This window comes from Adiantum capillus-veneris, chromosome 13 (genome assembly GCF_014529385.1).
Source record: "Adiantum capillus-veneris isolate H3 chromosome 13, ASM1452938v2, whole genome shotgun sequence".
Classification (NCBI taxonomy): domain Eukaryota; kingdom Viridiplantae; phylum Streptophyta; class Polypodiopsida; order Polypodiales; family Pteridaceae; genus Adiantum; species Adiantum capillus-veneris.
Window position 1 is genome coordinate 75,376,132 of NC_140943.1, and position 72,089 is coordinate 75,448,220.

Sequence of the window (72,089 nt, forward strand, 5' to 3'; positions counted from 1 at the left end):
GGAGGGTTGAAAATACAAAAATACTTGGCATCCCCCTTGTTGGTTTGGCAAAGTACTCAATGCAACTAAGGCAAATACATCAAGGGGGACAGATTAGGTGAAGTATTTAAGAAGATCAAGTTTGCCGAATTTTGGCATATTCAAAATTTCCAAGAGAGCTCCGCAAATTTGAAGGGATTCAAGAGGCGGTATCTAGCCAACCGGCGTCAAGCACGGGTTGCATCACTAAAGTGGTAAATCTTGCAAAAAGTTCATGGTTTTTTGCAATCAGATTAGACACGGTCTGTTTTTATGGGAATCTAAAAAATAGCAAAGCTCGCATTTTGATGAGGCTTTCCAAGATCTCAACATTGACATTGAAGATTCTCTACGACTTGGCAGAATTAAATTAGGAAGGCTAATTATTTTTTAGTGCAGTGGTTGTTAGTTGATTTTGATATGTTCTCTGCTCGCAATTTTCTCTTAGGTACATCTTTTCTCTTGCTAGGACAACACATGGATTCGGACATTGACATGCAACATACGTTTGATTATGAAAATATTCCATAAGTTCCACCTGTTGTTGCCCAACGGTTGACTACTCTCATAGAGAGCACCTGCATAGCAACGTGATTGGTGGATAATAGCTACAAATTGCTTGAGATCCAGGAGTTTAGAGCACTACAAACACAAATGATTGTTTTAGAGTCGAATTTTGCAAAGTTGAAAGAGAATGTCACCAAAATGTCTAATGTGCTTGTGAAATTCATGCAACAATCAACCAAGGGCTGAGCAAACTCAGGTTTCTGCATCCTCACATCTGTGAGGAGCTGGTTGCAGGAGCAGGGCTTTAGGGTTTCACATGCTGGAGTAAAGCCCCACATGGCCGGTTAGGCCATGCGTCTGCCTACTTCACTTATTCATTATGTACATAATAGAAAAAGGGGGCTCACACATTCATAGTGAGTTGTTGCCCTTGTAAACACACATCTCCTCTTCTTCTCTCTTTTCCATTGCTACACACACAAACACACAGGCTCTGCTTGCACACTTCAACTAGTTCAGAGTATGAGGATTGGAGAGCACCATTGGAGCTTGGCAGGGAATATACAGAAGGCAAAAAACATAAAAAAAACTTCAACACGTTTTTGCAGATATTTTTCTATCCATCAAAAGGTGTCTGTTCAGGTCAATTTTCACACTCGTTGTCTTTTTTTTTTGGTGCTCTTCAACTTTGCAGAAGAAAGTTTTCTCAAAATCCTCATCGATTTTGAGATACATTTCTCATACTGCCTTCATGTTGTGTTAGATAGGCTGCAAATTTTGCAGATTAGATTTCTCTTGGTTAGAATCAACATTTCAAGTCGATTCCCTTGTTATTGACCATTTCATATGCTCTACAACTTTTCAGAAGAAAATTTCTACAAATTTGAACGGTTTGGGAGTTATCTATTTTAGACAGTAGGGTGGTCTACTTTTGCAGGTTCTTATGCTTACAGGTCCTTTGTATTGCAGGACTTTTTTGGCATGCGTATATGTATGCATACGACAACATACACTTGCAGATTGATATGCAGATGATGTAGATATTGTGGTGATTTAGAGTGCTTTTAGAGGTGATTAACTACATCCAAAGAGATTGGATTGAGCTTGGTCCTTCTCTTGTTTTGTGCATATATGGTTTTCTCTCAGTGAAGAGAGTGTGGACTGAAAATTTTAGCAAATTTATGTACATGAGATGAGAACATTTGGTGGATGTATGCACTCTTGTGGACTCTAAAGATGCGAGAGTAGATTCATCACATGTTATGTGCATTGACTTGTGTGATTGAATAGATTTTGGAGAGTATGGGCACGGATTTGAAGAGAGTTCCATTGGCATTTATGGCATGATTGTGAGCTGAGTTTTTAGTTGATTTGGATGCTTATTTGATGCACATTTTGTGCATGTTTTGATGCTTGTTTGTATTGCCATGTGGATGCACATGATGTGTGCTTTTCGGCGATGATATTCTCCATTTTTCAATGGAATATGTGGGCTTATTTTTAACAATTTTTAAGCATCAATTTGTGCCATACTTTGCCTCGTTTGCATCCAGGTTCTTGCTCGTACCTCGCTTGCAGAGTGCACTATTCAAAATTTCTTTTGTAACGTGCATTCGACGAGCATAACGAAACCTTGCTTTTTAATATGTTTGAAAGAACAAAATGATCTCTTTCTTATTAAAAAAACCTAAATTACGAAACAAACCCCTCTAATTTGTGGAAATTCCCAAAATGCCCCTCAAATTTCAGAAATTCCAAAAATACCCCCAATATTTTTTCATAAATTTCCAAAATGCCCTTCAAATTTTTCAAAATTCCCTGGTTGTAATGTTAACTTTCTCCAAGGATAAAAAAATTTGTAGCTTTTCATAAGAAGACTGATTGTCTATCAATACAAGATGCCTTTTTTTGCGATGTAATTTTTGTAAGATTAATCACTGAAAAATTGATTTCAATTGTCAAAAAACAATAAGGATTAGAAAATCTTGGGAGTTTTTGAACATGGGAATTTTCACAAATTAGAGGGATATTTTGATAATTTTCCAAAAAAAAGGTTTTGGTTAATAAATCAATGGGTTCCTTTCATAAAAAGAAGCCTCATATAACTTCCTTTGCATCTTCGTTGGAAATGTCGTTGTGAGGCTTTACGTTTTTTGTTTGATCAAAGTGAAACAAAAACTGGTATTGACATGGTGGAATACTCATGTTTATGCTCGACCTATACCCCTTTCCCACAGGATGGGTGGCCCCCCATTCAAATACCCTTTATGTTCTACCAATAGAAAGACCATATTTTGAGACATGTGTATGGAAGCATGTGATCGACTAACCACCTTTTGGAGTCACCTATTGATGACTCACTTTCCAAACTTACGAATGTTGTACCATATTATACACATGCTAAAAGGTACTTTGTCCGTTGGTTCCAAATGGGTCCATAATATTTGTGCATCACCCATTCATAAATTCACCCTCGAGGATATTCAATATTTAGAGTGGTCAACATTTGAGCTGTATATGTATGCTTTGAGACACCAATGCCCGTCCACAAGAGAATGTGATTCATACATCGTTGATGAGCAAAAGTGAGAATATGGATGCCATTGAAAAACACATAACCTAGCAAAAGAACTAATTTAAAGCATTGTTCACAAAATATTTTCACTTTTTTGAGTGGTAAGGACTTGATAACCTTTGAATCATGGTGCGGCATGCACCACCTTGTGTTGTTGATAATTTGCAAGTGTTGACAATACGCTGCTCCTTCCTCTTGAGCTCAACAACATGGTGAAACCAAAGTTATGTGAGCGTAAGTTAAGACTTAAAATCCAAGTTGGAGCCTTCATTCATTGGTGAGACTGAAGTTGTGAATGTGGAAGGTGAAGGCCTCTTGATCAAGAAATGGCTCAAGCCGTAGGGTAAGCTCTGCACAAGCGCTTTTTTTGCACTGTTCACCATTTCGAGCAAAAATGGGTTGGAAAGCAGTTACCTCCATCTTCGACGATTTCATATGTGACAGTCCACTAGCAAAGATCGAGGGCAAACTCGATATTTGCTAGTGTTCAAAAAAGGAGTACCAGCTGCACAATAGCGAAGTGCTATTTTGAAGCCGAAGTTGCCAACAAGGATGCAGCCTAGGTTGGACGGTGTAGATTTAACCTCGGCTACGATATTCATTACAAATATCGTGTCCCATAACTGGTGTTGTTTCATTATACTTTGAAAGGGGGGCCGACAGGTCTTAAAAAGGAATCCATCCCATGATTAGTGCGTCCTCAAAATGTCCTCAAGGGTGAATGCGACGCAAAAAAGGTCACCCATGTGATTGAAAGTGCTTGGTGGTTCCAGTTCTGGAGTCTGCAGCCCGTAGCCTCCATATAAGGATACAATTCCAATCAAAGCAGCAGCATCAGCATTAAGAGAGCAAGCACGTTCTGTCTGTGTGTGTGTGTGTGTGTGTGTGTGTGAAAGAGAGAGAGAGCGAGAGAGAGAGAGAGAGAGAGACGACATGCAGGCTTCCATAGCCCCAGGGATGGCGAGCTGGTCAGTGCCCAGTTTCAGCAGTACATGGGCTCTTATATGCGCACGTCGTTACCGCCATTTACGCGATTGCCACGTAATTGTGGTGCTGATAAGCTGGAAGACGTGCCAGCAATACACTGCTCCTTCCCCACTGAGCTCAGCCCTCTCTACGAGCTGGTGAGGGAGCAGCGCGATGGGTGGATTCTGGAGGTGGCAAAGTCCCCTTCCGCAGCTGCCTGCCAGCTACTTCTCAACTGCCTCCTCCCGCGCTTGGTTTGCCGCACCATGTCTGCCGCCTCCTCTCTCACGCGCCTCGTTCACGCCACCAAAATGATCGCCTGGCTCATCATCGTTGGCGACGATGGCATGCATCTTTCATTCTGCCCTGCTTCGTCCTCCTCGAGTACGCACTGGGCATTGAGGTGGATGATGCCACCTACGCCAATTCGAGCATCCACGAGTTCAGGACAGTGGCCATGGACTACATCTGTCTCTGCAACGACCTCATATCTTGCAAGGTGGAGATAAGAGTGGGCGACTACTTCAACATGCCATCCATCGTCTACGCTAGCCAACGCAACAACAATCATTCATGGAGGACGATTCATCTCCTGCATGGAGGACTACTTCCAAGCTGTCAAGGTGCAAGCTCTCTACCGCAAGGCCCATCGCCTTCCCCACATTGAAGCCTACCGGGAAATTCGACGGCATGTATCTTTCGTTCTGCCGTGCTTCGTCCTCCTCGAGTACGCACTGGGCATTGAGGTGGATGATGCCACCTACACCAATTCGAGCATCCAGGAGTTCAGGATAGTGGCCATGGACTACATCTATCTCTGCAACGACCTCATATCTTGCAAGGTGGAGATAAGAGTGGGCGACTACTTCAACATGCCATCCATCGTCTACGTTAGCCAACGCAACAACAATCATGGGCAAAGACAGATGTAGTCCATGGTCGCTGTCCTGAACTTCTGGATGCTCGAATTGGCGTAGGTGGCATCATCCACCTCAATGCCCAATGCGTACTCGAGGAGGACGAAGCAGGGCAGAACGAAAGATGCATGCCGTCGAATTTTCCGGTAGGCTTCAATGTCAAGAAGGCGATGGATCATCGACAATATGTAGCCCAGGGGAGCTTCGGCATTGGCTCCGCTTGGACTCTCCAAGAGGCTATAAACTGTGTTGTCCACATGGCGCATGATCTGGATGCTCGGTGCCTGTCCATGCTTCATGACTCCAATATATTGATGCCGATGCGGCAGGCTCTCCAGTGAAAGCTGCAGATCATCATCAGGTGGTTAGCGCATATGTGTCGGCGACGCGGGCCTGTGCTCTTGCATGTCTGGCTGCCTTGCTTGGTTTATGGAGACAGCCCGCTATGCTACCACATAAAAAATCTTGAGAGGCATTTTCATGATTTTCTCGAATTTCTTTGCATATCTTATCATGGCAATTTATATAGGATAATTGATTTGAAGAAGTAAATGGTGAGGGTCCGGGATCCGTTTTTGGCTTGCCCAAAGGGCAAAGGCTATAGAGATCACTTCTCTTTTTGCTGACTAAAATAGGAATAAAATTGAGTTGTATTTTCAAGTATTTTTTGATAGACTTAAAATGTTGATTGGTTGAAATAAAATAGTGGACACTCATTGAAATGAAGAGTGTGTAAATCTAATGATGGACATGTCTTGAGTTTTAAAAAATGAAATGAACGCTCATATATCAAAGAAAAGAATTTGTGTTGCCCAATGCCTTAGAAAGCATGAAACGTTGACATCCTTATATGTTAAATGATAAAGCTTCGAGGCTCCACAAATCCCAAGAGTCACCTTTTCATTTTGAAATTTGAGAAGTTCTTTTACATATCTTTTTATTTTGAGAATTTCATTCACGGTTGAAACTTGAGGTAATAACTAAAGTTATCATTTTTGTTGGTTAAAACTTTATGGAAGGAATTTATCCTTTAGAGCTTTAATCTTTAAAGATTTTTTTTATAAAAGATTTTAAAGCTAATCCAATGAGAAACTATTTTTTTTTTATTAGAAGGTAAAAATTTGAATTAAAGAAAGTGAAAATGTTACATGGATCCACAGGTAGAGGGAGGGTCACCCCGAGACGTTAGAGTTTTATGACTTACTAACTTAGAACTTTAAAGCTTTTAAAGTGGAATTTACAATTTAGGGATCTACAGTTTTAATTTGTAAAAGACGCTCTAGAGCTTAAAAATGTAGAATTTTTAAAGTGGGGTGTAGAGCATAGGGATCTAAAGTTTAGGATGTAGAGCTTAAGAATGCTTTTTTAATTCAATTCACTATGCTTATGTTTTTTTTTAAAGCTTAGAGATGTAGAGATTTTAAAGTGGGATCTAACCTCATATCAAGGCCTAAAATTGACGCTTTTTTTTTGTCAAGGGTTAGGTAATAACTAAAGTTGTCATTTTTGTTAGTTAAAACTTTATGGAAGGAATTTATCCTTTAGAGCTTTAATCTTTAAAGTTTTTTTTTTTGAGATTTTAAAGCTAATCCAATGAGGAACTAGAGTTTTTTTTTATTGGAAGGTAAAAATTTGAATTAAAGAAAGTGAAAATGTTACATGGATCCACAGGTAGGGGGAGGGTCACCCCGAGACGTTAGAGTTTTAAGGCTTACTAACTTAAAACTTTAAAGCTTTTAAAGTGGGATTTACAACTTAGGGATCTACAGTTTTAATTTGTAAAAGGCGCTCTAGAGATTAAAAATGTAGAAATTTTAAAGTGGGGTGTAAAGCATAGGAATCTAAAACTTAGGGTGTAGAGCTTAAGGGTGCTTTTTTAATTCAATTCACTATGCTTATGTTTTTTTTTAAAGCTTTGAGATGTAGAGATTTTAAAGTGGGATGTAGCCTCAGGTCAAGGCCTAAAATTGAGGCTTTTTTTTTGTGAAGGGTTAGGTAATAACTAAAGTTGTCATTTTTGTTGATTAAAACTTTATGGAAGGAATTTATCCTTTAGAGCTTTAATCTTTAAAGATTTTTTTTTTTAGATTTTAAAGCTAATCCAATGAGAAACTATAGTTTTTTTTATTAGAAGGTAAAAATTTGAATTAAAGAAAGTGAAAATGTTACATGGATCCACAGGTAGGGGGAGGGTGACCCCGAGACGTTAGAGTTTTAGGGCTTACTAACTTAGAACTTTAAAGCTTTTAAAGTGGGATTTACAACTTAGGAATCTACAGTTTTAATTTGTAAAAGGCGCTCTAGAGCTTAAAAATGTAGAATTTTTAAAGTGGGGTGTAGAGCATAGGGATCTAAAGCTTAGGGTGTAGAGCTTAAGGGTGCTTTTTTTATTCAATTCACTATGCTTATGTTTTTTTTAAAGCTTAGAGTCGTAGAGATTTTAAAGTGGGATCTAGCCTTAGATCAAGGCCTAAAATTGACGCATTTTTTTTGTCAAGGGCTATTTTGCCTATAAAAACATGTGCTTTAAAAAAAACTCATGTCATTTGACATGCTAGAATCTCAAAATTGCTTATCATTTTTTGTGTTTATATCTTTAAGTTAATGATATATATATGGAAAATTATATAAATTAATTGCATTACACAAAGCATATGAAAGGGTACTTGAAAAATTGCATCTCAAGAAGAAAATTTTATCAGGCCTGGCATGATTCCATACATTATGTTTGTGTTTATCCTATCAAAATACCACTTTGATACTCTTCAATCCTTCATCGCGGTCAACATTTATGATGTAATCTGTAAATCACTTTCTCTATGGATCAATATGATTACCATCCTAGTAGTTTTTTGTTTCACTTTCATGTTCTTTATTAGTTTCCTTAATTTGGCAGGCCTTGTGATTTTATCACTTGTTCTTTATAGTTTAGCATGGCAATCCCACATACTTGCATGTGGTAGCCTCCCACTTCCTAGTCTTGCTCATCCTCTTCCACCCACCTACATATGTACAACCGGGGGTTCCAAACCTTCCAAAATCCATGTATGGAAGGTCTTTGGAATATGCATTTACGATATTCTATTAAAATCCCTCTACCCCTTGTGTTTTAAGAGATTGTAACTTCTTTAAAAAATTCCTTTTCAAAAACCCTCTTGTGAATATAATTATGTAAATATTTGGTATTAAAAAAATCCTCTCGACGAACTCACGCACTTCATTTATGATAAAATGGGATCTCGAAGGCCTTTTAACTTGCCAACAAATTATGAGAGTGATTAAATTTTTGGCAATAAATTAATAAGTCCACCACAACGAGTATATTTGTGAAATAAATAAGGAAACCACATTGAGAAAATATTGGATAAATGGGTACATTCGTGGCTAGAAGTGAAATTGTCGATCATCACTTTCCTCGAAAGCTCTGCAACCTAGCATGTACTCCACTTTTTGAAATGCAAAGTTTTACTTCTTTAGTATCGCGGGTATCATAGTTTGTCTCAAATGGACCAATATTTTCCCCATGCATCATAAGAAAAGAGAGTTAGATTCAATACAACCACCAATGTTGTGTTTGTATGATAAACATATCTCCACTTGCAAACATTTGCATACACTCGACACACACAAAGACAAAGTCAGAATTCATATATGATGATTCATACATATCAAACATCTTGTGTATATATTGTCCATACATATCTTCTCTTAATGCCATGTAGGTGAGCTTCCATTCATTCCTCAAGGGAAACAAGGGCTTATGGTATGACTTATTCAACAGAACCTTAAATGAAGTACTTTAAGGATTTTATGCCCCCGTTTATGCCAGGATTATGTTTTTGCCTTCATAATAAATGTAGACATTCAAAGAGGCATTCCACACAAGGTTCTTCACTTGTTGATCTAGAATTTGTTGCCCCATTGTACAAAACCTCCGTGCGAGGTTTGTGGCCTATAACTTAGTCATTGAAGAAAGAACAAAATCACAATGCACCACTGTAGAGAAAGATCTTTGCATCAAATACTGCAAAGCTTTGGAGGACCTCCATAACCGTCATCAAGCACCATGGTCGAAGTACTACCTAGCCATCAGCTAGTTGTGTTATGGATGAACTAGGATTGGAGGGAAGTAAATGCTAGCTGCATAACTAACCTATGAGCCTCTATCTTAGCCTACATTGTAATTTTTTACTTTTTGAGCAATTTGGACGTTTTTAACTACACGCATTGTAATATATTGATTCTCGAGCCAAGCATGTAAGTGATAATCTACTTATGAGCCAAACTGAACGGGGATAAATGCCTCTTGATTGTATCATTGAATCTCTAGGTTGTAAAAGAGTTTGCAGATTATTCATTTTTTGACCTAAAACCTTATGGATAAGGTATAAAAGATGATTTTTGTAAAAGATTAAAAAAAATTTGTCAAAAAATGAATGTACGAAGCCTTACTGAGCACTATGTATTCTCTTTCTCTTTCTTCTCAAGCTCGTAACTTCGGCATGCATCTTTCATTCTACCGTGCCTCGTCCTCCTCGAGTACGCACTGAGCATTGAGGTGGATGATGCCACCTACACGAATTTGAGCATCCAGGGATTCAGGACAACGGCCTGGACTACATCTCTCTCTGCAACAACCTCATATCCTGCAAGGTGGAGATAGGAGTGGGTGAATATTTCAACATGTCATCCATCTTCTACGCTAGCCAGCTCAAGAGCAATCATTGACTATATGAAGACGAGTGGTGCTTGGGCATTGGCTCCGCTTGGACCCTCCAAGCGGCTATAAATTGTGTTGTTAACATGGCGAATGATTTGGTTGCTTAGTGCATGTTCATGATTCCTGAGTCCAATATATTACTGCCATCACAAGCTGCTATGGGGTAGGCTCTCCAACGTAAGTTAAAGATCATCATCAAGTGGTTAGCGAATATGTGTTGGTCATGTTCTCTTGTTTTTGGCGATAGCCCGCTACACCACCACATAAGATATAGCTTAAATAGTAAGAGTGGACACAAGAATTTTAGTAGAAAAGCTTAAGTATCCCTCGAAGTTCTATAGACCCTACTAAATTAAGATACAAGGGTGATAATTTCACAAAGATTTATCCACATCCAACTATTGTTTAAAGGCCGGAATAGTGTTGGAATTAGGGTTTCAAGAAAACACACACAACTTGGAGAAGACGAAGGAAGCTCAAGGCACACGACAGAGAGTGTATTACTTAGTGTGCAATGGAAAGATAGACAGCCCTAGAATGCTGGGTTTATATATAATGCATGGGGAAAAAACCTCCTAGTGAGGAAAAAAATGCCCCGGCGGTCCTAAGTCTGTTCACACACATCACTACCACATGTATATGGTAACAAACCTCCCCTGGAGTGATGCGGTGGACAAGAGTTGGCACATGAGTAACAGGAAGTGCCATGCCCTGAGGACATGATCAGTCCACAAAGGGGAGTAAGCCAAAAGCTTTGCGGAAAGCTTCGAACTTCTCACGAAAGAATGCCTTTGTGAAAAGATCTGCAAGGTTTTCCTGTGTTGGCACATAAGCCAAGCTGATCTCTCATGCTGAGAGTCTCTCCCTGACATAGTGTTAATGCACCTCAATGTGCTTTGTGCGAGCATGAAAAACTGGGTTCATCGCAACAATTGCGAATGCGCTCTGACTGTCAGTGTAGGTAGTGTTCGCAGTGTCCTGTCTAACACCCAAATCATCCAAAAGGCGTCTGAGCCATACACACTCAACCGTAGCTGTGAAGATTGTCATGTACCCAACCTCACAACTAGAAGTAACCACAGTAGGTTGTTTCTTGCTCAACCATGATATACATGAATTGCCAAGCATGAAACAAAAACCACTTGTGGACACTCGCGTGTCAAAACAACCAACTCAATCTGAGTCCAAAAATGCATGTAAGTCTGGCGACAATGATCCCCCCTTGGGTTAAAACAAGCCAATATGTAAAGTGCCATGCAAGTAGCCAAAAATCCTCTTGACAGCCATCTGCTAACCTGTGAGACTGCAAACTGAACATCCGGCCTCGTGTTGCATACATAAATGAGGCATCCAACAACAGTTTGGTAAAGAGTGACATCTGCAGGATCACCGGCATCATGAAGACTCAATTTCAAACCTATTTCCATGGGAGTGGCAATAGGTTTGCAATCCTCAAGTCCAAATTTACATAGCAATGTCTCTATGTAACTTTTCTGACACAAGGCAATACCACAATCACACTGCTTAAATTATATACCCAAGTAATGATGCAACAGTCCCAAAATCTTTCATCTTGAAATTAGCATTCAAATCAGCCTTAAATTGAGCAATATGTCTCTCATTTGGTTCAGTGATCAACAAATCATCTACATAAAGAACCACAATGAGAAGTACATCACCCTGACGCTTCACATACAATGTGCTTTCTATGGTACTGTTACGAAAGCCTCATGTCAGCCTTCCCATACCAAGCACGAGGAGATTGCTTCAACCCATACAAAGCTTTGTTACATTTTCACACCTTATCCTCTTGTCCTTTCTTGACAAAACCGTGAGGCTGCGTTACATAAACTTCCTCAAATATGTCACCATTCAAGAATGCAGTAACAATGTATGACGGATGTACATCCCAGCCAAAATGAGCTGCCAATACACATAGAAAACAACAGTAATCATACAACAAGTGGAAGCAAAATTCTCTTCATAATCCATGCTATTTTGCTGTGCATAACTGTTTGCAACAAGTCGAGCCTTATAGCAATCAATCTCACCATTCGGCTTGCGTTTCAACTTGTAAACCCACTTCGTACCAGTGGCCTTTTTTCCCATAGGCAAACCACATAAAGTCCATGTGTCATTTTCTATAAGAGCATCATATTATGGTGTAGCCTGCTCCGCTCCCACCAAACTAACAATTTCTTCGCCATAGCCTTTCTTGGCTTGTATCCACAACCCACTATGAATAGAACAAGGGAGTCTAAGAATGGTATTCAGTTCAAGACTCATTCTGATTCTGTGTATTCCACATTGGAGGAGTTGACGGGCACCAATCTCCCTCCTTGATCTGCTTACGCCCTTCTTGCAAGCTGCATAGCCCTGATTTTCACGCCAGCCTCAGTCGTGAGCCGTCCACCTTCTCCGTCCCAAGCCCCTCGTTTTGAGGATGCATCTATGCATCCTGAGTTTGCTACACAGCCTGTGCAAATGGAGCACATGTTTCAAGTTGTATCCAATATGCTGTTACAGATAAACCACGCTAATCAGACCCTGCTCAAATTCCAATCGTCCAACGCATCACATGCCCATAGGCCAGATCCCAAGATTTGCCCCAAACCGTTTTCTGGATTACCAACCGAGGATGTGCTGATGTGGCTAGACCATTTCAAAAATGTCTCAAGCTATCACAACTGGTCTGAGGAGCGCAAAGCCATGGAGGTCTGCACGTTGCTAGAGGATGTTGCCGCAACCTGGTTCATCCACTAGCCACATGGGAACAAAGGTGATTGCAAGTTCTAAAGGCGTTGTTGATTCAGAGTTTTGCTCATCAAAACATTACACATACGGCACTACAGCAGCTCAATGCTTTGAAGCAACAAAAATTCAAGCTAATCGCACAATTTGCTATCAAGATGAACCAGCTCCTGTTACGCGTAGATCCCACAATTTTTGAGGACATGAAATTGTTTTTTCTTTGGCCTCGTCTTCGCCACGAAATCTCCACACGTGTTTGGGATTAGGGTCCAACCTCTTTTCATGTTGCAATCCAAATTGCACAACGTATTGAGGCCTCTACAAACCCATGCTCCTACAATCCTTGTACCTCAACCAACGACACATTAGCACCCGATGGAGTCCAATCCCATGCCCATGGACATCAACATTTAGAATGCCCAGGTGAATTCTAGGCGAGCATTGCCCGAGGGGGATGCACAAGGTCGACCAAAGTGCCTCTATTGCCACAATTATGGTCATGTTCGACAACATTGCAGACAGCTACGTGCGCAACAACATCACAAGAATGCCCTGGTACAACTTGCTGATGCTGCTACTCTGATCTAGCCGAGCTTTTGGAAAACATCTAAGCGGGACCAGACAGTCTACCACTCACATACACAAGCTCATTATACTTTCTTTTTCTCTCATAAAGTTTTCAATCATTCCTTTTATGTTTTGCCCAAGCAATTGTTTCCCATGACGTTAGGTTGTGATTGGTTTGTTAAAACCAGGGCTCAATTACATCTTGATTCACAACATTTGGTATTACCTGCCTCATTACCTATCCAGATGTTTATGTGTTTACATAGAAACCCCATGGTCACACACACAATGCGCACTGGAAGATCCTCACACTCGCTTGCGAGATGTCCGAACCATCCTACACAAATTCTCCAAACTGTTTCAGCCAACTACACAAACCTCACAGATCAATTTTTCCACACAACATGTAATTACTAATAAACACTAGGGATGCTCCTCCAGCCCACATGGACTCGCGGAGAATCTTTTGGAGAAAGATAGAATTGATCAAGCTATCTAAGATATGCTCACGAGAGGAATCATCATTCCTTCTAGTAGTGACTGGGTGTCTGAACCACATCTCGTACGCAAAGATGATGGCACAGATATGTATCTGGTAAATCATCTTTGACACCGTCTAGGCTCTCTTTGTATAGTAGTTTGAAAAGGTGATCAGCCTGTTGATGAGTTTTCACCTTTTTAACCACAACTATGAAATCAAATTCAAGCAAGATGATGAACCATCTCACCATTCGGCCCGTGTTGCATGGCTTGTTGACCAAATACAACACTGCTTGGTGGTCCACAAAGAAAATGAACTGGTTGGCTAGGAGATAATGTCAAAATTTATTCATCGTGTACACCATTTCCAATCCTTCCCTTTTCATAGTTGTGTAATTTTACTCAGCATTGTTCATTTAACGACCGACATAGAAAATAAAAAAATGCATAGTCCCCTCTCCAGGTTGTGCTAGGACACAATATCCAATAGCAAAAGCAGACGCATCCACATTAGCATGAAAGATTTTTCTCCAATAGGATGCCTTGAGGATTAGTGATGATAACAATGCTTGCTTCAATTTCTAATATGATTTCTCACAATCTTCTGTCCAGTCAAAGGTTACAATCAAACCATAGAGAGGCTTAGCAATAATTGCGTACATGTAGATAAATTTTTTGTAGTATCCACAATGTCCCATGAATGATTGAACCTCTTCACTGTTTTCAAATGTGGCATGTCCACAATCACCTTGATCTTGTCCATGTCCGTGGATATTCTGTTCGCAGGCCCAATATGTCCCAACATCTTGCCCTCTCTAACCATGAAAACATACTTTTCAAGATTCAGGCATATCCAATAGGTGTGAAATTTTCCAAATAAACTTTTTTAGATGCTCTATATGGTCTTTGATAACATTGAGTACACACATAAGCCATTCATATAGATCTCTAAAGATATACGCAGTTACTCTCTAAAATCATGAGCCATGAGTCTTTGGAAGGTAGCCGGTGCATTTGTCAACCCGAAAGATATCACTCGGTAAGCAAAAATGCCCCATTCACTTACAAAGGCTGTTTTGTGTTGATCTTCCGAGTTAGTCGAACTGATTGTAACCTAAAATCCATCCAAAAAAACTATATGTGCATTTTTTCACTATTCTTTCCCAGACATAATCAATGATAGGAAGAGGATAATTATCGCAGATAGTAGCTTCATTCACCTTTTTGAGATTGACACACACACACACACTCTTGATTTGACATTCTTCTTAGGTACCACTACAATTGAAGATTCCCAACCCGTGTGCTCAATTTTGTAAATGAACTCAACTTCCTTTGGCTTTCCAGCTACTTTGTTTTTTAAGCACTCAAGGGCTCCCACTAGCCTCAAGTACGACTATTTTTCTTTGATATCTGGCATCGGATTGTTTCTCATCCCTTTTGTTGCACGTTTGTTTCTGTAATGTTGTTGTCTTCTAGATTTTTGATTTGAAAAATCTAAGAATTTTTCAGGTTTTGTTTCAAGATCAATCTCATGACCTTCTAATTTTTCATCATCTATGCTAAGCTCAAAGTATCCTTGGGTGTCAAAGGTGTCACAGTAACATTCATCACTTGATTCCTTGTTTTGCTCCAAGATGTAACTTGAATCAATTTCCATGGTAAGATCTGTAATAGACATCTCATCCCAGATATGTAAGCATTGCACTTCAGTCTCCCCTTCTTGTACTTCACTAGGCTCTATTGTTCTCAGTGATTTTCATCTGGATTCACACTAATCATGCAAAAGAGAACTAGATCTAATCCATTCTCACTACAAAACTTGGTAGGTCTAATCCCATTGACGCACACATCTAAGGTGGCAAAAATATGAGTCCCTCCAAGGGCTCCATTGTTTCTTCAAGTCTTGCTTCAAACGGTCTTGCTTTCTTGTATTTGTCCTGGGTACAGGTGTTTTTTTATGTTACACCACCAGAGAGCGTGGCACCTTTCAAGTACCGAGGAAGCATCTCATTGGAAAAGCCAAAACTATGTCATTTTTAGCTCATTTTCACCCAAAATAGGTCAATTTTTTATGTGAAAAATTCCAAATGGGATTAAAAAAATCCCTAAATTTGTGGGATCACTCGCATAAGCATAAAAGGCATACATATGCAAATTTTTTCATCAATATTCCATTTTGGATCACTTTCCATGTAATTTTGCAACGATACCTGTTAGCTGCTATTTTCGACAGTTTTATTACCGCATCAATCTTTATAGCCGAGATGAGTGTGCCGCCATTAATTGTGTAATTAAATAGCTTACCTTGCTAGAAAAGTTATTCACTTGTTCTTTTTTGAGAGTCAGATTGAAGGTATTGTTGTGGCTTGTGAAACTTAGCCTTCGTCTATTTGCATAGCTTTCCATAGTATCAAATTTTGAAAAAGAAGTGAAGAACACCAAAGATCTTGTTATGCCACATCATAGTCCCAGTCAAGGAGACAATGAAAGATGGATACGTCAGCAAAAGCTTGAGCCCAACACAAAGGCAACATGTCTTAAGCATCAATAATGCCATATGAGTAAAGTCTACGTGATGCGACACGGGAGAGTGAATTAGATTGACAAACTAAAAATTGATAAACGAACAGAGAATTTGTATTGATGTATGATGATTACAAGAAGAGCATAGCTTGTATCATAACCTCCCAACCAACCCCAAGCTATACACTCTCAATCACGTCTCACTCTCAATCACAATTGTAGTTTCATGCACACTCTCAAAGCACGGCAAAAATAGGGTGAGAAAGAGGTGTCTTCCTCCCTGCACACAACCACAAAAACGACACTAAAAATAACCATGAGTGCGAATTTCAAAAAATCAAAAAAACTTTCTTTTATAAGTCCTAAATTTTTGACCATTTTCAAAGGTCCGTACCTCTCTCTCTCTCTCTCTCTCTCTCTCTCTCTCTCTCTCTCTCTCTCTCTCTCTCTCTCTCTCTCTCTATACAAAGAATATGTTAACATCAAAGAGGGAGAAATGAAATGAAATGAGACATTATATTAACGCCTTCAAAAGGCCAAAGTGACCTATGAGACCAGAAAGTTACAATGTGGTGAATCTGATACAAAGTCAGAGTAACAAGATGACAAAATAAAAATACTATGGAACCCTAAACTGCTAGGTGTGAACTAAGCAGCTAAGAAGCTAGTTGGGATAGCTACATCACTAGAGATCCAGCATCGGTCGTTGTCGCTGGCGGATCTCATCAATCTCCTCCATGGTCAGTAGTCTGACCGGGCGTTGTGCATGTCGAGCCAAAGTGATCCGAATCCTCTGGTGCAGCCTCCGTCGATGTTTTGTAGTCCTCCACAGTCGTGGGCGTCTAAATCTCCCCAGCTCAGTCGCTCGGTCGATCGGTCTTTGAGACTGGCTAGCCTCTCCTCTCATCAGGCTCTCTCTCTGTCTGTGTAGCTCGAGCAAAAACAAACCCAGGCATCTCTGATCCTCATACCGCATGACTCTAGAGAATGGTCCAAAGCCCTCTTTGAACAAGCAATGGAAGCGGCCTCGTATCTCATAGTAGACGGGGCAGTGGCATGTGTAGTGCAACTCTGTCTTAGGCTCGATGTCACACAGGGGGCATGTCCTGGCCTCTGCTGGTACTCCGTTGTATCTCCCAGTCTCGATCCGCAGCAGCTGGTGTGAAGATGTGCGTATTTGGTCAATAGCACATCGTATCCCATGAGCCTCATCACAAAACGATCCTCCGTAAGCTGGACGAGATGCTCTCTGTAGAAAGCCATCTTCATGCCCATCTCCTATGCTGGCTGTATCCATGTCCTCCTGGTGTCTAGCGAGTCAAGTCCTAGCGGATGAGCCTGGTGATCTCGGACTGTGTAAGAGTCAGAGAGGGCGCATCCAGTAAGTACTGGAAGGGAGGCAATCTGTCTATGCTGAACCCATGCGCTTGAAACCATGATGTCATCTCCCCATACCAGCATGTTGTATCTCCCTGCATGCCTAACTGTCAAGAGGACTCAAGTGCAAGGCGGTCATATCTGTCCACTGGGAAGTTCCCACATGCGGTATATGAAGGAGACAGATCTGGTGAGCGTCTCATACACTAGTGGGGGGGGCAGCTAGCTCTGCTCGTACAATAGCACGTGGTACTGAAGCCTTGGCTCTAATGAGCCGCGAGATCATAGAGACCAAAGGCTTCTCCATGTCTCCCCATCCATCACTGCGGCTTGTCCTCTCGTGATGATCCAATGAAGGTCCCCAAATCTCAGCTCCATAAAGCAATGCAGAAGCCACCAAAGTGTTAAAGAGCCAGAGCTTCGTCTGAGGCTCTTGAAACTGAACCTGTGAACACATCCTTTCCAATCTACCCAATGCTGCATGGGCTCTGGTCAATCTAGTCTCTGCTGCCCTCCTCAATGAAAATACTGGCCCACTAAAAACCACTCCAAGGTAAGTGTAAGCACTTGTATACTCCACTATCTCCTGGCCGTATGTGAATGCGAGCGCTGACCTCCTGATCCACTGTGGGGTGGTATTAAATACCATGACCTTGGTTTTACCAAGGTTAACGGACAAACCACTTTCCTAGGCAAACCTATGCAAAGCATCCAGGTGACATTGCATCCCCTCCGGAGAGTCGGAGATCAACACAATATCATCAGCATATAACAATAGTGGAATCCATGTCCCTGCCAGCTGTGCACCTCTATCACCATCTCTCTCAATGTAGTCAGAAACCTCATCCATATACATACTAAATAGAGTAGGAGAGAGCGGGCAGCCCTGCTTCACCCCAATAGTGGAGTGAATCGGTGTGGATAGACCCTCCGAGGTGCATACATGCCTCACTACTGACCTGTATAATGCCATGACCCCCCAAATGAGCTCTGTGGGTACTCTCATCTGTTGTAATCTGCGCATCAATCTAGCTCTGGGCACTGTGTCAAATGCTTTGCAGAAATCCACAAAGCTACAATAGTTCCTCCTCCCACGCGATTTGCCCTCCTCAATGATGGCTCTGAGTGTCAAGATATGGTCAAGAGTAGAAAAACCCCACCTGAACCCTGCCTGCCCGGCTGCGCTATCCCCTCCCTCTTTGCCCATCTACTCAGCTGCTGCTCAAGAATAGATGTGTACAACCGTGCCAATGTGTGTCCAACCATGATAGTGCGATAATTCCCAGGCTCCATAGGGTCTCCCGACTTGAAGATAGGTATAATAGTAGATAGGCTCCAAGTATCAGGCAAGCCCTCACACATGGCACGGTTAAACATAACTGTTAGAAGCTCTACTGGTAGATCTCTGGCATGCGTGAAATGCTCAGCCACCAAGCCATCATGATCATATGCTCTCCCAGTCCTCATCCTGTCAATGGCCTTCCTCACCATCTCCGCGGTGAAAAAAGCACATGTGTGTGGGCATGGATCGGGGGGGTCGGGAAAGGGGGGCTGCTCAAGAACTGTGTACAGAGATGATGCGTACTGGACCCAGGCCTCTGTAGAAGTGATGGCAAGGGGGGGGGGGGGGGGAGTGCTCATGAAAGAGCTGCCATGCCTCACGTGAGTCCTAACTCAAGAATAACTGGTATAGATCCTGCTCTAGGCGAGCCAAAAATGCCCTCTTCTTCCGCCACACTAGGCGTCGGAAGTCAATCTGTGACTGTCTGTGAGTGATGTCCCCCAAAAGCACCTCCCTCTGAAGTCTAGCTCTAGTGTCCCGGCAGTCCTCATCATACCAACTGTTTTGGGGCATCCTCCCCGAACGGCATCTCTGCCCAGGCTGGGTATGTGGGTATACCTCTGTTGTTGTATCATGTAGTGTCTGTGTCAGTATAGTAGTGAGCTCCTCCAAAGGTCGCCCTGGCTCCTCTGTGCACAGGCGTCTGTAGATCCCATCTAAGTATACAGAGTCCGTCTCCCGCGTGAAGGTGTAGCGAGTAGGGGCTATTGCCCGTAGCTTGTGTGCTACAATAAACTGAAAAGAGATGGTCAACGACACAAGAGCATGGTCCACTGCCACACCAACAGGTCTGGGTCCAACCGTGTGATCCTGGATACTAGAGATGAGGCTCGGCTGTGCCATGACATAATCCACTGTGCTGGCTCCATGTCTGTGTGGAAAGCATGTAAAACCCCCCGCAGCGGGAAATCTTTGTAGGCCATTCAAGATGGCCAATCCATGTGCAGTCCCCATGTCTATCAAGTGTCGTCCCTACTCAGTGTGGTCTCCATCTTGTAATAGTCTAGATAGGCCCATCTCTGCAACATCCAGCTCTCTCAGCATCTCTTCTGAAGTATCATAAAATATTGTCTGATGATGGACAGTCCTAGCATTGAAATCCCCTAGAATGATGTCACCATCTCTAAAGAACCCCCATATGTCATCATCCAAAATAGAAAAGGGGGACTGTCCTCTTGGTGGTGCATAAACTGACGTACTTAGGGCAGGGGTGGCGGGGGGGGGGGGGGGGGGGGGGGGGGGGGGGGGGGGGGGGGGGGGGGGGGAGAGAGAATCTCAAAAACATTCTCCTTAATTGTGCTTTCCCTAAATCGTACTTTGTCCCATATAAATGTAATTCTGCTCAGATTTAATGTTCCTTAATATATAGGCTATTGTATGTGCACCCTTCCAGAGGTTAAATGCAGAACGCGAGCAAACACATTCATGTTCAATTTAAGGTTGTAGCTAAGGCTAGCTCATCAGTTGTAGCTAAGGTTGCCTCTAAAGTGGTTGCCAACGGTGGGTGTACTTAGAAAACATGTGACAAAATGCAGAACACGAGCAAACACATTCATGTTCAATTTAAGAGTTTGCTTGGTGGAGCCTTTGTTGGTATGCATTCAAGTTGGGAGCCTCTCTAAATGCAAATACAGCGACATGGCCAAGCAAATACAGATTAGCTTGTTGTCACAGGCTTCTATATAAGTTCTCTCATTATATTGGATGTAGGTAGCACCATTGCGGGGAGGCAGTTGGAGTCACTCATATAATTAATTTATTGCAGAATTGGCCATATTGGCAGGCCTCGTGATTTCATCACTTGTTGTTTTGTTCGGGTTTGTAGCAGCCCATTGCCTTGCGAGTTTTCTGCAGAGTTTTTGTAGGGATTGTTTCCATTGCAAGCTCAAGCTCAGATGGACGACCTTTGATTGCTACAGTGAAAGATAATGACAGAATAATTTGAGATTCCCAGTGACATGGGACACTGGCAATTTGTCGGAGAGACGACTTTAGTGTCTTTTTCTGGGTGTACCTCCATGGAAGAAATGCTGTCCTTTCATGGTGCTCATAATTTCAGGATGACGTGTAATCTTGCACAAGCATCTCTGCTTTCCTTGTGCTACACCATGGCACCACTGAACAGCACCGTCAGTGCTTTTCACCTTACCGTAGAGTCGAGCTGAAGTACCATCATGCTCTCTCATTGCCATATTCGCAAATGCGTTTCGTGTATGTGTAAGCTCGAGTGTACGCGATGTGAAAACCCAGCCCGAAAGTCGAACAGGCAGCAAGAAACCCGTAGAAGTAGTCTGCATGCCCCTCCTCCAAATCACTCGCAATCCATCCCCGCCGGCCACCACGAGTGGTGATGGTAGTGACAACAGCCACTAAAATGGAGTTCAGATAGCTGCCCAAACCGCAAAAGACAAGGCCAATGCAGCCACCCACAGAGCGCATACTGTCAAAAATCTCGCTGTAGGAAAAGGCAACGCTACTAACCATTGAAAAGTTTAAAGCGGCCCCAAGGAGCACAGTCTGTGGCATGATCCATAAGACTGAAATTAGTCTCCCCTGATGTGCAGCATTTAAGCGATGCGACTCCATGAGTGCAGATATCACCATCGCAATTATACTGCCAGTAAGAGAAATACCAAGCACAAAAAGAGGGCTCGCCCTTTGAGTAGGTGTGTGCTTTACACGTCCGAAGCACCAACGCGAGAGCCTTGCCCTGCCTCCGGCAGCAGTGACAAGACCAGTGAGAATTGAGCTGGGTCCATTAAAACGGCTTGCTCCTCAAACAAGGTGCAGATTTGTATGACCGAAAGACTTACAAAAGCCAGGGAAATGCCAGCAGGTATCACTCGCAAGAAACTTTTCAGTTCCTCAACTTGAGTCACCGTACACAGGCGCCAACAGCTGGAAGTGTCCGCTACTTCCAGCACTGCAGCTTTGTCAAGAAAACTGAAAACAAGAACAACGAAAGGCTCAATGTCTCTACAATAAGAAGAAACTGCAGGCAGCTGGGAATGATCAGAAAAAGCCTGATCTCCAAGGTTGCACCTGAAGAACAATTCGAGTTGCAGTATGTCATGTACAATTCTATATGTCTCTCATAACCTTTGCAAAAATGACTAGAGGAAACAAATGCATAAGTACGTAGTGTTGGGTATGGGCTATGTCCTATGACCCTTCAAATGAGAACCCTCAAATGATCAGAAAAAGCTTATGGAAACATGCCATGATCTCCAAGGCTGCACCTGAAGAACAATGAGAAATTCGAGTTGCAGTATGTCATGTACAATACTATATGTCTCTCATAACCTTTGCAAAAATGACTAGAGGAAACAGATGAGAACCTACTCTCGCCTAGAGAGCATGAGGCTATGAGCATCAAAGTGAGTGCATTTATGAGCCATTATTATGGAAGTAACGAAGACGTGAAAACCTACAATAGTAGTCTCTGTAATTGTTTTTCACAATGCATAATAAAGTCATTAGAGCACATTCTCTCTCTCGATCACACACACCATAAATGCTACTCTCATTAATCCTCCCTAACCCTGACAGTAGCTACATGTCTGCTATGTTGGCATATAGAAAGAACCCCTTTCCTAAGACCAATTCTCTCGCTCCAACGTACCTCATCGAGGTGAAAACATGAGAAACATCACAAAACAAAAGGGAGACACCAACCTCAGTGTGCAGGTATGGTGCAATTTGCGACAGCCAGGGATAGCTGATACATCTTCTTTGTACTCGTGAAGGAGCGCAGAATCCTTGGGGACAGCAAGCCTGTGTTTTCTCAAAGCTGCCACAAGCACCTGAGTATTTCGAAGGAAGGGGTTCCCAGAAACCTGACGATAGCGAATCCACCTCAGGCTCCCAGCAAACAGCATGAGACTTGATAAAGATGTGACGACACACAACCCCAATCCCCAAACCCACATGCCCGCGTTGTCGATATAAGTTACGACTGTTGCTGCAAGCAGCTGGGAGACCAATATGGCAACCACCACTAACTGGAAGTACATCTCATTGTCCTTTGAGTCTACCTGATCCACCCCTAAAATTAGAAGGTTTGGCGAAAGCGAACCAGTTGTGATGGCCATCATATACAGGGACATTGTCAAAAACAGGCTTGATAAACCTGTGGAGGACACCAATGTCATGGACACTCCCACGAGTATAATGGACTGCATAAAACAGAAAAACCACATAGAGAGAAACAAAAATTGGATCCCCCCCCCCCCCACACACACACACCCAAAAAAAAGAACACACACACACACTCCCAGTGCAAAACACACCCTGAGAATTGCTGTGTGTTACACTACAAGTAGGTGAACCATGTGCACTTCATTCATTGAACGTTAATTTGTTAATGCACGGGCATATGCTCACATACAGATGTACAAATGCAAACCATTGGCATGCAAAATTGTAACATCATATTTATGTGTGTGCATCCAGGTATGTGCATGTGTATGTACATATACATACTTATACCTTGCTGAATCCAGGAAAAGTCCACATCATGTAACATGTACTATGTGTGAAGCTCTTCAAACAAAACACATAGGTCTTCACAATAGAAAATGCAATAACATATATTGGACTATGAAGCAGATACCTTCGTCGAGAGAACTTGGAATATTAATGAAGCCCAGAAACGACCCAGAAAGGCATCACTCAGGAAAGCTCCTAGAAAAGAACAAAGAAAATGAGTGCCACCAACGGTGGCAACAGTGGCAGCTGCAGCGGCATTGCTCTCGCCATTTTGAGTCAGAAATATGACCAGGTTGAAAAGAACGCCATACACCGCAACATAGCATAGCATGCTGGCACCTGAAAAGGTACATGATCAGATTTGTGCTTCAAATAGCACATATCATCTTTGCTTCCCCACTAGTAAGTACATTAGATGCTGCGTGCCAGTGGGTTCCATAGCCGAAAGGGCAAAATCGGCTACGTACAACAAAATCAAGGACTTAAAAAAAACACACTCTCATCAGATCCATGTTTGCTTCCGAGCTCCATAGCCCCTCTCTCTCTCTCTCTCTCTCTCTCTCTCTCTCTCTCCCCGTTGCAGACTTACCGAGAATGCAATAGGCACACTTCCAACCGCCCAAGTGGTCATGCGCTGGGCGTCCGCGCCAGTCCATGGCTGATGGTGGCAGCAAGGGCTGTTGCAAAGCGCCAGCTTCTTGAGCGTGTTCCATTTCTGCTCTCTCTTCCACAAAACGTAGAGATTGGGGAGGCCTAACATTTTTGAAGTTATCCCTTCTCTAATTGCACCTCTTTGAGGTGGTCATAGAATAGAAATCATGTGGGCTTCTGGCCACATGTAAGGTGCCTATCTTTCCTTCCATTTCTGCAGATTTCATCTTCGCCATACGTACGGCCCTCATGTCCCTCCTCCTCCTCTGAGATTCCGATTCATTCACGCAAGCTGGGAACTATCATCTTCTACTCTTCCGCGTACTCATCAGCGTGGCTATGGAGTACCCTTGATCTCATCGCTAAAACCCCAGAAAAAAAGCCAAAGGAATTTATAGCGTTGGGGCAAAAACAGTGGACTCAAGAAGGTGCAAAGAGATTGAGCAGATGAAGCTGCACGAAATGATGGGGACTAGCAGAGGCCAGGAGCGAGCACAGCCTGTTGCTATGGCCTAACCCTAATCAGCGCTCCCTCTACTGTAATCCCACTGTCGTTTCTGTTTTCACCTCGCCCTGAGTGAAGTTACTCCCCCTCTCCGCCTTTGGGCGAGATGTCCGCACACGACATCTCTCCCCCCCCCCCCCCCCCCCCAGGGCAAATGTATCAACAAAACCTCACAGCCATGGCAGTCCTCTTCGAGCAACCACCCGTCCCTGCTGCATAACAATACCCCGGGCACAAGCCAGAAGTCATTCGCCCAAGCTGTCGAGGGAAGTCAGACGTTGAGCCCTATTGAAGTTTTTCTTAAATACACACAGAATACGCTCCCCAGCGAGGTCATCAGACAGCTCGAGGAATCAAGAACGCTTAGGCACGGATTCGGCTGGTTCTCACAGAATGTCCCTGCCCAAGACAATGCAAACCAGTATTCATGGGCTACCGAAGGGCCTCAGCCTTGGCCTACAGAAGGACTTCCACACAGAGGAGCAGATCCTATCCTCGAGGGTCCTCACAAAGAGCAAGGCAGAATCCCTATTGAGGCAGGTGAAAGACAAGCTGAAAGAGATAAGCCCATTGTCATTCTGCCTGCTGCTCAGATCAGGAAAGCACAGCAAGACCTAGAAGCTAGAGCCTTGATTGGGATGTTAGCAGACCCTAGGCCGCCAGCGGATGTGCTTAAAGGATGGATTAAAAATCAATGGGGCACCATAGGAGCAGAGGTTGAAACAATACAAGCACTACCTAAAAATCAGTATGTATTTGTGTTTAAATCTGCTGAAATGGCGTTTAAAGTTCTGAGTACTGGTCAGTGGCTAATTAGGTCATCTCCCCTTTGCTTGTTCAAATGGAATAAGGAGTATAATCCTGAGAGAGACTCTCTGACTCATTTCCCTGTGTGGGTCGAGTTCCCCAATCTCCCCTTGCATTTTCATAATCACCTGAGACCCATTGGTGCCCAGTTAGGTAGAGTGCTAGGAGGAAGAGCAAGAGGGGATTATCCCCTCTTGGAATCCACAGGCTCTCATTGAAATGGATATTACCACAGACCTGCCAGCCGAGATCATTATTGCCTTGGACGATGGTGAGTCATTCTCCCAACCCCTGGCCTACAAATACTTGCCTAATGCTTGCTTCCATTGTGGGGCAAAGGGGCATTTTGTCAAAGACTGCCTGGTAAAAAACCCTAAACCTGAGAAGGTTCCCACCAGTAAGCCGAAAGAAGGGGCGAACGCAGAAGCTAATGTCAACCGTAAGCCTCATCCCTCCCCCCCAACTAGGCAGACGAACAGAGGGAAAGAAGAGAAGAGCAGTGATTCCAAACTTAAGGGGAAACAAGTAAACAGGTTTGCCCTCCTAGCTACCTTGCCTGAATGGGAGGACTCAGAAGTGGCCGATTCTACTTGCCCTAACTCAGACTACGAGGAGGACTCCGCAGCGAGGCTGGAAAGGCAAGTCAAGGAAGCTGATTATGAGATGAAATTGGATCTAAACAAATCCGATAAAAGATGACGAAAGCAACAAGGAAAATGTGGCCCCTGACCCCTCTGTGAAGGAAACAGGGCCTGCTCCAATGGATTGCCATAAGGACAACAAGAGGGCCCATAACTCTGTATCTCAGAGTTCCCCTAAGGGAGGTCAGAACAAGAACAGGAGAGATAGGAGGGTTAATAAATGAAGCTCCTATCGTGGAATGTCAAGGGGATCTCAGACCCCCACAAAGCTCAGAAAATCAAAAACTGGGTTTTGAACTACCCGGTCGATGTCATTGGTCTACATGAGATTAAAACTACAGGAGAGGAGCTTCAGCAGAGATTGAAGACAATCTCACAAACCCTTTGCTGGCATCACTCCAACCATAACAGAGGTTCAGGAGGCACTGTGTTAGGGATCCCCCTCCACTAGAGGATAAACCCTCAGAAGTCACTCGCTGGGGACCATTGGGTATCCGTGTGTATAGAAGAGCCGGTGCGTTGCACCCTTGTTTTAGTTTATGCTGCAGGTTCTACTTTGGATAGAACCAAACTCTGGCAAAGTCTCACCAAAGTAGAAGGACCTGTTGTTCTTTTTGGAGATATGAACATGGTTGAAACTTCTGAAGATAGGTACAAAAGGAAGGGGACTACTATCTCAGGAACCGAAAAAGCCAGCTGGGACTTGTTGAAAAACGAGTTAGATCTCTGGGATGTAGGTGCTCCAAGATATTTCACTTGGCAAAATTATTCTCAGGGAGACAATGCCAGAAAAGCCAGACTTGACAGATGTTATTTGAGCATTCAACTTGCTAATGAATTTAATAGGGTTAAAGCCAAGCCTAGGTACACCTCCTGTGCCTCAGACCACTACCCGCTGATTATTACCCTAGATGATAAGCACACAAAGATTAAGAACCATTGGCTCCATACAGACACAACTTTATTCAAGCTTCAGGAGGTCCAAGACCACATTAAAGTCATTTGGGTGTAGACTTTTTCCAAAGGAATCACCCCTGCCAAAGCCTGGTCTGAAGCAATCAAGCTGACTCAACAATCTCTGATAAGATTTAGGAAAGAAGTAGCTGACATAAGGAGAGCCAGGAGAGACCTAATCTACTCAGAGCTGGTGGAGCTCGAAGCCAAGAGCAAGGAAGATGAAGAAATTCAGCTCAAAATAAATATACTCAGAAAACAAATCAGATTTGAAGAGGATCTTACGATGTGTCACTCTTCCATCTTTTTCAGAGACTGGTGGGCAGGTAGAATAGACAAGCCCTCGAAAGAGATGTTCAAAAAGCTAAGGAAGAAACAGCAAAGGGAAGTGGTTCCTATGCTATCTTCCCCCCAAGGAGTAGCCGGCACTCCAGAGGAAAACCTTGAGATAGCAAGGAATCATTTTGAAGAGCTCTTCAACCCTCTAGAGAGCCTTCACCCAGAGAAAATCAGAGCACTCAATATTATATGGGAATGTAGGAAAAGGGTCATCCCTCCTCGGATTGCTGATCAACTAGAAGCCAACATGTCAATAGAGGAAATCAACAGAGCTATTGAATCTCTCAAACCGAATAAAACTCTAGGGATAGATGGATTGCCTGCTGAATTTTATCAGATATTCAAGGCCACTTTAGCTCCTATTTTGCTAATGATTTGGGAAGAATCTGTCCAGCACAAGGCTCTCCCGAGTCCTATCAATACAGGCATTATCAAGCTGCTTCACAAGAAGGGTCCAAAAGAAATCCTTTCCAATTGGAGACCTTTGACTATGTTAACTTCGGCATACAAAATTTTTGCCAAAGCTATTGCTTTGAGAATCACTCCCACCCTCATGAATTGGCTCTCTTCCGAGCAAAAGGGTTTCATCAAGGGGAGAAGAATTCTGGAAGCTGTGATCTCCATGTGGGAAGGCATTGAATATGCCGAGGAGATAGGGCAGGATTACATTTTTGTCAAAGTAAAATGGAAAGTATGTTGTTTGCCCAAGGAATTAGGGGGCTTAGGGCTCACTGACCTTAGCTCCTGGGCAGACAAACTATCAGTCAAACTTATTCTTAGGGCTCTTGAGAACCCAGAACAAGAATGGGCTACACTTCTATTTCGACATCTTGACAGGTTTCAACTCAAAGGTCATAAAGGATGGCAACATATGCCTTGGGTCACGAATTTTTTCAGCCCATTCCCTACTCTCCCACAGGGTTCAGAGTTAGTGAAGACATTATGGGGAGCTTGGAATAGATACAGACAAATGATGAAAGTGAACTGGGAGTCCAAGTTCAGCTGGCCCATCAGAGCCGAAGAATCCTTATGGTGGTCCCTCCCCCCCATCCCCCCTCTGGGCACGAACCAGCTAAGGTCTGCTAGGAGAATCCATAGTAAAGGGATGAAAACTTGGAAAGACTTGTGGCACACTCAGGACCAGCGGTGGTTAACGGAGGCTGAACTTAAACCAGGCACAGGCTACAGCCATGGGAACTTAGGTTAATCATCACCAGAAGGACATTGTTTCCTCAAGACCAAATCTGGACGTTATCTTGCAGAGACCAACTATCACCTAAAGCCCTGTATTGGAAAGGGGGATTCAAACTGTCCCACCCACCTAGCATACCTCCAGCTCTTGAGGAACCCCTGCATGTCACACTAAATAGGAGATGGCGCACAAATTATGATAGGAAACAGTGGAACTTTAAATTCATAAATATATGGGACAGAGGAATTCAGGCCAAACATTCTATCCTTCTGTGGTTGCTACTACACAAAGCAACATGGACAGGCAAGAGAATGAAGGATATTAATATCAACAATGGTATTTGTTTGCAGGTGCAGTAGAACCATAGAGGACATCCCTCATCTTTTTATCAATTGCCCAAGGTCAAGCAAAATATTGTCACCATTGATAACTGCCCTGGGTTACACCCCAAATTGGAAACAATTGCTTTTAGGAGACTCGATCAAAACCTTTGCTGCGTTGTGGAACAGAATCAGAGCTGAGTTTCTATGGATTGTGTGGAAAGATATGAACAATAGGCTATTTGACGATGCATACCAGACCAATAGTCTGAGAAAATTATTTTCTAATGTCAACCTGCAGGTACACCAACTGAAGCTGGACCAATGTCGTATTTACAAGGCTAGCTACAAAGTCCGTAATGACTGCCTAGGGTTTTACAATGGTGCTAATCGCAGCAAAATTGAAGAGGTCCTCCTAAAGGGGTCCAATGATCACCTGCATCAGATGATGGAGGAATGCAAGGCAGAGAGAGATAAGAATGCTGAACTATACGCTACTGGTTTGAGGCTGGTCACAAATATAGAGGAATTGATCAACAATTTGTCTAATGACTAAGATTGAAGTGAAGCTGTGTTCAGTCTTGGAGTTGTCTGTGTATACCAAACTCATCAGAAACTCAGTACAAGTTCTGGGTTCTACTACCATTCAACAGTTGTATTTATCAGTCACCTTGGTCTGACTCATATTTTGTAATTTTGCTCTCTCTTTAATATTATACATCTCACGCCTTGTTATGGTAAAAAAGAAATCATGTGGGAGTCTCACTGTTACCTTGTGGGAGTACCTAAGAAGTAGTGCCCCAAGCACAACATGTCGCACTTCCATGAAGTGTTCGAGAAAAATGTGCCTCAGCTTAGCCTTGAGCCAGTTGAGAAATCCGCTTGAAAAATTTTAAGGAACTAGAGTTGAATTGCAAAAAATTCGATAATTTTCGAAAATTTTCTCTTTGAATCTACCCTAAAGGGAATTTTGTATGTTAGGAAAATTGATTTTCCCTAAGATTGTTTTAATGACACCAATAAAGTGGCATTAAGAGCCCAGTCCCACCTCAATTTAGTGCATTTTATCATTTTATTTTTTTTGAAACATAAGTAGGTCTCCACAATCTCCAAAAAATAAAAATTTATCAATACATTCAAAATGCAAAAATGAAAGGCAAGAGTAAGGAAATGAAACCCTCTCAGAAGGGAAATTCAAAAAGCTTTTGTTATATATATATATATATATATATATAGAAATAGAGAGAGAGAGAGAGAGAGAGAGAGAGAGAGAGAAGGCCTTTTTTATATATCTTATATCTTATTGTTTTTGGCATGCAAAAAAGCCCTCATAGAACAAGACATAAGGGTCTAGGGAGTGCATCCATAGAAGTTTGATTCCATGATGTGAGATATTGCAATATTATAATATGTGAAAGAATGTTTTCATTTAAGGACCTCTTAAAAGTCCGTGTCATTAGATTTTTATTATTATTATTTCTTATGCTTACTAGATCTACGTTTTCTAATGAAAATCATTAAAATATTAATATTGTTTTGGTTTGTTAATGAATCTTAAAATTTTATTATTTTTGTTTTACTTTTTTTTATTTTATTTGTTTCACCTTGTTGTTTAATGTGTGTAAATATAATTTTATATTAAAACACAACAAAAATAACACCATACCTACTCTCAATAACTCTTGTCCCCCTTTAATTTCAATAGGCCTTTGTGACTCCTCACATTGTTTTCCTAGCGTCTTTTTTTTTTTTTTTTGCAGTACTCACAATAGTGAGTTGATTATATTAACCATAAACAAAAACATTACAGCATAAGCTCTGCTCGTAATCTTGAGCCAGGGTTCCCAAAGATACAACCACAACAACCCAAAAAGATGCATCCAACAATGTAAAACATCACCCAGTACATCGGTTGATTAGGGTGCCACCCTCGACAACAACAGGATCAACCATATCACTGCAACATGGGCGGGGCACATACTCCCCATCACCCGAGCCGACCGCGAGTTGCCACCATACTGTAGCCACTTCCACTAGCCACCCGTATGCCTCAGGAGACCCTTAAGCAAAAGAGAAAACCGATAACACCACAGGCCAGCACGGAGAAGCAAGAGGTACTCAAAGATCCGAGAAAACCACACTTGGTATAGGGCTATTAAGGGTGAGCCTCGCACCCATCGCTACCGAGCGGCCCACGACTATGCATGCCACTAGGGACAGAGCCACTGCCACAAACTCCCCCTTGCAAAGTTGGCCGATGAGCCACAAGTAGGAAAGATCCATGATCATCGTTTCAGCACAGGAAAGCCAAGGAGGGGCGGCCTTCACCTCATCCAAAAAAGAAGGGGGGAGAGCAAGGATGGGCCACAAACGGCTTGCCGAAGCCGTTAAAGCCTCAACCCAGAGGGAATCCCACTTCGCCAAGGAACTCCACCATTCACATGCAGTCGCACCAGCACCAATTGCCACATCGTCACCCTGTCGCATGATGCTCGAAGCCTCCCCGCCCATGCAAACCTTGCATACCACAGAAACACAACAGAGGAGAAACCGTAGGAGAGTTCCTTCCTAGTGTTTTCTTCTCCCTAAAACTCATTTGCACTAGGTGTCTTTATTTTATTTTGTTTTAAGCCATTTAGGAGATATAGATTAGGAAAAAAAAATGGCTTGCTAAGGGCCTTAGTACCTAAAGGATGAAGTTCGTCCAATTTTCATTGTAAGACAAGTGTCCCTAAGGGCTCAACCTGCTTGCGGATAGAAAGCTATCCTCAAAAGTTGCATTTACTTTTTGGAATGCTTGAAAAAGACGTTAGAGAGAACAAAAGATTAAACATTATATTCATAGGAGTTTGATCCTATGATGTGAGGTCACTGTTCAACAAAGGTGTGTCTGAGCTTAGCTTTGAGCTGCTTGAAAATCAAGATTAGTCATTTGCAAAAGATGAAAAAGAGAAAAAAACCCAATAACATTTATTAGAAAAGATACTTACCCGAACACTGTGTGAGGTATTGATAAAGTGTTCTTTCATTTAAGAATTTCAAAAAACATTATTTCACTATTTTTTTTAAATTTTTTATGCTTATTTAACCTATATTTTCTTATGATAAGAAAGCATTAAGATATTCTTTTGTTTTAAGTTTTAATGTGTCTTTTTATTTTATTTACTTATTATTTTGTTTTGTTTCGAAATGCTAATGTGCAATGTACACCTTTTACTTTATTACTTAAATGGGGCCCCTTTGTAATATACAAACCATTTGTGAGTAGGGAGTACCGGCTTGAGGAAAATTAAGAAAAGGCCCATTAGTAGAGATGACGGGAAGATGCCTGAGGAGATTTAGAGGGAGAGGAGTTGGGGGGGGAGAGGGGGGCTAACCACGTGGATGTTATTTCCATTAGGAAGTAAAATCCCTTTGATGTGTCCTTCTACCAACCTTACTTTGACTAGCCAATTTAGTAATTCTCTCACTTTATGTGAGAATTGCAAAAAAGTGATTTTTTCTAAAAGAAGGAATGTGCACCTCACCTACCAAGATGGAGAAGGGGAGTTGGTTAGATTTATCGAAATACTATTGATACTAAAGAAATAGTAATTACTAATGAGCATTGGCGCGATCTTTATCTTAATACTAAAGAAAGAGTAGTCACTATTAGTGAAATCCCTATCTTTTAGGAGCTTGTTTCCCAAATATTATTAAACAACTAAAACAATGTGCAGCTATATTTTATGAGCTTTCATTTTTTGTAGTAGTACAAATATTCCTGCTCATTCATATACAAAGGAAGTCCGTGGGTACCATGACCAGGGTCACAACGATCGAATGCTCAACCAACCAAGCTATCCCTTTTGACATTTACGAGCTTTCTTATCATGCTACTGAACATACTAGTGCAAAGCTAGATATCAATGTTAGATTTATGCATAGATCTCAGCTATATAATAAGTTTGCCTTGAATTATCAAAGCTGGCAAAATGGTTTTTTTCAAGCAATGTTAATACCTACCTTGCACTCTAACAAGATGCTTGCAAGATTCAAGACAAAAAGTTTCAAGACAAGGACATGAATAGAAAATGGAATAAAGCATTCAATTATAAACAAAGAAGAGATACAGGATGGGCTAACGGAATATAATTAATTATAGGAAGAGGACAATCCAAAAATAGCCAATCACTATTCGGGAATAGTGTCTTAGTTTACCAAGGTGTGACTTAGAAACTTGAAAATGCCAGTTTAAGTGCCAGAGGAAATTCTACAAACATTTAGCGGATCTTTTTTTTAAAAAAAAATTTAAGAAGAGTAAATATTATCTCATTCTTCCAATTTTTCCTTTTGGAAAAACTATCAATAGAAATTTTCTATCGTTTCAAAATTTCATTTTCCTAAAATTGAACCAGAGAAAAAAAGCTTGTGTGTGGGTGCGTGCACGTGTGTGTGAGAGAGAGAGAGAGAGAGAGAGGAAGAAGAAGGTTGTCACCTACTCGAAGAGCATACTCATATTTGTCATTATGATCCATTTCCCAACTATTGTCTTTACACAAGAGAAAGAAGAGTTCTTGGTGCCACTTACAGACTCAAACATAGCAATTAAGGGCAAGAGGAGATTCTACAAAAAATGTGAGGATTTTTTTATAGAAAGATTAAATATTATATTATTTTTGGACATGGTTTGATCTTATTTATACATAGACAATGAACCTCATTTGCACCTAATCGTTGACAAAAACGACTAGCATTGTCACTTCCTTCTTTTTTTTCCCATCAAAACGTTGGGAATTATATGAGACAAAGCAAAAAACAGATACGTCAAGACGCATCAGAGAATGGGTGAGAGATCGCAATGGTTCTTAAAACTCGGTAAGTGTGATGGACGACTACAAGAGGGCTTTCCCAAGAGATTCATAGGGTGGACAAGAGGTGACATGTGACAAGGGGGGGGGGGGGGGGGATTTGTAGATAGGCAAAGCGGCTAACACGACTCTAAGCGAGCGAATCAATACCATTGCCACAAGAAGATGAGAGCGGTGAGAGAGAGGGAGAGTCAAAGTGAGAGGGGAAGGGGTAATGATGCAAAAAGGGTTAACACTAAACATGTTTTGCATTAAGCTCTTCAGTGGTGTAACCCAAACAAGAGGTGTAGGTGGGTTTAAATAGGAAAACATCCAAGAGGGTGGAGGAGGTTCCAAAGGAGAAGGTACAAGTTTTAAAGGGATAAGAGGCCTCTTTATTAGAAGAGGAATAATCCCTATCAAGGGGTAGGAAAAAGAGGGAAGGGGGGATTAAAGGGATGGTTTAAGTGTGCGATTTACAAGATGGTACCAGGAGGTGGAGATTAGGACATAATTAAAGGAGGGAGGGGGGGGGGGAGGGGGGGGGGGGTGTTTGTTGGTTTAAGAGTGCCCCTAACCAGAGGGTACTATGATGTGGAAAGAATGACACAAGTTAAAAAAGGAGGTAAAAAGGAAAAAGAAGAGGGGGGGGGGGGGGGGGTTGATTCTTTGGAACAAGGAGAAGCGGCCAAAGTTAGTTTAAGGGAGAAGAAGGAGGGGAAAAGGGAGGATGGGAAGAGGAAGGGCTAGGTGAGGGGCTAGTTGAAGGGTTCTAACTAGAGAGAAGGTTGCCGAGGTTGGGCGATTTGAGCCAGCAAATGACTGGTTTGGTAGAGGGGGGGAGTTCGAAGTGATTTACCAGGTGTTTAGAGAGAGGTTGGTTAACGATTTTGGCCAAATTCAGCTGGCGGGTAAAGGGGGTAAAGGGGGTTTTGACAATGAAAGGGGCTGTCTTTTTGAGGTTACATCTCACAAGGAAAGCGGGCCTGGAAGCATAGGCCACATAAAGAAAGCACGCTTTAAGGAACGGTGCAGGGTAACCCTTAGCTCTAAGCTGGGAAAAGAAGAGGTTGCGAATGGAGATAAATCCCTTGAGCGAACTTTCCCTAATAATGTATCTTTTGAGCTCTGATAAAATAAATGCAATTTTATGGTGTGTAGGGTGCCAAGACTGCCACGAGATGTAGTTGTAGGAGTTAAGTGGTTTTTGGTGGCAGTGTGTGTCCAGAATTCCTGTAGAGTAGAAAGAAGGCCCCTTAAAGAAGTGAATGTCCAAAATAAAAGTTTCATGTGTGGAGATAGAGGGAGTGATCTTAATGTGCTCCTAGAGAGGATGTCCGTAGTCAAGGAGAAGTTTTTTAAGGCTAGAGGGGGGGCCATCCCAAACTCCAAAAGCGTCGTCTATGAATCTTTTGAAGTAAAGGAGAGAAGGGGAAGAGATAAGGCTCCCTCCTTCCTCTAAGGAACATAAAAAGAGACAAGCATACACCACCGCAAAGTTAGAACCGATTGCGGTGCCTTTTACTTGATGCCAAAACTTTCCTTGAAAGGAGATGTAATGATGGTTGAGAATGAGAGAGGCCAAAGAGAGGATGAAGCTAACTTTTGGATAAGGAAAATGACCCTGGATAGAGTTTCTAAGTGCAAAGAGCCCATCTTGGATAGGGATGCTCGGGTAGAGCGACTCTACGTCAAAGGTAAAGAGAGTAATGTGAGGAGAGAAAGTGATAGTGGTCAAGTCTAGGATGAGAGAATGAGAATCCTGGAGGTGTTGTTTCTTGGCGAGGAGTATGGGAAAAAGTTGCACATGTAGCCACTTGGAGGCATTCTCCAAGGTATAACCCTTGTAGGAACAAATAGGGCGGCCTACAAGGGTAGGTTTATGGATTTTGGGCAGAAGGAAGAAGGGACAAGGTTTGGGAGAAGATTGAAAGGAGGAGAGGATGTAGGATCTTTCTTTGGAAGGAAGGAGATGAAAGTGAGAAACAATGGAAAGAAGAGTGGATTGAACAAAAGGTAGAGGAGGTGAAGAGATAGGAGTGTAAGTGAGAGGGTCTAAGAGGTGGCGCAAGGCTTCATTATTGTACCAAGATTGGGAGAGGATGACGGGGCCAAGGTTTTTATCAGTGGGTTTGATTATAATTTTCCGATCATTTTTAAGAGAGCAAACAGCTTTTAGAATGAGGGGTTTGGTAAGAAAAGGGGAAGAATGGCTAAGGAGAGGTTTTAAAAGGGAGAGAGCATCCTCAAAAGAAAGTCGTAGGGTGGTGGAGTGAGAAGGCGGGTTCCAAGAGGGATTGGGAATAGAAAAAGACGGAGGGGGAAGGAGTGTGTTAATTTTAGAAGTGGAAGAAGAGAGAGGGAGTGATTTTTTGAAAAAGATTTGGAGTTGTAAGCTTCTCTCAAGGTTAGTATACGCCTCGAGTATTGAAGAGGAAAGTGGAGGAGGGGAGGGGGGGATGTAGTTGAGTCCTAGACTCAAAATTTTGCGTTCTGCGGAGGAGAGGGAGCGATTAGCTAAGTTGTGAAAGGAGACGTTGGTTACTTTATTTTCGAAAGAGAAGATAGTTTGTTTACTTAAGGCTAAGATTTTGTAGAGAGGTGGGTTGGTGAGGGGAAGCCAATATTTAAGCCTTTTTCTAGCACCATGGTAATAGAGAGGAAGAAAGGAGGAGTTACATGGAGGAGGGGTCCAAAGGTTAGGGAAGAGAGGGGTACGGGAGAAGAGCAAGTGGACCCAAGAAGAAGGGTGCTCTACTCCTATTTCGTCCTCCTCCATTGCAAGTTTTTTAAACCTCTATGATTCTTGGGGAGGCTATGTTTGGGATGAGGATGGTGTGGGTGGGGGAAAGGGGTGGAGGAAGTACAAGATTTAAGAGGATAATTGGGTGTTTTCAAGAGGGGCGGCACGAAGGTGGGGTTGGGAGAGGGGGAAGGAAAAATGTGGTTTTAGGGGGAAGGGGTAGGGGGAAGTTTACAAGGGGTGGAAGAGAGGATCCCTGAGGCAAAAGATTTGGGTTTTTTGTAAGGTTGATGAAGGACCCCCTCATGAGAGGTTCTAGCCAAAGGGAGAGGTTTTTTATTGTGGTTAACACGATGTGAGGCTTTATGGTGCGGCGGCCTTTTTGGGGGAGGTGAGAGAAGGTTATTCATTTGTGTGGTGACCTCATGGTGCACTAATTCTCCTACCGTTTCCTCCTTTGGTAGAGACTCCGCTTCCTCCAAAATAGTGGCTTGTGCTCTCTTCCTAGCACTATGAGACACCGAGTTTAGGGAGGAGGCCAAATGGGTTTGGAGGATGGCATTTTGAAGTAGAGAATCAAGCTCATGAAGCGATGAAAGCTTCCGAGAGAGGAGTTGATTGGCCCATGCCGAAGGTTGGACTCTTGGAAAGGAGACAGAAGCAAGCTTCTTGGTTAGGTCCAAGAGCCTTTCTTCTACAAGGTCGCGGTAAGAATCAAAGCTTTTTTGAAGGTTGTTGATAAGAACACTTTGGGCAAGGATGTAAGCTTGGGTGCAATCCAATTGAAATTGGATATTGAGGGATTCGAGCTTGGCACTTAAGAGTGCTTGCGCTTGAGAGTCCTCCAAGGAGAGGCGGGGGGGTTTCATACAAAGGCTAAGCAGAGCTTTTTGATTGGCGAGGAGGTTTTACAAATGGGTGAGATGAGAGGTAGCTTGATGTAGCTTATGGTTGAGGGTTTTAAACTCTATTAAGGAGATGGATACAATTTTATCAAACTCATCCGGCTTGTTAATGGCGGGGAGAATGGGTAGGTTTTCAACACACGGATTCGTGACAAGGGGTGGGGTAAATGCCAAGGAAGAGGAGCTCGTGGAGAGAGAGCCAAAAGTGGTGGGAAAAGTGAGGGGCGGGCTAGAAAGGATGCCACCTTGGTTAGATTTGGGAAAGGTGCTTTTATGTGATACAAAAGCCGCTTTTGCGGTGCCAAAAGCTTGGATAGAGGGGAGGGAGAGTTGGTTGAGGTCTTCCAAGGGCAAGTTGGCCGCCGTGAGCCCACGAAGCTCCTCCGGACCAAAAAGGGTTTTTTTACAGGAGGTTGGGAAAGGGGGGGAGGTTAGCCCCGGTGAGCGAAGCACACTCGTTGGTGGATTAAAGAGGGCTGCCGTCGAGGTGAAACCGGGGTAAAATGAAGCCCGAGAGCTTGCTTTAGTAAGGGTGGTCGAGGGGGTTGTAGTGCTAGAAGTATGAAGGAAAAGAGGGCTTAGAAGGCTGCCGGTGGTCAAGGGGCCCACGGTGGTGATAAGTGGAGTGGAGCTAGCCGCGAGTAGAGGCTCGGGCGGGTTGCCGGGAGAGCCCTCGGTACCCTCTATCTCCATGGCCATTGCTGCGGCTGCTGGGGATGGGGGAACGGGCTCCATGTCGGGGACGGAGTCAAATGTAGGAATCACCAGGTGCTACCGAAGCAGTGGCGGCCGTCGAGCAGAGAACAATAACATCGCAGCCGACTGTTGTGAAGCTTACAACCCAGGAGGAAGCAGCGAGAGCTTATTGAGCCAAGATGAGTAGGCGTTGTAATATAAAAGTCGTATGGTGGCGTGGCAAAACAGAAGCCGAAAGTGGTGCGCCTGGTGGCGTTGCAGAACTGAAGTCGGAGCAGTGCCTCGATGCAGTGGAGCAGAAGAAGAGAAAAACCACAGTTGTAGTGGTGCGCTGGGTGGCGTTGCAGAACCGTAGCCGAAGCAATGCCTTGATGCAGTACAGTAGAAGGTGCAAATAGACAGCTATAGGCGCCGCAAAATAGAAGCCGAAGCACACGTCTGGTAGTACGGTGGGGTGGTGTGCGACAGTGTACTACCCCTTGGAGCACACGTCTGGTAGGCAGTGCTGTATCAACCACCCGTCTTGTACTGCCGCACTGCTGGTAGCGCTGTCGCGCTGCTGTGAGATGCCTGAGGCTGCGAGAAGCCCGAATCATAGGGTAGCAATGAGATGCCCGCAGTTGCCAGTCCCGAGGCAGCGTTTGTGCGAGATGCTATCACTATCGCGTGGCTGTGAGAAGCCCGAAGCTGTAGAGTTGCAGTGTGATGCCCGCAGCAGCTGCCGAGCCTGATGTCGCGTTGTCGCTAGGAGCCTGACGTCGCAGAGCTTGCTGTCACACCCGCGGGGGCGAGGAGCTTGTAGCTGGCCGCTCAGCACGCAGGGGAGAGAAGAGCAGGTCGCTAGAGAGCGCAGATAGGCCGCTTCGCTCAGCTGCGACTTGCTGCGTCCCAAAAACCAGAGAGCCAGGGGGTGGTGTGCGAAGGTGGGAAGCTATCGCCCCGTTGCGTCTCAGAGAGTAGAGAGCCCGGGGGTACCCGACGATGTGTTCCCAGAGGCTGTAGGTGCAGGTAGCCACTGGTGCAGGCACCGAGCTAAGCGGGTAGTCGCCTGCGTGAGAGTTAGGAGCTTTAGGAGGTTGTGAGGCTACAGGCAGAGGGCGATGCCTTAAAGTAGAACGCGCGAAGCTGAAAAAACGAGACGCGCGCTCCTGGGAAGCAGTGCGCCGTGGGAAATGGAGACGCGGGAGCCGTTTGTACTACGCCTTTAAAACCACTGCCGCTCCCAGGAAAACGCCTGTAACAAGCTAAAATGCAACGTTTAAAAGACTTAAAGAGGTAGTAAGGGTAGTAAGGGAACTTTCACATGCCGGAAAAGGAGGTGGAAAACGAAAGAGGAAGCGTTGATGAAGAGTAAGTGTTGACGGAAAAAAAGCGAGCGGCAAAATATGTATGCTACGCTGAACATCAGTGTTTGAAGGAGAAAAAGTTGTAGATAGCCAAAGTGGCTAACACGACTCTAAGCGAGCGAATCAATACCATTGCCACAAGAAGATGAGAGCGGTGAGAGAGAGGGAGAGTCAAAGTAATAGGGGAAGGAGTAATGATGCAAAAAGGGTTAACACCAAACGCGTTTCGCATTAAGCTCTTCAGTGGTGTAACCCAAACAAGAGGTGTAGGTGGGTTTAAATAGGAAAACATCCAAGAGGGTGGAGGAGGTTCCAAAGGAGCAGGTACAAGTTTTAAAGGGATAAGAGGCCTCTTTATTAGAGGAGGAATAATCCCTATCAAGGGGTAGGAAAAAGAGGGAAGGGGGGATTAAAGGGGAAAAAAGGGATGGTTTAAGTGTGCCATTTACAAGATGGTACCAGGAGGTGGAGATTAGGACATAATTAAAGGAGGGGGGGGGGGGGGGGGGGGGGGGGGGGGGGGGGGAGGGGGGGGGGGGGGGGGGGGGGGGGGGGGGTGTGTTTGTTGGTTTAAGAGTACCCCTAACCAGAGGGTACTATGATGTGGAAAGAGTGACACAAGTTAAAAAAGGAGGTAAAAAGGAAAAAGAGGGGGGGGGGGGGGGGTTTGATTCTTTGGAACAAGGGGAAGTGGCCAAAGTTAGTTTAAGGGAGAAGAAGGAGGGGAAAAGGGAGGATGGGAAGAGGAAGGGCTAGGTGAGGGGCTAGTTGAAGGGTTCTAACTAGAGATAAGGTTGCCGAGGTTGGGCGATTTGAGCCAGCAAATGACTGGTTTGGTAGAGGGGGGGAGTTCGGAGTGATTTACCAGGTGTTTAGAGAGAGGTTGGTTAACGATTTTGGCCAAATTCAGTTGGCGGGTAAAGGGGGTAAAGGGGATTTTGACAATGAAAGGGGCTGCCTTTTTGAGGTTACATCTCACAAGGAAAGCGGAAATAGTGCTATTGAAGGGACAATTGCATTTGAAATCAAGAAACTTGATTCTGCTTCGCAAAATTATTCTACTTGTGAAAGAGAACTCTTGCAATAGTATCTACTTTGAAAACGTGGTAGTATTATTTATATGCCGCTCGGTTTGAGATTGTGTTTGACCCTAAAAGTATAAAATGGTTTACACAACATACCAATTTGAAGGGTCAAAAGGCTAGGTGGATTGAGATTCTTCAGGAGTATGATGCAAAGCTCCGGTAACGTTGTGAAGGATTGGGGGCTAGCCACTACAACACCTCAAAAAAACACCCATAAAAGAGGATGAAGAGAATGGCTCTCTTGAGATAATACAGGCTGATCCTCACTCACAAATTTTGATAGACTCACTCGCACTCAACCTCGACTAGCCTTGGCTAGCTTCCCTTTACACCACTACAACTCTCGCTATACTTGGATGCACTAAAAGAAGCAAGGGGATCATAAAAACCAAGGAAAAAAGTGAAGAAAAAAGATATGAAAATCTCTGCACTTTTGCTTATAAAACCAAGGGCTTCACTTCTTTTCAAACGAAATTCCATGTGCTAGTAGAGACTTCATAGGCGCTGTCATATATACACATAGTTTAACCAAAACCCATCCAAACCAAGCCCAATTTGAAAGCTCACAAAGTTTTTGTTAAATTTTTTTAAGAAAAAGTGATGGAAATCTTGGGGGAAAACCTTGCCCTTTTGCATATGTACAAGCAAATAATTGCAGTGCATAAAGACACACTCTCAACTCACCACACCAGTCTCTCACAAGGCAAGATTACATCAAAACCTTCACCCTTCATTGCAGGCTATAGCAAACAGGGTTTCTTCTTCACAAATGAATATTCCTTCTCACTCACAACCTCAAGATGATAAAAACTCAATTTCAAAACTATGTACCCCACACAACAGACCCGCATGCGTAGAGATAGCTGCTACACACCGCCTTTCTACACTTTGTACAAGCATGCTTTATTTACATTCAAGGAGTCCAAAAGTATCAAAAAATATTTCTCGAACACTTTGGGAAGGTTTGCATTGTTCCTCCAAAACACGTCACATATTGCCCCCCCAACAAGTATGGAACACTTTCAAGGGTTCCATAGACATACTATAGCATCTTCTAGACACCCTTCAATTTGCTTGCCACAAAAGCACCAAAACATAATGTGAGAGCTAGAAAAGACATAGATTCTCTCACCATCCACCTCCATGTTGCATCCAATAACCATACACATAGCATACCGAAATCCTTTTCCATAGTAGCGAAAACCCATATGCTCATGACATCAAACATATATGTCTTCCATCTGTAATACACAGAAGATTGCATTGAATCCAAATCAAAATTTTCATGCTTCAATTCTTACAAGTCACTGATCTCAAATCTACCCATCAAAGCTTCTACATTTTTAACCACAATTTTTCCAGTCAAGACATTCAAAGTGTCTTGGCATGCCATACCACAAAAGAGCACTTTCTCTTGTACGTCACAATTTAGACCATAAGGCATTCCTTCATCAGACTTGGTGATCATATCAATGCTACTAACACAAAGCATATGACCATCCATCTCATCAAACTTTCCAAAGACAAAATCCTCTTTCTTTATCCTTAGAACTTTCCTTAAAACTCTCTCTTGATTGACATTAGAGCTTGCAGCAACAACAAGTAGCTCACCAAACAATTCAACAACAGATATACCATCATCAAAGAGCATAACATCATGCATAAATATGGGCCACAAATCAAAATTCAAAACATCCAATTTAGTACTTCTAATCTCAACATGGGAATCCATAGAACCTTGTGCAACACAACCTTCCACGTGATCAACACCCAGAGGCATCTCATCAAACAAGCCATAAGTTGAAACATCATCTTCAGAGATCATAATCTTGTTCATAGCCATAGGATCCATATCAACCCTAGAAACATGAAACTTAGAAACTTGAAGCTCAATACAAGATTCCATGAGAGCACTTTCAGTTCCACCATCTACGGCATGGGTGGAATCCATAAAGATCTCATCAATCAACCCATACATTGAGACAAAGTTTGTATCCATTGCAACATTGACATCATGAGAGTCTTCTAAACCATGACACACATCAAATTTAGAAATATGAGAAGATCCAAAAGATTTTACATCATGAGCTTTAATTGTAGCATATGCTTCCACAACCTCACTTTCCATAGCATCATCAACAAACAAACCGCATGTAGACACATAGTTTCCATCCATTTGCATATCATTCTCACATGCGGACTCCAAGTTAACTTCAATATCATACAAATCAACATTTAAATCTTCACTAAGAGGTGAACCCGTAGAAGTGTTTGCATTTCCATCGTACATATCAACCACATGTATGGCATCATCTTCCACAAACTTGCATGCTACCTCACTCTCTTGCATCACCACTTTCTCATCAAAGCCCATCTTAAGCTTCCACAATGCATACTCTACCATAGTATTACCCAAATGAGCTTCTTCATATTGAAATTTCAAATTCACAAACTTCATAAGCTCATTCATTTTTGCATGTGCTATCAAACACAATGTCTTCCTTATCCCACAATACTTGTCAACATACTCTTCATTGCCATGTGAAAGGCCTTTGCTAGAATCCACGAGTGCATTCTTTATCTTTTTCCAACTACCACATGCTTCATACATGGAATCATCCATAACATACTTCTAAAGTACTTGCAAGAAGTCAAATTGCCTATATTGGTAAGCCAAAGAGGTACCCTTCTTATGGTCATTGTTTTGTCCACAAATCTCAAATACATTGTCACAAGCCTCCAAGTACCTTCTCAAGTGCTCAAAATCTTGCAAAATCTTCTTCAAACCAAGATTATGAAAGGCCTAGAGTTGATTCCCAAGTGAACTCCAACTTGGCAATCAAAGTAGCAAACACTACTCTCCCTTCCTCAATTGGGGCACTGGTTTATGTGAAGGATTGGGGGGCTAGCCTCTACAACAACTCAAACCAATACCAAGAAAAAATGATGAAAATAATGGCTCTCTTGAGATAATACAGGCTGATCCTCACTCACAAATTTTGACAGCCTCACTCACACTCAACCTTGACTAGCCTCGACTAGCTTCCCTCTACACCACTACAACTCCCACTATACTTGGATGCACTAAAGGAAGCAAGGGGATTAGAAAAACCAAGGAAAAAAGTGAACAAAAAATAATGGAAGTATTTTGACTTTTGCTTATAAAACCAAGGGCTTCTTTTCAAACTCCATTCCATGTGCTAGTAGAGACTCCATAGGCGCTCTCATATATATACATACTTTGACTAAAACCCATCCAAATCAAGCCCAATTTGAAAACCCATAAAGCTTGATAAAAAATATTAGAAAAATTAATGGAAAAAATTTCCCTTTTTCATATGTATAAGCAAGGGATTGTAGTGCATAGTCTGCCCCTGACTAGCGGCACCACAAGGAACTGTAGACAATGTAGCTGCCCCACCTCAAACCAAGATGAAGAGAGGTCAACATGCAGAGCTAAGCACACAATTTAATCAGCCCATTGAGGAGAGAAACACTCTCAACTCACCACACCAAGCTCTCGCAAGGCAAGAGGGGTACCCCTACATCAAAACCCTCACCCTTTACCGCAGGTTGCAACAACACATGGTTTCTTCTTCATAGCTGAATATTGCTCCTCACTCACGACCCCAAGCTAATAAGAACTCAATATTTTTCCATCATTTTAATGCACTTACTCACTCTTTGAAGTCTTGACACTTCTATGTACAAAAACAACAAAACTATGTACCCCGAACAACAGGCCCGCACACGTAAAGACAGTTGACACACACTATCACACCGCCTTTCTACACTTTGTACAAACAGGCTTTATTTACATCCAAGGAGTCCAAAACCATCATTATCAAACACTTTGGGGCGGTTTGCATTGTTTCTGAAATACGTCACAACGTAAAGGACAATACAATGTGGTAGCTGATGCTCTTATCCATATGTCTGATATCAACTCTCTTCTCTTTACATAGCTTCAAGTGAGTTTTTGGAATCTTTAAATGGAAATATGAGCATGATGAAACATACTCAAAAGTGTGGATCCATGTGAAAATTGATGGGCTAATTGATGCGGAAGGGTACTCCCTAATCACCAATGATTAGCATTAGGCTATGGAGGGTGAAGCCTTAGCTCAACCATGGTGTTACGGTTAGGGTTAGAGAGATGGTGATTAGGGTTGGGTTATGTCAAAACCAAGAGCATAGAGAGAGAGAGAGAGAGAGAGAGAGAGAGAGATAGATAGATAGATAGATAGATTTTGTTATCGTCCTCGGAGGTCAAATATGACCTATGGGACCAAAGTTACATGTGATGTAGTATGTGTACGGCTGATGAGTGACTCTCGATGCTCCAAAATTGTAGTGATGAGAGTCGCAATGGAGAGCCCACACTTTGGCTGGGAGAGGAAAGTGTGTAGGTCTAAGTTATGGCTGAAAATGTGAGTGAAGCAAGTTCGGATGTGATCAAAAGCTGAGCACTCTAGTAGTGTGTGGTACTCAGACTCTCGAACTTGCAGTGAGCATAATGTGCACAATCGATTTGACTCTCTCTCTCTCTCTCTCTCTCTCTCTCTCTCTCTCTCTCTCTCTCCTCTCTCTCTCTCTCTCTCTCTCTCTCTCCCTCTCCCTCTCTCTCTCTCTCTCTCTCTCTCTCTCTATATATATATATATATATATATATATATATATATATTAAATCGGAATCTATATCTTATCTACAATAGTGTAACCCTTGGGTTTACTTTAACCCTTGTAAAACATTGACTTATCTCATAGAATCTACCACTTGAAGGAAATATACCATGCTCTCTTGTAATTAAAGAATGCTACCACTCACCTAAAAAAGGCCCACTCTATACCCCACCACGTGGGAATGATGCATGAGCTGCCACTTGTATGAGGGCAATTTTAGAAACTCTATCATAAGCGGTTCTATTAAAGGGGAATAACCAGGTTGGCATTACCCTGTTCGACGAGGGCGCTTTAAATGATCTGAAGTATTGGGACTGGGATGAATGCATCCCCCCCTTAACGCACTATATTTGGGGCTTGATGAAGATGGAGTGCCGCTCTGTACTAGGTGGAGATGGTGGATATTCATTGAATCTCTGCTGTGGTGAGATGTCTTTCCAGATATAGGCTCTACAGCCAGCTACGAGCATGATCGGCGGAGGTGGCAATGCTTTATAAGGTGATATGTATGCTCACTTGGTTTTCATTCTGCAAGGGTGTGTGTGCTTTCTCATTTGGTGCATACTCTACATTGTTATTCTTCGTATACGAAGCACTACTTGATTTTCTTCAAAGTATGGCCCCTAGCAAGAAAAACGTGGTGGATACTACTGAGGTAAGTTTGAATATATTACTTCAAAACATTGTGAAGCTTTAGTCTTTCTCTGTTATAAGGCATGGTATGGTTTGGTTCTCCCAATGGGAGGTATTCAGGATATATTAGGATAGTAAGAGCTGCTGGTATTAATAATAACTAATTGCATAAACACATAAGGTTGAGGCTTGAGGCCGATTAATCTCTTACTGATGCTCTTTGATTGCTAGTTTAACCAAAAGAAAATTTGCTAAAACTCACACAATGAGCAGGGGTTGAACTCAGATACAGGAATTTGGTATAACTGGGCAGAAAGGACTAGTTTTTCGACCGTATGAAAGTGTATATTTGTGCTGGTTTCCGTGTATATTGAAAGAAAGATTCAGCTGGCCTTCAAATAAGTGTTTGTTGGTTTGGGGGTTGCCTACTACTGACCCGTATCATGGCTGTGACTGAATCAATTATTGGGCCAATATTTATTACAATATAATAAGCTATTGGCAGTCATTTGCAATAACTCTTGATATGTTTAGCTTCAAGACCTGATGACTAGCCTATCTGTTACGGTTGATCTTCCCTTTTTTATGGGATTAATGACATGATACTATGCTTTCTGAGGAATGCATTCTACGTACTGGATTATTGGGATAAGTTTTTTTAGGCCTGTTATAAGTTCGACAAGTTGGATTATGCATTTAGCATAGATTTGCATCCCAAAAATGTGTACCAGTTAGGGACACGAACTGCTGACCCTAATCATGGAGGTTTTTTTGTAGTAGATGTTGGGCCGTGAGGAAACGGAAATTGCTTTTTGATATACAATGAGTTGTTTATTGCAATTGATCTTAGCTACTGCTCTATATACCAACAATAAATGTATTTAGCTGGTTCTTCATTTATGGATGATGCTACATCTGGGACTAATGTAGTGTATTCGGCCCTGCATATGGTTTGGTTTGTCCATATATCCGGTCATTTTAGGTTGTTATAAAGCGTTTATGCGTATTCATTTCTCCTTTATATGGTCTATATGGGCTCTTGATCAACCTGGATATGGTATAACATTGGTACGCTGGTGGGCCTTCCACTGTTATAGCCGGTATGGAATGCGAAGTGATTGGTTCTAATGGTTTTTTTTTGCAGAGTAGGGGGTATTCGGCTCACAATACTGATCAAAAAGTTATCTCTTATATTTCTTGTCGATACGGTATACTCTAGCCTAATGTATATTCTTCTCTCTCTATATCCGGGTTTTACGGGCTCGTTTTGGCCTAAGCTGTGATATCACAAGAATATGGACCAATTAGCTTTCCAGGGTTGTTGCCTAGATGGGAATGGTAACTACTAACTCTAAAAAATTATATTTGTAGATCAGATGTTGGTCTAAGGAGTATTATAACTTCAAAAACACATTGACTTACTTAAATTAGCTTTCTAAAATGAGATTTTAGATAACGAATGGGGTTAAGGGATTATGAGCATTTTTCAGATGATAATTTAAATTAGCTTTCTAAAATGAGATTTTAGATAACGAATGGGGTTAAGGGATTATGAGCATTTTTCAGATGATAATTTGTGTCAAATGGGAAAGATTTGAGGCTGTATTTTGCATTGGAATAAAGGAATGGTACTTTGCATTAGGGTGTGGACTGTACAATTCAGATTATTGGACACGGTCTTTAAAAAGGCTATTACACTTTACTGTAATTTAGAGAGCATGGTTTTCTTCTTAGGTTAGTACCAAGGTGACATGGATGACAACTAGGTCACCCCAGTTACCTGTTATGCATTTTGAAAACTAACGAATAGTTTGTTTTCTTACGGTGGATGTAGGTAAGGATGTCCTTTCCTTGGCTGATGTTTGAGAAGATGGAATGATGTACATTTATATTGGCACACTAATCAGGACCTTCTTTCCTCTATTATGGCCTGATACTGAGATGTATTTGTTTGAATTTATTGTCAAAAGAAATACACGATATAAACTGTAGTCCTTGGTCTTTGAAGTTTGCCTCATGTGTTATGTAAAATGATAATAGTTTAAACTCTCTCTTCTTAAGCAAATGGGTGCTCTTGGGTTGTTGGACCTAGGGCATCAGGACCTAGTCTGCAGGATTTCTATCCTTAGGAGATACGACTTGCAAACGGATTTTCTAGGGTAGGGGGTATCCCACACAACCGCTGTGACCTTTGTCTTGGTTGGTTTTAAAGATGGAATACCTACCAAATATTCTTTTAGATTTTACTTATACTTTTATTTTGGCTTCAGATTGTCCCTGTCTCACGGCTGCTCTTGACCTTTCCACCCTGTCATTTTCCCCGACATCCCTGCTTGTGATTAAACTTATCCAAGACCCTTTGGCAGTTTCTCTCCTCAACCAATTCTCAAAGGTTACAAAAACCCATGACTCTATCATGAATCTATTAACCTTTAATGACTGGGTACTTATCCTTGCCAATCTGGTTGCCGAGACAAAAGAAGGAGTACTTCATCTTCAGAAGTTGGCTTCTAACCTTTCTACCATTGAAATAAGTCATAAATCAAATCTTTTACAGTTCTCGGCTAAAGGAGCAGACCTTTCTAACTTTATCATGAAACTTTGTGGCCTTGCTTCTTGTTTTGCTACCACTAAATCATTTGATCCTACTAAGTCTCCAAAAGAACTCTTCTGTAGGGATGACGCCACTCTGGAAGGAGTTAAAAGCTTTCAACAAAGATTGAGCTCGTCTAGTGAAACATCTTTACTGGATATGGTTCTGAAAGTCTCGAAATGTTTTCCTTTCCTCCCACCAAGGAAGATTGCCATTGAAGGAATTAAGCTTGACCATCAACTTTGGGAGCTTCAACATAAAGCTTTTGTGGCACCCATCTCAATTGAGACTTGGGTTTTTCTTGCAGCCGTACCAGCCTCCACTAGTGAAGACTATCGCCTGGAGACCCTCAAAGGAATTCTGTTCTTGGACAAAGGTGATGTCATAAAAGCACCTTTTAATATTCACTTCTTGGATTCCAAAAAATGCCCTATCTTGTCTGGCATTTATGTCAGAACCAAGGGACAATGAACTTTTCTAAACAGAGAGGTGAATTCTATTTTGAATCAATCTGGAACATCTATTGCCCCTACATTGAATGTGCTTGCAAAGCTTTAGATGCAAAAGCTGACTGTGAAAGCAACATCCTTTGGTTTGATCATGCAATTTGGTTCCTCCTCAACCATCTGGAGGACCTCTTCCCATCACACACAGAGGAGATTTTTCTCCCTATGATTTGTTCTTGGCTTGGTGATCAAGCTAAGGAAGCTGTATGAGCCCAAATCGCTTATCTTCACATTAGGAATTTCATGTACGAGGCTCTGGAAGAGCTAAAATTACATGCAGCTAGTCATGTGCTTTCAAATTAAGTGCTTCTAAAGGCATTAAACATGTCTTATCCCTTCTTCTACACCTTCACTTGATGTAGAAGAGTCTCCCAACCTTAAAAGGTCTTTGTTAATTAGTTCTGCTTCACATTCAATCACATCTTTCTTGTCCGCTTCTTCTACACCAAGGTCCTCTGAAGGACGTAGTAAAGATAGAAGCTATGTCAAAGGTGGAGGGAAGAATCTCCCTATCAAGAAAATGTTTAACTCTTAATTGTATTGCTCTTTTAGATCAATCAAACTGCTTCTGGAAAGCTATTTTTATGCAAGGAAGAGAATCTAAAGAAGCGAATTGTTCATTGCCACTTTTCAAATCAAATTTTTGATTTGTTTACTCCAAAAAGTTTAATACAATATTCTTTTCCATTTGTTTAACTGTACCGACAGGTTGGATGAACTGACTTTTGGTTGGACCTTTGATCCTCCCTTGAAGAACTTTATGTATTCTACAGAATTTCTTACTTCAGATAAACATCCATCTTGTATGTGCTCTCTCTTTGGAAATTACTGTTCTGATTTTTAGGAATTTGGACAACACGTGTGCACTATGGATCTATCTCTTATTGGTTCAACAAAAATCAAGGACGTATTAAGTAAAGGTCTGAATCATATCCCACTCCAACCATTAAACCCACACTTGGCTTTTGCCACAGTACTTACCTGCTTGACTGACATAGTCAAGTTATTGAAATTAGACAGTCTACAACATGCTAGACTTGCTAATTCTTTATCCTCTTACTTTCAAACTTGTATTAAGTCAATCCCACCTACATGGATTAGCCAGGAAGCAACATGGCTTTCTCCCTCACTATCCTCTATGATACATAAACTAAAAAAGGATTGGTTTGTGGTAGGACTTGACAAAGCCCCTTATATACCCACACTTAGCCAAGATAATGGCTGAGTCTAGGCTTAAAGGACAAAATTTTTGCTATCTGAAATGTGTCCAGAAGAAGCCATCCGGTACCTAGACTCTTCCCCGAGTCACTTTAAATTAGACACTCAAAGTTTGAAACTGCCTATACTTTTTCCCACGTATAAGAGTCGCAAGCACGAGTTCAGGTGGATTTTGGATGCCTCCAATTGTATTATGTTACATGCCACAAATGTGATCACTGCTTGCCTCAATCTTATTCTCATTGACTTTAATAACATTTGTGAAGAAAAGTTTATAGCGGTGAAAACCTTCATTGGACTTTTGGTAAATAACTTCTGGCTTGTGAAGAACTCAACGGAGGTATTCATTAATCTTTCGCATTACATTTTTTCAATGTTTTCAGTTGATATCATGCAGTGCTATGAAAAAAATATCACTTTTTGGGCCTTCTGGGCTTTTCTTTGTTCTGCAACAGATATGTAAGATGGTATTTGGGAGGAGGAATGGGATGGGACACCATACTATTTCATTGGCTCGAAGCCCCAGATGGATAAAAAACACACAAAAAGGATACCTACCCATCATAATCTATGTAACCTAATGGAGATTATTGAATGGCTCTTTCAGAATTGCATTGTTATGCTAGGGGAGCAATGCTTTCAACAAATCCATGGTATCCCTATGGGCTTCTCATGTTCACCAGTGATGTGCAATCTTTACCTGGCTTTCTTTGAGTATAAATAAATTCTTAAACAACTTGAGACAACGGACACCACCATTGATCTAACACTGCTTCAACATACTTACAGATATATGAATGATCTATTAAGTTTAAATAATCCTAGTTTTGCACAATGCATACCGCAAATCTATCCCGACACTCTTAGGATTGAACCTACCTTCATGGAATACTTGAATATTGACATCAAATATGTCGTTCCTAAAACAATTTTTCTTAATCTAGAGCTGTCACCTTTTTCTCCGTTAATTGCAAGATATATCATTGAATTCTTTTGGAAAAGAGACAAGCTCCACCTGGGCCTGATTGAATTTGTCATAAGGAAAAGTAATCGTCCACATAAGGTAGCATTAAAAAATTTTCTAGGCATGGTATATCTTATTGTGTACCAAGGCAGATTTCCATTGAAGGAATTGAGCTTGACCATCAGCTTTGGGAGCTTCAGCATAAAGCTTTTGTGGCACCCATCTCAATTGAGACTTGGGTTTTTCTTGCAGCCCTACTAGCCTCCACTAGTGAAGACTATCGCCTGAAGACCCTCAAAGGAATTTAGTTCTTGGACAAAGGTGATGTCATAAAAGCACTTTTTAGTATGCAGTTCTTGGATTCCAAAAAATACCCTATCCTATCTGGCATTTATGTCAGAACCAAGGGGACAATGAACTTTTCTAAACAGAGAGGTGAATTCTATTTTGAATCAATCTGGAACATCTATTGCCCCTACATCGAATGTGCTTGCAAAGCTTTAGATGCAAAAGTTGACTGTGAAAGCAACATCCTTTGGTTTGATCATGCAATTTGGTTCCTCCTCAACCATCTGGAGGACCTCTTCCCATCACACACAGAGGAGCTTTTTCTCCCTATGATTTGTTCTTGGCTTGGTGATCAAGCTAAGGAAGCTATATGAGCCCAAATCGCTTATCTTCACATTAGGAATTTCATGTACGAGGCTCTGGAAGAGCTAAAATTAGATGCAGCTAGTCATCTGCTTTCAAATTAAGCGCTTCTAAAGGCATTAAACACACACACAAGTTTTTTTACTTATTTTTTTTTAAATGAAGAGAAATGACATGTTCTTTTCACCACAATTGACACCTTTGTGACAATATGGACACATACCTCTTTGAAAAAGGTCTTTTTCAACATCACAACTAGGAAAAACTACACCATTACTTGATACTTAAACCCCTTGTGGGAATATGGCCTTGAAGAAGGACTATGGCCGATTACGTGGGAACCTGTCCCTTGCATGACACCAACCTCACCACTTATTATCCGTGAAATGCACATTAAGGAGTATCACGTTCTGCGCTCTGTCACTATTGACTCTCTCTCTTTCTCTTGCATTATCTTTGTAATCTCTGGCATACTCACTAATACTCCACCTCTTGCCTATCATAACCCCTTTGAAGAGAGGATTGTGGTGGTTTCCGATCATGCTCCTAGGCCTTGGGAGTTGGGCAAATTGTGCTGATCAAATCAATCTTCCATGTGGCGCATTCACCTGCGGGACCTTCTATATAAGAAGGTGAGGGCTGCTTTGGCCCCTCACTTAGCGTTGGATTTGTGTTGTTTGTGTGCGTTTGGGATAATAGTGAGAGAGGGATTTTTGGTATATTTGCTTATGATGGTTCTATGGAGTTGGTTGAATGTGATGCACTTTCTCAGGTCGAAAAAGTGCCGGAACTTGCTTTGTTTTGCAAAATTACGTTTTAGTATGATCTTTTACTTTGCATCGCCAAAAACATGGGGCCTTGATTTTTACACTGTTAACTTAGCATAATAAGGTTTGTTTTTTTCAAAGAAAAGATTTGATTGTCTTCTGCATCAGACATTCAACTTTTAAAGTTGGTAGTGAAAGAGGTTATCTCATACAGTAGGTTTTTGTTCCCCATTCTACCATTTGGTAATGTTGAGGCTAAATTACTTCACCAAACTACTTGATGGGTAGTAAGCTGTGTAATTGGAACTATTTTGCAATATTTTAGTAGGTTCTTCTTGCACTTGACAAAATAATGGGGTCTAGAATTTTGGAGTACTATACCATTAATAACTTAGCATTTTTAACACTTGTTCATTCTCTGCATCATGCTGACCGAAAAACAATTGTTTACTAGTATGAATTGATTGGAATGGTGGCTATCTCATGGTGTTCTAGGATCTTTTCCCATGGTACCATTGGGTAAATACGAAGCAGAATTTCTGCAATAACGTGCTTAGGTGTGTGGATTGGCTGACAAACTATTGCGTATTGTTTGGTTGCACAGTAATTGGAGATTAGTTCTGATTTGAATAAACATTTCGTGTTGTAATTTGGATGGTTTTGCAAAGGGATCTTTTGATCGACCCTTCTTCTTGACTTAATGAACTAAGTTGTTCTTTCTTTTTGACCTGGCACAGTTTGGACCATTCATACAAGGTCACGTGGGTGTCGAGGCCTTACTTGAGTTTCTCATGCTCTTGGTTATACTTCACTCTGTCGTGATATCTTTAAATCATGCAGATCAAAAGGTCTTTAGTTTTTGGATTATATTGTACTAAGTTTTCTTTGGGATTGTCTCTTGCTATGATCTAACTCTTGTATAAGACCTTTACAAGAAAATAGTACTTCACAAAAATAAAGGGTATAAAAGACACAAAATACCTAACGAGAAAAAACTGGGAAAAAAGACATTTGGATCGAAAGAGGTGGTGGCCTTTCGATCAAAATTTTAGTTATTTAAATAAGCTATTTAAAGGGAAAAAAGGGATATTTAATCACCTTATCTATAACCTATGTTAAATACACTTGAATCTAAAGGAATGATGGCCTTTTTAATTTCTAGTTTAAAAAGAACCAAAATAAACTCACACCTTGAGAAAATTTTCACAGAAATAAATGATTTAGTTTGGACGATGGTTTTAAGCTAAAAAGTTTGTAAGATAGACATGGATAACAACTGATAAAGTCTCCATCATGCATCACTAGTGCCAAGAGAAAGGTTGGTAACAGCCAAGACCACCATTTTGTAAGTATCATCATCATCAATAAAAATGTGCAATGCTGTAATGATCTTTGAGTCCATTCTCTCTTCTCCTTAGCTTTGTTTCCCCCATATCCGTGGGATGATTCTTCCCTTCTATATCACCCTGCTTGTGCTTCATCACGTGCACCATCACCAATTAGTCATGCTCCATTCTGACCTTGTCACATACCTCTATTGTACACACACTCCGACTGTTGACTAGGAATTTTCTATATTCGGACGTTTGCTACATCATCATTCTATGTTGATTACCTAGATTGTATCTCATTTTTGCCACTCTAGGCCATCTATATCTACGTCCTAGCCGCACTTATGCTAGGTGGTGCCCCTTATAGTTATAGGATAATTCCTACCTTGAGATGATGCTTGGGGATGTTCAGGCTATGTGTGGTGTAAAGGCCACCCCATCTGGCATGTCATTTCGGACTATCAGTAGGAAAGAGGAAACTAGCAAAGCCAAAATATGTTGAGAGGATCACTGAGGAGACTATGTCAAAGCCAAACTGCTCCATATGTGGGCTAGAAGAGAGTCAATGTTGATCTCTCTTGATCTGTCTCTTGGTAAGTTTAGTCTAGGATGTCAAGGAGAAATAATCAAAGAAAAATTGCTCCATAATGAGCATGGGAGGAGAGCCGATGGTGAGGCTATGTCAAAGGAAGGTAGCCAATGTTGAGGCTACGTTAGAGGGAAGCCAAAAATTCTCTCTCTCTCTCTCTCTCTCTCTCGCTTGCTATTGATAGCCGTTTTTCGGATCTCCATAATTGCCATAGTAAGTTACTCCACCCTACCAAATTCACCCAAACGCATGGTTATCCCTACCATTTCACTATACATAGGCGTGTGTGAGTTAGGGGGCTTTTTCCATATCTTCTTAAAAACCCTCAGCTAGCTAGTCACTGGGCTAGTTGAGCCAAAAAAATAAAAAAATAAAAAATAAAAGTATATTATGGACTCTTTGTGTGTAAATATTTCATTGTATATATGGCCTAGATATAGGGATTTTTTATAATTATTTTGGTATTTTATTTAAATATTTCTACTTAGGTGTGTGTTTTATTAAACCTATGTACACCTTCTTTCATCCTCTTACACCATAATTATATTTTTTGCCAATATGTACATACTCTAACCTCATATTTTTCCTTTATACAAATCACTCCCACATTTTCACCCTCACCCTCGTGAAAACAAAAAATTGATTTCTACTCATTGGTCACGTTTATTATATTAATTACTTGCATACCTTTTCCTCTTTCACCCAAAATAATTCAAAGAGAGACCATATCATATGATTCCAATATCTTTCCATATCCATAACTCCTCCATATTTTTATTATTATTTTTACTCATTATTCTAACACCATGTGCTCATTGAGCTAAAGTCCATGAATAGTCCATACACTAGTCCCACCATGTATATATTTCTTTATTCACCAATAATCCTCCTCCATGCATGGGTCAAGGGCAACTTGGATGCTTTGTATTATGATATGACAAAGGAGGGGCTCACTCTTGGATGCATTGTACAAATTCAACAAAGGAGGGGGCCACTGAAGACTTTTTGTAAAGAAAAAACAGGTCTTTTGGTGGGATTTTTAATATCCATCTCCACTCCGAATTTGGAGCGGTGGTCAAAGGTGAAAATGTAGCCCACGCTCTGAATAATCACCTCAAATTTTTTCATGATTTTTGGAGCTACCAGCGGTGAGATATGATTTTTTGAGTGGACCCCAGTCTGCCCACTTTTCTCACAAGTAGCCCATAGTCTTCTCTCACCTCTTTCCACACTTCTACACACACACACACACACACACACATTCCTCTCAATCCCTCACTCAAACCTGCACCTTCAATGGTTTCTCTCACCTTATTCACCATTAACCTCCCCACTTACTTCCATAGCTCTCATATGAGCTCTCCATGTACATACACCATCTCTATGCCTCTCTCTATTACTTCCAAAGTACAATTCCATCTTACCCCTTATATATATATATATAAATTCAGCATGTGTACCATGCTTAACCTCTGCAAATCAAGAGATCTCATCAACGGAATTACCATTTTCATCACGATAATCAACCTTGGCGGCGGTGGCGTAAAGAAGGGAAGACGAAGAAAAAGATCGATAGTCATTTTGAGAACCTACACAAGTAAGTCCAAAACTTCTTCAAGCTTCACCATCACAAGGATTTTCTCACTTCATTCAACCATCCCCCTCATTCTACCCATTGTAAATGTAACATTAACTTTCTAGTGATTACTAACGACTAACATACTAACACAAAATAGCATTGACCTAACCATAAAAGACACCTCACCTCAAGACATGTGTATAGTAACTCTCTCTCTCCCTCTCTCTCTCTCTCTCTCTCTCTCTCTCTCTCTCTCTCTCCTTACTTACTTTCACCTTATCTACCATCAATAATGCTCTCTTTTGAGCCCACACCCATGACTCAAGCAGACAAAGAAGGCCACAATGTTTTGATATTCAAAAAAATCATAATCCTGATTTGTTAGCTTGTAAATTAGGATTTCCAATAATCTTTATGAGGGGTCTCCAACCTATAAATAGGCCCCTCTCCTTCTTGTAAAACAACCTCCAACATTTCACATAGCACCCCAACACTCTATGCGTGCGGAGAGACTTAGGTGTAGCAACCACTTGTGAGATTCACTCTTGGTGTGAGAGAAGCCTTCAAGCTACACATTGCAAGTGAGAGAGCGTGAGTTCCTCAAATCTCAAAACCACTATTGTATATGCTCCTTCATCATCAATAAATTGAGGTTTGGTGCATCAAAGGCGTGATTCGACGTTCAAATCTTCGTCCTTCCATTTGTGCAATACGGTTTGGTGAATTCAAGGTTACTTGTGTATTTGAGTTTTTATCGGTTGATCTTGATTTTAGAAAGTGTTTTAGTGTGTTTTTCATTGCTAGTTTTGTGTCCATTGTAAGAGGGTATTGTGGTGAGAGGTCTCCCACACCCTAAGACAGTGTGTGTGTGTTTTGGCAATGATTAGCAATCACTAAGCATTGAGTGAGTTTTGTACAAGTTCTACGATAGCATCATAACGAACCATCTCCATTTGCAAGTCACAAATAAGGTATTACGCAAGATCCTTTCCTCTCTCTCTTCCCTTTGCTGTAGCTCTCTCTGGTCCATTTCATGTGTGTCTTGGTGTGAGGTTGCTTGTGTGTGTTGTGTGGTGCATCTTCTTCGTTGTGCCAAAATCTCTCTTGCGTCCTAGTTCGCATACCATAACTAGGTGGTGCCCCTATCTTGTTTGGGTTTGGCTGTGGGTTTGTTGTTGTGTTGTGCTTGTGGTTTCCCCAGCCCCAATTGAGCAGCACGGGAGCCTTGAGGGGTGTTTAGAGGTCGCCTCTCTTGTTGCCCGCCCCGAACCGCCTCAATTTTGGTGCCCCCACGGAGGAACTGACTTTGTGCTTATTGTTGTTGTATTGCATGAATGCTTGAATTTTAGCATAATCAAGTAGATTATATGAATCATGAAAACTTGTATGACCGAGTTTAATTTCAAGGAAACAAAAATTGATCTAGAATATGGTTTGGATTAGCATAACATAAGAAAGGAAAAAAGCATTTTCACATAAGAATCTAAAATTCATGTTGAAAGACCTTTCAAAACTTTGTGTAGTTAGTTGATGTCATGAGAGAAAATGATTTTTTGGAACTAATCTTTGCGTGGTTCTAGCATTGAGAGACTATGACACGCTATACCTTTGAGGATATCCCAATCTTCTTCGGGAATCTAGAAGAAGATGTTGATGATTTTCTTGTTGATTTTAGAATGGTTTGTCGTATCCTTGGTAAAAGGGATGACATTGAAAAAGGGGATTTTCTATTGCTATGCCTTAGAGGCAACGCTGAGCAATGGTTTTGGAGTATGTCTTCTCAGATTGAAGATGGGTATACCCAAATTTTCAAAGCTTTGAAGGCCAGATTCTCTAAAGTTCCAACAACGGAGAAAGCATGGGCTTCACTAGGGAGACTTCAACAACATGGTGAAGACTACTATGCTTATGATGATATTTTTTCTCGTCAATGGGAAGGATGTGGATTTAGTTCTACATTTCTAGATTATGTAAAAATGGATCAATTTATTTCGGGTTTGTCTCCTTTCCTAAAGACTAAGGTTACTTGTAGTGGACCCTCTACCTTTGAAGAAGCGGTCAATATTGCCTGAAGGAAGTTTCACAAGTACTTCTACATCAAAAATGGTTTCCATCATGCTGGAAGAACCAACCCTGATGAAAATGTTTCTATCAAAGGGTCATCTCCTTTGCCATACTTGTCTCCTTCTACTCCGACAAATGTTGAAGAAGTTACTTACATGCCAACTGATTATTCAAGTGCTAAAGTGTGTGGCCAAGATTCAAATGTGGAATCTCTTTCTTCTACCTTTATCACAAGCATGCAAAAATCGACACAAGATATCTCAAATGGCATTGATGATTCAATAATGGATACATCCAACCTTTTGGCGGAGGATCAATTTCTAGTCCGAGCAGACGAAGCTTTTGTGCAACATGACTCTATGGAGAATGAAGACCTTGAAGGTAACCTTGATCTTATGGAATGTTCTGAGAGTGTATCTTGTCTAAAAGAAGAGAGTGAAGAAGAAGATGAAATCATAGGTGGAGAGATCATAGACCACATTGATCATAAAGAGATGATTGTGTACATGGAATGCCAACTCCAAAACAAAGTAGAAGAGTGTGAGTTGAATCCAGGTGAGGATAATCTTGAAGAAGTGTTTGAGGATGTTGAAAAGCATTGGTATGACCCATGTATGTTAAGCATAGAGGAACCTATCATGCAAGAAGCCAAATGTTTCACAAAATCAAACAGTATTCCATCAACCTTTGAGGTGGTACAATGTGAGGAGTTACAACCTTGCCAAAGGGGGGGCTTAGAAGGGGATGAAGAACATGGGAGAGTAGTAAAAAATAAAATCATAAAAGGAAACTATCAGAAGGGTATCATTCTCTCCGATGGTGTTTTAGTGGGTGGATCTTCATTCATGGGACAATCTCTTAGCAAGAAAATCCAAGCTTTTGAAGCCCCAATCATCTTCACATTGGGTTTCACCTCTTCAAAGTCAACTTCTCCTCTATTCACATATACCTTTCATCGAGGGCACCATACCTTCTTAAGTGGAGGAGGACATGAATACTTGGTGATGAACGGAGGTTTCCAAACCTTCTTCATTTGGTTCTTTGGTGTATGGAGGTCGCACATTGTGATGCTTCTGGTCTTCATCATAGATGAAAAACTTGTTGATTACTACATGTGGATGTTTCATCAATCAGTACCAAAATCTATTCTCTTCCAATGTGTTGGAAGCAATAGAAACCTTCATCTATTATCTACTTATGTGGTAAACTATCTACAATATCTTCCAATAGCAGCTGGAAGCATGGATCAAGATTTCCTAAATCATAAAGGTCATAGAATTTTTTACTTGATGAGCCTACCCAGGTTGAATGAAATTTATGAGCTACAGTTCAGGAATTTGCTCATACAAGCTCTTGAAGATCGTAGCAGATACATCAACTTTACACAAGAGGAAGAGAAACCAATCTTTTATATCACATTCATAGTGATAGATGCAATGATGGACAACAGTAAAATCTACAAGTTTATTCAACCAAAATCAGTAAGTGATTCCATACTATACATCTGGCTTTGGGAAAGATATTTCAAGATCTTTGATCCTGGGGGGGTGCTTATGGAAACTTTCTCAATGGAGGAGGTTTACTCCGTCACTTCATTTCATCTTGCTATTGGCTCGGAGAACCTTCCATATCACACAAGGTTTTTTAATCATACAACAAAGGTTCTTCAAAGATAAGAGCAGACAAAGACAGACGTTACATAATATACATGTTGTATGATCAGATAAATGGTACATGAATGTACCATTATCTAAGGGGGGGGCTAATGATAGCCGTTTTTCGGATCTCCATAATTGCCATAGTAAGTTACTCCACCCTACCAAATTCACCCAAACGCATGGTTATCCCTACCATTTCACTATACATAGGCGTGTGTGAGTTAGGGGGCTTTTTCCATATCTTCTTAAAAACCCTCAGCTAGCTAGTCACTGGGCTAGTTGAGCCAAAAAAATAAAAAAATAAAAAATAAAAGTATATTATGGACTCTTTGTGTGTAAATATTTCATTGTATATATGGCCTAGATATAGGGATTTTTTATAATTATTTTGGTATTTTATTTAAATATTTCTACTTAGGTGTGTGTTTTATTAAACCTATGTACACCTTCTTTCATCCTCTTACACCATAATTATATTTTTTGCCAATATGTATATACTCTAACCTCATATTTTTCCTTTATACAAATCACTCCCACATTTTCACCCTCACCCTCGTGAAAACAAAAAATTGATTTCTACTCATTGGTCACGTTTATTATATTAATTACTTGCATACCTTTTCCTCTTTCACCCAAAATAATTCAAAGAGAGACCATATCATATGATTCCAATATCTTTCCATATCCATAACTCCTCCATATTTTTATTATTATTTTTACTCATTATTCTAACACCATGTGCTCATTGAGCTAAAGTCCATGAATAGTCCATACACTAGTCCCACCATGTATATATTTCTTTATTCACCAATAATCCTCCTCCATGCATGGGTCAAGGGCAACTTGGATGCTTTGTATTATGATATGACAAAGGAAGGGCTCACTCTTGGATGCATTGTACAAATTCAACAAAGGAGGGGGCCACTGAAGACTTTTTGTAAAGAAAAAACAGGTCTTTTGGTGGGATTTTTAATATCCATCTCCACTCCGAATTTGGAGCGGTGGTCAAAGGTGAAAATGTAGCCCACGCTCTGAATAATCACCTCAAATTTTTTCATGATTTTTGGAGCTACCAGCGGTGAGATATGATTTTTTGAGTGGACCCCAGTCTGCCCACTTTTCTCACAAGTAGCCCATAGTCTTCTCTCACCTCTTTCCACACTTCTACACACACACACACACACACACACATTCCTCTCAATCCCTCACTCAAACCTGCACCTTCAATGGTTTCTCTCACCTTATTCACCATTAACCTCCCCACTTACTTCCATAGCTCTCATATGAGCTCTCCATGTACATACACCATCTCTATGCCTCTCTCTATTACTTCCAAAGTACAATTCCATCTTACCCCTTATATATATATATATAAATTCAGCATGTGTACCATGCTTAACCTCTGCAAATCAAGAGATCTCATCAACGGAATTACCATTTTCATCACGATAATCAACCTTGGCGGCGGTGGCGTAAAGAAGGGAAGACGAAGAAAAAGATCGATAGTCATTTTGAGAACCTACACAAGTAAGTCCAAAACTTCTTCAAGCTTCACCATCACAAGGATTTTCTCACTTCATTCAACCATCCCCCTCATTCTACCCATTGTAAATGTAACATTAACTTTCTAGTGATTACTAACGACTAACATACTAACACAAAATAGCATTGACCTAACCATAAAAGACACCTCACCTCAAGACATGTGTATAGTAACTCTCTCTCTCCCTCTCTCTCTCTCTCTCTCTCTCCTTACTTACTTTCACCTTATCTACCATCAATAATGCTCTCTTTTGAGCCCACACCCATGACTCAAGCAGACAAAGAAGGCCACAATGTTTTGATATTCAAAAAAATCATAATCCTGATTTGTTAGCTTGTAAATTAGGATTTCCAATAATCTTTATGAGGGGTCTCCAACCTATAAATAGGCCCCTCTCCTTCTTGTAAAACAACCTCCAACATTTCACATAGCACCCCAACACTCTATGCGTGCGGAGAGACTTAGGTGTAGCAACCACTTGTGAGATTCACTCTTGGTGTGAGAGAAGCCTTCAAGCTACACATTGCAAGTGAGAGAGCGTGAGTTCCTCAAATCTCAAAACCACTATTGTATATGCTCCTTCATCATCAATAAATTGAGGTTTGGTGCATCAAAGGCGTGATTCGACGTTCAAATCTTCGTCCTTCCATTTGTGCAATACGGTTTGGTGAATTCAAGGTGACTTGTGTATTTGAGTTTTTATCGGTTGATCTTGATTTTAGAAAGTGTTTTAGTGTGTTTTTCATTGCTAGTTTTGTGTCCATTGTAAGAGGGTATTGTGGTGAGAGGTCTCCCACACCCTAAGACAGTGTGTGTGTGTTTTGGCAATGATTAGCAATCACTAAGCATTGAGTGAGTTTTGTACAAGTTCTACGATAGCATCATAACGAACCATCTCCATTTGCAAGTCACAAATAAGGTATTACGCAAGATCCTTTCCTCTCTCTCTTCCCTTTGCTGTAGCTCTCTCTGGTCCATTTCATGTGTGTCTTGGTGTGAGGTTGCTTGTGTGTGTTGTGTGGTGCATCTTCTTCGTTGTGCCAAAATCTCTCTTGCGTCCTAGTTCGCATACCATAACTAGGTGGTGCCCCTATCTTGTTTGGGTTTGGCTGTGGGTTTGTTGTTGTGTTGTGCTTGTGGTTTCCCCAGCCCCAATTGAGCAGCACGGGAGCCTTGAGGGGTGTTTAGAGGTCGCCTCTCTTGTTGCCCGCCCCGGACCGCCTCACTATGTCAAAGCCGAGAAGAACACTCCATGCCGAGAAGCTGTCATATGAGAGAAGATCTCTTTACCAGGATGTCCTAGCTCTCTGATGCTAAGAGCTAATGTTGAGAGCCGTATAAGTTGATTCCAAGGCCACAATCCAAGAGATGAGGGAATTGTCAAAGCTATTTGGACACCTGCGAAATGGATGTATGTTGAAGAAGATCCAATGTGCTCTCTCTCCCTTCTCACTCTCTTTCTCATGTGTATGCACACTTGAGAGATTATGCTCACTCTCTCTGTCTCCTCATGTCTGTTGTTAGCCTAAAAAAATGTGTGTGTGTGTGTGTGTGTGTGTGGGTTGCTAATGAAAACCAACATTGCTCGGAAGAGACGCGATGACTCCTCTTCTTCTATCTCTATAGAGAGTGTTTGTGTGAGTGTATGTGCACACACTCTCCCTTTCTCTTCTCACTTCGATGTTGGCTCTTCACTCTCTTTGTACGAAACCAGTTGTGTGTGTGTGAATGTGTAAGCACACACCCTCTTGTTTCTCTTGCTATACACCTCTCTTCTATTGTCATGCTTCTCTCTGTGTGTGTGTGTGTCTCACACACACACAACCTTCTATATTTTGCTACATGCGATCACACACACACACACACACACACACACACACACACACACACACACACACACACACACACACACAAAACCTTCTATATTGTGCTACATCCAAGATCCACAAGCACTGCTAATTACTTCCACTCAATGATGCTGCCTTCACAAAATCACCAGTGCTGATAGTTTTAAATCTCTAGCATTACCCATTAATTTTAATTCTTTACAAGATTCTTTGCAAGGCCTTCAACACTATAGTGTTTCCAACTTCTTGATCTTGCTCTAGATCTACTTTGGATCTCCAAGATTTTGCTACGCGATTATCCTTGTTACTTGTTTTGCACATGTAGTTTGACTACTCACCAATTCTTTGCAGAGGTTCCAATCTTCTCAAGATTTTATTGCTTTGCTCCAAAATTTTCTCGATTCTGTAGTAGATTTATTTTCCTCAAGATTCCTCCTTGAGTTGAAGAGGAGTGGCACACACTGGGAGCTCCAAGCTTTATCAGATCTGCTAGCTCCATGATTTCCATAACTGGAAAGCTCTTTGCAAGGCCGTCCATGGCCGGATCTACTTCCATAGCTTTGATACCAATTGATTTGTGCACGGATGCATGTGTGCATGGTGCAATGTAGGGAAGAGGAGAGACAACATGTTGTGTGGGTGCAGCAAGTCTCAAATGAGGATCTCCTTATTAGTTTGTATATGTACAACTAATAAGAAAGTGTGGTCAGTGGGCAGACACCAAATTTCTAGCTACAAGCAAAGGCACATCGCCTTTCACCCAAAAATAGCGCTAACACTAGTACTAGTATTGGGTAGTAGCACTACTTCTATGGTTTGCTCCGCATCGCAAGGCTAGCATGCGCATGCGCACACACAAAAACACACACACACACACACACACACACACACACACACACACACACACACACACACACACACACACACACACACACACACACACACACACACACACACACACACACACACACACACACCTAGAGCTATTTCCTCGCCCCTTGTCATGGATCTCGTGAGTGTCACCAAGCTGCATGGGCCTTTCTTTCTGTAGCTCAACACCTGGCTCTATATTAGGGCAATCAATGTTGAGAAGGTAGGCTAAAGCTCATGATCTGTTGCTCAAATATACATATGTCAAGATGGCATGTAGAGACACCTCCCTCTACAACGAACAAGGTTGGTAATTCTCTACCTCTCTTTACTTGGTTGGCTTAAGGCCTTTTTACTTGTTTGCTAATTTGAGTCGTTGGCCTTGAACCTATTTGCATAGCTAGGAATCTCACGCATACTTGTCATAAACAATCACCTACCTCACAAATTTCATTCGTTGTACCCTTGCACTCCAGATGCTTTATGATGCAACAATGCCTCAAAACCTAAAGGAGGGAGCACACAAACAAGTGCAACTGGAGAGGACAGACTAGAGTCCCACTGGAGCAATTAGCGTTGGGCGAGCTCACACCCTCTTCTAAAAGATCATAACAAGTTTAATGCATGTGTCACACACGGGTGGCACCCATTCATCACATGCCACGCTTGAGGGAGACACCATTTTTTATGAAAGAAGATGTGCGAGTACCTAGTCAGACAAGGCGGCCAAAAGTAATAGAAAAAAATCGATGTTGCAGGAAACTAACGAATCAAAGCTGCCAAAATGCTTCCTGTCCGTGAAGAGGCGGAGTGGGGGGGTTGCCCAATTGTCAGGGGTTCTTGTCCATGACATGGCACGCCAGCAGAGCATGGAGGGAGACATCCGCAGCATCAGAGAAATGCGTCCAAAAGTGTCTGACATGGGCCTTAGAAGATCTTGCCTGTTTTAACCAGCTACGAAGCGTTGATCTTACTCCAAATTCAATTACCTATTCTTGTTCCTTAAAGGTGTGCAAGACCTTCATATGGGTAGAAAAATTCACAATGACGTTACTAGTCAAGGGTTGTTGGAGAAATATCTGAAGGTTATAAGCACAGTTTTTGTGACATAGAGATACCTATTACTTGTCGTCTTAATTTTTCTAGCCATAGGAGAGTGTTGAGTGTGGTGTCTAATCAAGCTGCGATCCTATTTACAAAAAAGTTGTTGATCAATTGTGAAATGATATCATTCATGTTAGACTTTTAACTAATTGTCTTTGTCCTAGATCAATAGCTTTCACTTATTTATTTGTAGCTAATGGTTTTTTAATTGAACAATTTTCCAAAGTCTACGCTTGTCGTGCAAGGGGCATTACGAACCTTCACCTCTGGAGTTTTATTGTCTTGGATGTGAGGGATTATCCCAATTATGATACTGATGAATTTGGATTGTCAAGATGAAGACGCTAAAGAGGGGCTTCAAATTGAGCTCAATGAGGATGAACTAACCTTGTTAAGAGGGAGAACAAGGTACCCATTGATGTTTTACCAATGAAAATTGTAGGAAAATGAGAGGTTTCACTATAGAGAGCTACAATGACAAAGTCTTCTTTAGCCAACAAGTAAATAGAGGAGAGATTTGTGAGAGCAATCACAAAGGACCATGCTTGAATCCATCCCATGGGATCTAAATCGTCCTTCAAAAAATTTTGTGCCAAAAACAAAAAGACATCGTGTGCAAGAATTTCATGGTGTAGGACTCGCTGAATACCACATGCCGAGTGGAAGAAGGATGCATTTGGTAAGGCAACCACATGTGTCCAAGGGTCAAAGATATCCATAGTACTAGACTTGAGAAGAAGAAAACGTTTATCGAAAGCCTCTACATGATCTACTTGATGAAGGATATCGGTATAGATATGATTGACATAAGAAAAATATGAAATACGAAGAGTCTATGACAAACATGATGAAATTTGATATAGAAGGGATTGTAGCCATAGGGATGTAGTGAACAGACGATTCACAGAGAGCATGATAATTACAAGGATAAATATAATGGATATGATGGAAACAACAATGATGATGAATGCAGAGACGGAAGCAGGAGGATTGTTCTTCAAAACAACATCAATTACATAAACTAAAGTTGGGTTAATGTTTACTAAATTTTTTAGTGAGACTTCCATTTGAAATGTAGTGTCTCTCCACCAAACTTCTGTATGGTACTCACGTAGACTGTGCACTATTTACTTTTTGATAATTTAAAATTTCATGGTATGCAAAGTTTAACTACTCCTCTAAGTTTATTTATAGTTCCTCAAAGGAAAACTTTTTGAATTGTCAGGTTGTGAAATTTATCTTGAAACGACAAAGAGTGCTCTATTTGTATAGGATGTGCATGTCAGTGATGCTGAAACTTCCTGCTGAAACTCGGTTTTACACACACTTTTATACCTTGGAATCACTTCTCCATAATAAATGTGCTGCGATTGACACATTCAATTGCACGGCCTTTGATGAATGGTAGCTTGAGCAGAAAGAAATAGTGAAAGATAAAATTACATGTTTACGTGGCAATGTAAACAAGGTTTCTTGGTGAAGGAGTGTAATGGATGCATACCATGTAATGATGCCCGTTATGTTCACGATCCACAATCTTGATCAAAGGGCGCCAAACTTGGGCAAAGTGTGGATGACATGGTGGTCAGTCCAACATAGTCTTGAAAATCGTGAAGAGCTGAAAGAGTCTGTAGTAGAGAAGGAGTGGCGATTACCATTCTCTGGCAAACAACGGAAAATTTTGGCTAAGTATTTTCATGCAAGGTGGAAGAGCGCTCATAGTCCACTCCATAGCATGGCTTACATGCTCGATCTAGAGTATTGGAATTTAGATCTGATGTCCAATACAAAGGTGGTAGGCGATTTCTATCATGTGGTCAACATACTCAAACGTTCAGGACCGAATTGATTGCATCAAAGAAATGAGTGCATTTAGATTAAAAGAAGGTCCTTTTGCGAATGATTTTGTACAGGTAATGGCAAAAGAGAAACTTGCATGGAAGTGGTGGATGATGAATGGTGGAGAGCATTACTCTACCTTACGTCCCCTTGCAATGAAAGTACTCACACAATGTGTAGCAAATTCAAGTTCAGAGAGAAACTAGAGTATATACAAGTATGTTCACAACACTATTCACAACAGACTATTAGCAGACAGAGTAGAGAAATTAGTGTATATGTATTGCAACAAAAAGATACTAAATCACATTGAAAGTGCTGGCTACGAGGAGGAAATGCCAACCTAGTTGTATGACTGCCAAACGAAGATGAAGAAGATTTCAATGTTGGTGTATCTCAATGCACTGCAGACAAAATAGAAGAGAATTTGATAATAGATGTGGAGGTTGAATTACAAGGAGAACCACAACACTCAGACTTAGAACCGGATAACAACTCAATTGATTCAATATAGCTTGAGAGTAGAATGAGTAAATGTCAAAAACCATTGTAAAACACCTTGTATTCAAATGTGTTTTGAGTAATTACAATGCTTCATATTCTCGATAGTACATAGTTTGTCGTGATATTACATAGTTTGTGGATCTCAATCGTGTTGCCCTGAAGCAGCATATTGCTCATCAAACAGATTTCTAATTGTGCTAGGGATATCTGGGCGTGCTTGCTTGAATTTATATTCGTTTGCTATGCCAAAATAATATATATTCCTTGTGGAATATCTTGTGAATAGATTGCACATCGACTCTACTGTTTTGCATCAAACGAATAAGACAAACTAAATGATAATAATGACCACATATCAATGTATAGTACCCACTCCATCCATCAAAATTCTTATAGCAAACTGGACATTGGGAGGATGAGGATGCATCTGAAGTAGACGAGGGAGCCAACTCCGGATGTAAGACAAGGTGGCTGATGTGTGTCCCTTGTACATGTGTTGGATTCACTCGCTGTGTCAGGTTTTGAACGTCTCGACTTAAGCGGTGAATGATTTTCTCCATCCGGACTTGTGAGGGTTGCGGTGTCTGGGTGGCTATAGAAAGACGTGTTATTTATGCATCTTTATCTGCCAACTGTGTCGTGTAAATATCCTTCTCTCTCTTTAACTGTAGGTTGGCGCCTTTCACTATCAATGCCAACTCATCTCGAGTGAAAGTGACACAACTCTCCCTTGAATCATGAGTGGCAACAGTTGTCTCCTTTGACGAGAAGTCTATTTGTCGCTGTTGCACAAAGTGAACATATAACATTTTTGCAAAATATAGCGCACAACTCTGCATTGTGCAGGGAATGGCCATAAACCTCCAAATAAATCCTCTCAGCGTTATCTTTGATACCATCATGGCTGCACTTTGAAACCTTCCACCTTCCTTTCTTGATCTTTGCGTCCTCACATGGCCATAATGTCTTGATCATGTCCTTTGTCACTTCTTTATTGATCTCATTTCATTGCATATGGTTTGGATTTGCCCACTTTGAGAGTCGACGAACAGTACGCGTCGCTTGTTGTGCCGACATGCCGTGTGCCAGATACTTCATGCGCTGAAATGCATTAACAGCCGCTTGTTGTAGATCATCATGCAATGATGGGGTGCCAATATCTTGTTCTTGATCGGCCATTTTCTCTTAGAGCTGCAGTCAACAGATAGAGAAATATTCAATGTCATTGGCAAATATATATTCTCACTCATTGGGACGCTATGTGGAATCCATTAAATCAAACCACAATAAATGCGACTAATTGAACCACAAGGCAAATTTGAAATACTGACAGTTAAATGACAAATTTAAAATGACTAAAGATAATTGACTCAATTAGGTGAACCACTTCAAACCAAATTATACACTTCAATAAAAAAAAGAATACACTTGAGAAGACATGTATATCATAGAAATGTTTAAATTGGATAAAATGATGGTGCAAGTTCAACAAGTGGACGCTGGACAGGGTTAGGGTCGTCTTTAAATGTTCTTTGAAAAATATCAACACGTCAGAAGCATTTCTTCTTTGGTCCCGCTCTTTTAACTTCATCCAACAATCTACTTTAATTCAAATAGCCCTCATAACATCTTCGTACGGGTGGTGAAAAACTTCTTCTGGAAAATAAACTTTTTGGCTGCACTCTAAAAATCTGCCAGCATGTCGAATAGATAGCCCAATGCATAAATGTCGCTCGCTTTTGTGTATGCATATGTGCACCATGGATCATATAGTTCAGGAGCAATCCATGGTCGCTTAGCCATCTCGGCATTCCCTGCTCTTTGTGCATTCAAAACTGCTTCGTCTGACTGTGCGCTTGAAGACAGATAATTATTTGCTACGCGCTTAGTAGGTGTTCTCAGCATCATACCCCAATCAATGATGTCGAAGCAGGGTTTATTGGCGCGAGTAAAGTCCAACATTACGTTGAACCGGTGCAAGTCACTGTGCACTATATCGACCGAGTGGGCAGCCGCAATGCCATCGATTAAGGCATGACAAATTGCCGGCATTTGCTCGATCACTGCTTTGATCCGCACCGTGTCTATCTCGCTTTTACAAGGTTGTTTGCTACAGGCAATGACCTCCAGCCGTGTTGTAGCATGTGCATGTGTCATCAAAACAATCCGTGAGCAAATGGTAAGCGACACATCATGTCGCCCACTGTAACCCCATTGTAGTATGGGAATATAGTGATCCAAGGAGCTTTTGTAGTAAACCCAGTGCACCTTACAATGGAGGGGTGAAGCGTTTGCATTCCTTGCTCTGTGTGAAAGCTGTCAAATTTTGTCTCACTCCCTCCCTTGTAACATTTTCCCACATATGTAATGTGGTCTGGAAAAAATGAGATGCTTTTGATGGAGTACAATGTGCACACACCAAAGGAGCCTGCTCCAATCCTCATACCTTCTACCAAGGCTTCGTGAGGGATGCCAACAAGATGAGCACACTTTGCATTCAAAGCAGTGCGCATGATTGTGCCGGTGCCGCTGGCATTAGATCGACCTCCCAAAGCTGCTTGCGCATCTTGGGCCATCTTCAATCTCTTGGGTAAAGATGCTTGGTCATGCACTTTTACACGCTTCATCTTTACCTTCTGTTCTTCCCACAATTTATCCTAGAGCTCTAATTTTGACATGTCGCAAGCAGGTGGGATATCTTCCTTTAAGTCTCTGCAACATACTTTAATATTGCCCAACACTGTCCTGACCTTGTGGTGGGGGTCAAATACTCGTATCCCAGCTGGACGCAACAACTCGTATTGGCCTTCAAGTTGCAACCTACGCTCTGTGTTCTCCCATATAGCGCTAGTGATGTCTTTGATGTAGACATCACTTTCACTAATCTGTTGTATGCGATCAGCTGCACATGATGAGATTGCCAAAATACATTCTTTACGAATGGCACGCATAATACATTTCTTTTGATCTAGCATCATATTTGCAATGGACAATACAAAAACAGCATATCAAATACAAATTCATGGTTGCGAATGACACTAACACTCTCACACTATCTCATGTAAACTCTTAACCAGCACTTGAAGACTTTAACAAATGTGCAAGGAAATATTGATAAAAAATGAATATAATCTTCACTTAAAATTGCAATCTGTTACACATGTAAAAAGCAGTTCAAACAAGTGGTTTATAAGAACTTAATTCAGATCAAACAATACATGTTAACGGTCTTTAACATTTCAGCATATATTGAATTTTTAACTTATATTTTTCTCCGTGCGCACATACTAATTCAAATAAAGCACACACCGACTTAAAAACTTCAAAAACATTTAAAACATTGGAAGTATACAAATTGGACTAGCAAATTGTGCTCACACACTTTTTTACATAGAATTTATGTAAATGTAGCAATCAAAATGATGATAATTGATGCTCTTTAAAAAGATACAAAAGAATATTTAACATGAAAATTATGTGCATTTAGATTTTTTACAGAGAATTTATGTAAATGAAGCATTAAAAATAGCGATAATGCTTGAGCGTCTTTTAAAAAGATTAAAAAAGAATATTAAACATGCAATTTGTGTGCAAATACTTTTTTACATGTAATAGCGATGATTAATTGTTAGAAGCTGGACATACCCCACTGCAGTAACTACTCGGAGGATTATTATTTTTTGTAATTATTCATTCATTGAGGAAAACCTGATTTTTCACCTTGTAATTATTGGGACTTACAGAAGTTTCCAGATTGTATCCCAGTTTTGATAGTTAGATTGAGTAGATGGTTGATTTTGGAACTTTAGGGTTTGAGAAATTGTAAGGTATATATACCACTTTTTGACCTTAATGAAAAAACCATTTGTCATTTTTAAAAACAAGTTTGAAGTCTGTGAGTGAGCGTACTGTGTACAAGAGAGAGAGTGTGAGCTTCATCTTGACGCTACGTGTGCTTTGGTGGTCGGAATCGAGTGCAGAGAAGTGCAGCGTGTTGCCCCCGACGAGAGCTACGCACCGATACCTACATTGCGCGCGTACGGTCCGGTTTTGCGAGCTCCTTCTACGAGCTTCATCGAGTGTTTGGGTGAGCATACGTTGTCCGATTTTGCATTGCAGCATATCCACGCGTTCACATTGAGTAGAGCTACACATTAGGCACTTTAGATTTCGGAAACGAAGACCGGAAGATTTCGGCCAGACATCCTACGTGTTTCTGCACCAGGTGTTTTGGGTCGGAATTTTGGTTCATAGATCTTAGGGAGAGAGGCGTATTGGTATTAGTAGGGTCTCCTTCAATTTATATGGTGTTTTGAGGTTGTTTGATGGGTGTTCGGCTCTAGAAAGCGTTGTAGGAAGTTTCCTCTTATGCACTCTTGAAGGCTGTGACTTAGACAATTGGTAGAGACCTCTTTAGGAATTAGTTAGGAGTCAGCCGAGTGTAGGTTGACACCTTATGCTTGCTTCCATGCGCCTGCGGGTTGAGCTTCGTCCTTAGCTGATATTACATGTTAGGTGAGTTCTCGCTGTGCTGACGTCCGTCGCGGCGTATCCGTCCAACATTGGCGCCGCTGCCGGGGACGAAAACCTTAGGTAGGTGACCAAGACTAATCCTTGAGGATTGGGATTTTTGGCTTGCCAAGAGCCTGGCTTTACATTTAGATAGGATCAGAGGGTGGAGGACTCTCTAGGTCTTAGAGGGAGTCTAGGAAATGTGTGTCTGGCCTAGATCCTTCGACTTAGGTAGATGAGGTAGACTTAGGTAGTTTTAGGTGGTAGTCGAGTTCTAGGGTAAGAGTTGGAGTGGTAGAAGCGGTGAGAGGAGAGCTTGAGAGTCCGGAGAGGCCAAAAAGCAACCAAAAATGCCATTATCACCATTTCACATGATAGGTAGGAGTA

General features: G+C 41.5%; 2 pseudogenes across 1 annotated transcript; one reads left to right on the forward strand and one right to left on the reverse strand.

Annotated features, from left to right (window-relative positions):
- Positions 1–3,959: 3,959 nt before the first annotated feature.
- LOC147444270 (uncharacterized) lies at positions 3,960–5,601 on the forward strand (annotated as a pseudogene).
- A 14,679-nt stretch (positions 5,602–20,280) lies between these two features.
- LOC147444271 (protein NRT1/ PTR FAMILY 8.1-like) lies at positions 20,281–25,457 on the reverse strand (annotated as a pseudogene). The gene is made up of 4 exons (XR_015190036.1): positions 23,824–25,457; positions 23,359–23,573; positions 22,422–22,875; positions 20,281–21,689 (listed from the first exon to the last, which is right to left on the reverse strand). The product of XR_015190036.1 is annotated as a protein NRT1/ PTR FAMILY 8.1-like (transcript).
- Between the last annotated feature and the right edge of the window lie 46,632 nt (positions 25,458–72,089).